Source organism: Phascolarctos cinereus, unplaced genomic scaffold (assembly GCF_003287225.1).
Source record: "Phascolarctos cinereus isolate Bilbo 61053 unplaced genomic scaffold, phaCin_HiC Scaffold_4;HRSCAF=312, whole genome shotgun sequence".
NCBI classification, from domain to species: Eukaryota; Metazoa; Chordata; class Mammalia; order Diprotodontia; family Phascolarctidae; genus Phascolarctos; species Phascolarctos cinereus.
In genome coordinates, this window is record NW_027555847.1 from 553,194,079 (window position 1) to 553,266,167 (window position 72,089).

A 72,089-nucleotide genomic window follows, 5' to 3' on the forward strand; every position below is an offset into this window, starting at 1 on the left:
GGTCACCAATTTTCAAGGAATTGTAATATAATAAAAATGCACTTAACACAAAAGCTCTACTTAATACAGTTCAATCTTTCTGGAATGACTCAAAAGACTCCAGGATTTGCTGAATCCAGTATCATCACTGTAGCAGTGTTGGTTGGAGGGTCAATAGATGTGTGGACTGGGTATCATGGCTTGGTGGTATCTAGAGTGGTTTCTTTTTTTTTCTTTTTTTTTTTTTGGGTTAAGTGACTTGCCCAGGGTCACACAGCTAGTAAGTGTTAAGTGTTTGGTCTAAGGCCGGATTTGAACTCAGGTCCTCCTGACTTCAGGGCCGGTGCTCCATCCACTGCGCCACCCAGCTGCCCCTAGAGTGGTTTCTCAGCCTTCTCTTTTTGGAACCTTGATGGTTAACTCATGCGAGGGTGATCAGAAAGCTGGCTCACAATCTCCGAACTCACATGAGGCTAATTTGTAGCAAAAAGCCAATTTATTAATGTAGAGGGAGAAACATGACTGCTAAGCCAGCTGGAACCACCTTGTTGGCCCATCAGCTCTTTCTCTTCTCAGGAGGAAAGTTACTTTGGAAACCAAATGGTTATTTCTTAAATATATAAATCCTTCTCCTCTAATTTGCTTTTGCTTTAGACTATACCTTGACCTTATGAGGACCAAGGGAACAACCCTACGATGTCTGTGATTTTTTCATCAAATTATAATAGCCCTGGTGAAGCATGGAGAAGAAGCAGTGCATAGTGGGAAGATTGCTAGGCTAGAATTCAGAAGGCAGGATTCATGTCCTGCCTCTACTGTTTATTAGCTATGTGAACATGGGCAAGCCTTTGCATTCTAGTTTCTTTGTTTGTTTAATGGAAAAAATAATGTCTGCTCTACCTATCTAATGGGGATATTGGGAGGCTCAAATGAGATAATGTTTGTAAATCCCTTTGCAAATTTTAAAGCGCTATATAAATGTCACTTACTATTACCCTCCTTGGTGATAGGACTGTATCTGCCAAGTAGATTATATGAGTTCATTAAAAACACCCTCTCCCCTGGGTAGTGGTGGATGAACACTGACAGATTCATATTCTCTAAGTCCCCTTTGTTTTAGACTACACTGACCCACACCTTCTGATTTCATTTATTATCATCAACATTATCCTTTGTCACTTTAATATGTAGAGGTTTCAGGATAGGTGATATAATTCCAAGTTTAGTGATTATGGAGTACAAGTACATGGTGGGTACAAGGAGATGATAGCTTAAAACCAGTAAGGAAAATCAAAGACCAGTAATAAAAGATATCATTGGAGAAAGGTACAATAATAAGAGGAAACAGACTAGTTACATAGATAGGGCAGGAGATGACAGACGGACTGCTAGAATGTTTCCCTGGTGTCCTCATGATGTCAAAGCAAAGTGAAGTTAGTCTTTAGCACTGTGGAGAATTTATGGGAGAAAACAGATGGGTCCCACGGAAGGGACAGGTATGGATGGATTGTGTTGGAAGGAACATGCACATTGAATACATCATGGATCCACTTCAGTATTTGAGAACTTGCTGATGGCCCCTTTGGAGACACTGTGACCTCATGGGCTATATGTCACTAAATCAAATTGCTGGATATGTGACTTTTGTGATAACCTCCTGTGAAAATAAATGTTAGTGTCCCTACTTTGGCCTTTGTTATCCCACCTTTCATGTAATTTCTAATTTCTTTCTTTGAGTTAGTCTTAATTTGGACCTGCCATAGCATAACTGCCTTCCTGATGACTGAAATCATTGATCCATCTCTGTTATTTGTTCTCCTTCATTTCTCCACCCTTTTGTAGCTAAACTCCTTGAGGAAGCAATCTACGTTCAGCATCTCCACTTTTTTTCCTCTCATTGTTATCTAAACCCTTAAAGAGTTCTTTTTTCAACCCAATTATTCAACTAAACTGCTTTCTCCAAAGTTAACCGATTATCTCCCAGTTGCCAGATCAAATGGATTTTTCTCAATCTCCACCCTTCTTGAACTCTGTAGCCTTTGACACTGTCGATCAGTCTTTTCTCTCTTTTTTTGTGATACTTCTTACCTGGTTCTCCTCCTATCTATCTGACCACTTCTTGTCAGTCTCCTTTGCTGGATCTCCCTCCAGGCCTTGCCTGCTAACCACTGGTGTGCCCCAAGGCTCTGTCCTGTGCCATCTTCTCTTTTCCCTCTATACTATTGAACTTGATTATCTCATCAACTCCCATGAGGTCAATAATCATTTACATACACATAATTGCCAGATCTGTACATCCAGCCCTAACCTCTTTCCTTGTCTTCAGTCTCACATCACCAACTGCCTACTTAATTGTTGTCATTTAGTCATGTCCAGTTCTTTGTCACCCTGTTGGGAGTTTCTTATCAGAGATACTGGAGTGATCTGTTATTTTCCTTCTCCAACTCACTTTATAGATGAAGAGCTGAGGCAAACAGGGTAAGTGACGGTCTTCCTGGCTTCAGGCTTGATATTCTATCTGCTGTATCACCTAGCTGCCCTAACTGCCTATTAGATGTCCTGAATGGGATATTCTGTAAATATCTGAAACATGTCCAAAACAGACCTTGTTACGTTTCCAACAAATCGTCCTTTCTTTATGAATTTTCCCGTAACTGTTGAGGATTCCACCATCCTCCCAGTCACTTGTACTTGCAACCTTAGAGTCATCCTCAACTTCTTACACACACTAACCCCACATATCGACTCCATTGCCAATTCATCCGTTTTGCCCCTTCACAACATCACTTGTATATGTACCCTTCCTTCCACTCACACAGCCACTACTACCCTGATGCAGACCTTCATCGCCTCCCATAATAGCCTCATACTTGATTCTCTGCTTCAATTCTCTCCTCACTCCAGTCCATTCTGAACTGAGTTGCTGAAGTAAACTTTCTAAAGTGCAATTCTAATCATGTCACTTCCCTAGTCAAGAAAAATCCAGTGGCTCTCTATTATTTCCAGAATAAAATGCAAACTTGGACATTTGGCTTTTAAAGCTATTGAACACTTGGACACATCCTACCTTTCTAGTCTTCTTACATTTTGCTTCCTTATAGGTCCTCTGTGATTTAATGACCCTGGACTTCTTGCTGTTCCTTGTATCTAACACTCCATTTCCCAATGCTAAGTCTTTTCACTGACTTTCCTCCATGCTTGGAATGTTCTTTCCTCACCTGCACCTTCTGATGTACTTCACATTGGCTTCCTTCAAGACTCACTCTAAATCTTTGTTTTTAATGCATTAGGTCTCTTTATTCAGTTACTGAGATACAGTTCCGTCATTTAGTTAGCTTGCAATCTAAAAACAACTGTATTTTTCTGATCTGCACAGGCTAAGTTGTCAGGAAGTAATGGCCCATCTTTAAGGGACTGGTCATCCCTGCCTTGATCAATTAATATGTTTAGCTGAGAATCTGAATGAGACTTCAGAAAATGAGTAGCATCATATGCCTCCCACTTAATTTGATCTGATCCTAAATTATCTGTCTAAGACTTCCCCCCCTTCAAGGACAGACAATTGAATTGTAGATTGGAGAGAATGCTGACACAGGTTCGTATTTTCTGGGATTCTTCAAAGTATAATCATGTCCTTCCATAGAATGGCCAAAAATAGACACCTTCTCTGGATCAGTTGGAAAATTGGCATTTATCAGCTTGGGCAGCTCATTTATTATATAAAAGTATATCCTCCAGTTGGTTTTCTAAGGTTCTTCAGTGGCATTTACACAAAAACCTGCACCAGCACCAAAGTCCCAGCTGGCATCTTCTCTTTCAATATTGCAGCCACGTGGACTGGACCCTTTTCGAAAGGGTATTGTCCTGCTGCAGCTTGGTGATAACCAGTGATAAAATTTTGTGCTATGTAAGTTAAACCAGACAGCCAGTAAAGTATAGGATATTTCCCAGTCTCTGCCTTGGGTGGTAAATAGATTCCAAATTTCATTTTGCATTTTAGTTCCACGTTGTCATGTTCATACACTTTTTGAAGCCCCTCAAAGCACTTGTTGCTAGAAATCTGTTTTAAGGCCACAATTTCTTTGCTATTCAGTTGCTATTGTTTTTCCATTCACTGCCAGAAGGCATATGATTCTCAGCCACGGGGCCTCCATACCTGAGAACAGATTTCTGGTATGACCCCTTCCTTGATGCCGGGAAAAGCCTGGCACAGACCCTGGCCCCTGGCGCCCACAGCTCGGCAGGCCCAGCAGGAGGGGCTGGAGGGCCCAGCAGTGGGCAAAGCCAAACTTCCCTCTGCTGGTCTCAGCCCAAATTTTAACAAATGACTTGCCCCCCTCTAAGCCTGTTTACTCATCAGTAAGATGAGGCTTTTCTGGCTGGCCTCCCTCTCTCACTCACTGGTAGTGTCTTCCTTCCTTCTGAGATTACCTTCAATCTACTTTATAAAAATCTTGTTCTGTGGCTATTTGCATCTTTTCTCCTTCATTAAAATGTGAGCTTCTTTGTGGTCAGGGACAGCATTTTTGCCTTTCTATGTATCCACAGCACTTACCATAGTACTTGGCCCATGCTGTTGTTCAGTTGTGTCAACTCTTTGTAACCCTGTGGATCATAGCACACCAATGCTGTCCATGGGGTTTTCTTGGCAGAGATACTAGAGTAGTTTGCCATTTCCAGTAGGTTAAGATAAACAGATTAAGTGACTTGCCCGGGATCATATAGTTAGTAAGTGTCTGAGGTCAGATTTGAACTCAGGTCTTCCTGACTCTAGGCCCAGCACTCAACCCACTGAGTCATCTAGCAGCCTCGCCTGGCCCCTAGTAAGGACTAAATAAACACTTCCTGACTCACCCACGGACTAGCTGACTGAATCCTTAAGAGCATCAATTGTTCTGATGATATCAGAAGTTTTTCTTAATAGACTTTTGATTAATTTATAAAATGTGGCATAAGCCAACTTTTGCTCTGTTGAGCCAGCCACTTCTCCCTGGGCTTTAGTTTGCTCAATTACATAATGACCTGACATCACAAAGAACTGGGTATAAGTCCCACCTCAAACGCTTATTGGCTGTGTGACCCTGGGCAAATCACTTGTCCCTTCTGAGCCTGTTTATTCATCAGTAAAATGAGATTAGTAATAGCATCTGCCTCACAGTTTCAAACAATAAGGTGCCTTGAAAACCTCGAAGTGCTATATAAATGTCAGCCATCATCATCATTGTCATCATTGTTGTTGCAAGATTTTTAAGATTCCTTCCAACAACTAAGGTTCTTTAATGCAAATTAATAAATTTCCTTAAGGTGGGGGGCGGGTTTGTATCATAGATGCCATTGGCAGTCTGATGAAAACCTGTGAATCCATCTTAAGAATATTGCTTAAAATACATAGGACTATAAAGGAAACCAATAGGATTGAAATACAATTATGTATATATCCATATCCCCATAAGGATATATACATAAATCCATATACATATAAACCTACACACACGTATATGCACACCTTACATACATAAACATATACATACATATATGCATATATACATATTTATATATCTATGTCTCTCTCTCTACACACATACACACATGTACACACACACACACACACACACACACACACACACACACACACATGCAAAAGGAAGTTCACAGACCCCAGGTTAAGAACTGCTACTAGATCAGGAGGGTAAAAATAAGGAAAACCCAAAAGAGTCCTATAAAAGTGCAAATTTGGGGTAGGAAATGTTTGCCATTAAACTAGCTTGTTGCCTGATATTCTACTTTCATGTACCCCAGCAGAAACAAACCCATCAATTTTCTATGATATCGCTCCAGATAGTTCATAGTCTGGAAAGAACATTGCTGAAAATGTGTTTTTGCACTCTATGTGCCATGGAAAGTTTATTATTTTAATTGAAATATACTCTTGAGAAATGATTAAAGAATTGATTGGAAGTCTACAAAAAAAAATTATAACGAGCTCATTTCAATAGGAACAGACTGGCTACCATGCTGGTTGTCAAAAGTTTTCAAAGCTGGTTTCTCTCCAGTAAGTAGTGTCCTGTAGGCTCTGTCCATCTGTCTTCAAGAAAAGAGCATTTTATATCCTATAGAAGAAAATAAATAGTCTTATGAAGAAAAGGAAAACTACCAGTAAGAAATATTGATCTCTTGGGCACTTGTGGCTCTCTTCAGGAAACTAGAACACAATAGATTCAACAGTAAAACACTAGAGCTGAGGTCATTTTTGCTACTAAGGGTTAGTGTTTGGTCTGTGATCTGCCATATAACAAGGCCATCTTACCTAAAGAAGAAATCCATTTCACTACCTTTTTGGGTCCTTTGGGAAGTTACTTCCTTTTACTACTAAGGTCCTGTCCTACAACAATTAATCACCAAACATTTTTAAAGTGAAAGATACCATATTATTCTTTGAAGAGGCATTTATTTGTCTATCTATTTACTTATTTGCTTGATATTTATGCATTCATTCATTTATTTATATTATCTATCTTTCTATGTTTACCTATCTCTCTATCCATCCATCTATCTATCTATCTATCTATCTATCTATCTATCTATCTATCTGTCTGTCTATCATACCCAACCTGTAATTTCATCAGTGTAGGTAGTTCCTTATGAGGAACTTCCTCTTCCACTGAATATTGGCATTTTTTCTTCAATTTGTAGTCTTAGAGATTTTCCTGGGGCACTGAGAGGTTAATTGACTTGACCAGTGTGATACAGAGAGCATAAATCAGAGGTAGAGCTTAATTCAGGTCTTTCTTGGCTTTTCAAAATGCAAAGGCAAGAAAAAGGAGGTGAAGGAGGGAGGGAGGAAGAGAAAGATGGAGGAAGGGAAGAAGGGAGGATAAGCCCTATGATTCTATGTTCCTTCCCAAACTCCAGACATTTGCCTCTCTTCCCATGGTCTCAGTTTCTCAGGGTCCACACTCTGTATCTCTGCACCTGATCTATGATTCTACTGCAATCTGTGTAGTTCTGTCTTAATTTCTCAATGGTAATAACACTAGAGAAGTGAAGCAAAACCCGAAGAGAGACATGGTATCTTGCATGCAACAAGACCCCTCACATTGAACTATGCTGATGATTCCAATAAATCTAATGAATCAAAAGTTTTTGAATTTCCATAGTCCAGTCTACCTTCAGTTTCCTTTCTGCATTAGCATATAGCTTTTAAGTTGATTTTTAAAAAATGGTTGGAAGACTAATTATTCTTTGAATTTCATTCAATTACTGTTGCTTCCATTCACTTTTGTCCTTGTCTATTCATCTACAGAGATATATGTTTCAGGGGAACAAGCTAAGGTGGACAATCTTTGCTCCATAACTTCTTTGAGGAGTATAAAGAAAACACCTGTGCCAAAGATTGGCTAGGTTTGCTTAACATAAGATTTCTTGCACCCCTTCTTCAGAAGACCCATCCCCCTGGGAATGCACAAGCCTTGCTGAAGTGGGTGGCAGCCTGCTGAGTGGCCCAGGAATAGTCCTTCGCCTGTAAGACAAGTCCCATATACTTTCCCCCTATTTATCTCTTAACTTCTAGGCAATTGTGTGTGAATAGAAGGGAGCTGGGAGGTAAACAGAAACAATACCTATATCAAGTGCAGGGGCACTTCCTGGGTGCTACCATTGCCTAGACTAACTTGGGAGCTTTCTTCTTATCCCTCGGCTCTGTTTACCTCACCTGTTCAAAGATACTTTCATCGCCAATGCTCCTCCCATTTAAGATGCTAATCTAGCATAGAAAATAAAATGGGCTTTGCTTTCTATGCAGCTGGGGAGACTTGTTAAAAAGAAAAAAGGCCATTAAAAAAGAGTAACACAACCGCCATCACCCCAAACACTTAAACACAACTCTTAACACACACAACTCATAGAGAGGGAAGAAACATTTGTGTTTCCAAAAACTTTTCTTTCACCTTTTATACATAATGGGACTTTTCCCCCTGTTTACTTGGCATAAATTAGTCTGTATTTTAAGTATAAAGATTGACTTTGGAGGGAAAGGGACCAAGCAAGTTCTTGGGAGGTTGGCTGGGATTTGGGCAAGGATGGGGGTGGGGGTGGGGAGCAACCTCCAAGGCAGATCCATTCAACCCTGCTCAATCATCTCCTATTTTTAATATTAAAAGGAATACTGACTGAAGCAGGACAGAACACAGTGTTCTGGGAAACCAGTAATCAAATGGCCTAAAGCTAATGTTTACTTTCTGGAATGTTTTACAGCGGCAATACTTGGAGATGTAAAAAAGAGAATGCCTAATAATAGCCTTTCAGCTACAGAAATAGAAAAGCGGCATAGACATGATAATTGAATTTGGTTTAGATGGTCAAAATCTGTGTTATTCTACAGCTGTATTTTCCAAACCATCTACTTGACTTTTAATATATGTTCTCTTGGGTGGGGTAGGGAAGGGAGAAGTGGGGTTATTTTTTTGCTCAGCACTGCCTTTGAGAATTGCTAATTACCCTTTTCATGAAATCACAGAAACCCAGAGTTGGAAGGGAGCTCTAAGGTTCTCTTGTCCAGTCCATACCTGGACAGCCCCAATATTTCAGGGCTTTACTCGAGTAATCATCCCCATTCTACATTAAATCTTCAACCTTTCTTTTGCCAATGGCTCTTTCCAATATGTTCGTAAGTGTATTCTGGTCTCCCTAATCCTAAAAAAAAAATTAATCAAACAAACAAACATCTCCCTTTCATGATTAAATTTCTTGAAAAAATGCCCTTGAAGCTTGTATGACTATCTCACCAACCACTAGCTCATCATCATCTGGTAACCTGGTTTCTAATCCCCCTATTCCATGAACCTGCTCTCTGAGAGGTCATAAATGACCACCTAATCACTGAGTCCCATGACCTTTCTTTAATCCTTATTCTTCTCTTTCTCTCCAGTATTTTATCCCGCTGAGATTTGTTTTTCTATTGCAATTTAACCTCCCTGACTATGTGACCCTGGGCAAGCCACTTAACCCTTTTTGCCTCAGTTTCCTCACCTGTAAAATGAGCTAGAGAAGGAAATGGCAAATCACTCCAGTATCTTTGCCAAGAAAATCCCAAATGGGGTCACAAAGAGTCAGACATGACTCAACAGCAGGCATGTGGGCTAAGCAAGCAAAGCCCTGGTATGGGTAGTTGTTTTTCAGTCATCTCTGACTCTTCATGACCCTGTTTGGTGTTTTCTTGGCAAAGGTACTGGAATGGCTTGCCATTTCCTTCTCTAGCTCATTTTACAGGTGAGGAAACTGAGGCAAAAAGGGTTAAGTGACTTGCCCAGGGTCACAAAGCTGATAAGTATCTGAGGCTGGACTTGAACTTAGGTCTTTCTGACTCTAAGCCTGGCACTCTATCCACTGCGCCACTAAGTTACCCACATGCCAATTCTCTATCAAAAGAGGTCAAAAAAGGATTCTATAGATTTCTGGTCATGGATGACTTTTTAAAAAAATACATTGATATATTCACTCCAAGAAACACATATACCATTGCCTATGTGTCCTTTCACTTATATTATTCAACATGGCCCAAGTCATTAGCTAACCAAAGGAAAAGCTGAGTTTTGGTGATACTTTAGGATTAAGTGCCTCTTGTGTTATGGGGCCGGGGTGCTAAAGCAGTTGTGAAATTTTAGCTTATGAAATCTAGGTTCTGATTATGTTCCGAATAAATATTTATCCCCCAAACCATTTCAGAAACGTCCAAAAGAGGATCGGCTGATCCTGATGAAGGTCTGTTCTGTCTCAGATTTAACATCCTGTCATTGGTAATGTCTGAGTATTATCCAGAGAGCAATACAGATGGTGAGTGTGAATTGGCTGCTACAACACATTACAAACAAGAAATCAGGAGGGGGCTCTAGAGTATAAGACATCATCAATTAAACATATTAGCAAAAAAGAAGATAGGTTGGTCACACAGTGATAGCAACGGTTAGTGGTTAAAAGTGATAGATAACTCATGGCCTCCACTGGCCATCCTCACGATGTCAGGAGAAATTGAAGAAGGCCCCAGTACATACAATGGACCAACTGTGGAGAATTTAGAGGTGGATGTGGGCACGCACAGATGGGGTTGTTATCATCATCATTTCGATGAATGCTTATGTCATTGAGATCAAAGATTCATTTGAACATTTATTGGAGCATATCCATATATGTGTATGTACACACATATATGCATGTGTATACATACATGTGCACATGCCTGTACATGCATATATATGAATGATACTGTGCCAGACATAGAGGGTATACAGCTACAAAAAGGCACAGTCCTAAACTTCAAGGAGCTTACATTCCATAAGCAAAGCTATAACATGTGTACAAATATGTTTAATACAAGAAAGAGTGATGAGAGCAATGGGAGATAAAGTACTCTAGACCAGAGATATCAAACCTGGCCCTTGGACCAAAAGAGATCCACAAAACTCCAGAGCCAGATTAAAATGTAATTGGAAAATGTTTAACAAAACAAATAAAAATACAATATAGCCTAGATAATGTTAATTTGTGATTTTCTAAGTCAATATGTGGCCTTGCCTACAAAAAAATGTGAAAAGGAGGGGGAACATCTTCAGCTCAGGTGATTTTCAGAGAAGGCCACACCCAGGAAAGTTAACACCTGAACTGAGCCTTGAAAAAAATGTAAGGATTCTGAATGACTGAAGAGAGGAGGAAATGTATTTCTGCAGATGGCCTGGACAAATGCATGTAAGCGGAAGCTTTAGCAAGTGCAGGTAATAGGCTATAGTGTTAGCTAGAACCCAAGTTGGGGGAAAAAGAGAAATGCCAAATAAGGCTGGTAAATTAGAGCCAAGTTGTGTAGAGCTGTAAGCATTAAGCAAAAGGGTTTGAATTTTATTGTGAAAGCACTAAAGATACCTTCTTTTTAAAATTTTATTTTTAATTCATGGAATAAAACAAGCATTTCCTTAATGTAATACAATAAAAGAGACCATTGTACGTGAAATGGCAAACGTACTATGCACAATTTGCTATTCCTTTCCAAAATACAATAAAATGATGATGTAATTTTTTTCTTTTTCTTCCCTTTCCTCCACCTCACCCTAGAGATGGCTACCATTAGACACAAAGAGGTATATATATTTTAAATTATTCTAATGCATACTTCTATTTATCAGTTCTTTCTCTGGATGCAGATAGCATCTTTCTTCCTGTGTCCTTTATAATTAATTTGGGTATTTATAATGGACAAAATAATTTATTCTAATATTAGATAGATTCTAGTACATCCAACTTGTATAAAGAAGCAGGACATTTTAAAGGCTTGGACTGAATGTTGTCAATGTAGCCCTGGAGGTACAGTGCAGCAGTGAGGCACATTGGAGAAGGTTGGGGGTGGGAGGAAGGCAGAGAATCCTCTATTTTATGAAGTGGGTATCTTATCTGTGTCATCCCTGGTCTATGGTGGGAACGCAGGCTGAAATAACTCTTAATAGTTCTCTTCTTTATTTTTTTTACAAAGGGGTATTTACTGAGAAGATACAGCAAGAATTTGCTACAAACATTTGACTGTAAAACCTGGGACATAATCTTCCCTCTGTCCTGGGGAGAGGGTGCTCAGACATAAAGCAGAAAGTTCACTTCTGCATTTGGCATAACCAGTAGATCGGATGAATCAGCATCTCAGCTGCTTGAGCGCTTGGGCGGGTGGCACAGTGGGTAGAGCACTGGGCCTGGAGTCAGGAAGATTTTGAATTCAAATATGACCTTAGATATTTACTTACTCTATGAACCTGAGAAAGTCAGTTAACTCCTGTCTGTCTTTGTTTTTTCAACTGTAAACTGGGCATGATAATAATAGCACCTACCTCCTAAGATTGTTGTGAGGATCAGATGAGATCATATTTGTAAAACAACTAGTATAATGACTAGCATTTTAATAAATAGGTGCTTAATAAAGACTTCCTTCCTTCCTTCCTTCTTCCCTCCCTCCCTCCCTCCCTCTCTCTCTCTCTCTCTTTCTTTTTCTTTCTTTCTTCCTTCCTTTCTTTCTTTCTTTCTTTCTTTCTTTTTTTTTTTCTCTCTCTCTCTCTCTCTCTTTCTTCTCTCTCTCTCTCTCTCTCTCTTTCTTTCTCTCTCTCTCTTTCTTTCTTTCTTTCTTTCTTTCTTCTTCTTTCTTTCTTTCTTTCTTCTTTCCTTCCTTTCCTTCCTTCCTTCCTTCCTTCCTTTTCCTTCTTTTCCTTCTCTTCTTTCTTTCTTTCTTTCTTTCTTTCTTTCTCTCTTTCTTCTTTTTCTCTCTCTCTCTCTTCTTCCTCCTCTCTCTCTTCTCTCTCTCTCTCTCTCTCTCTTTCTCTCTCTCTCTCTCTCTCTCTCTCTCTCTCTCTCTCTTCTCTCTCTCCCTCCCTCCCTCCCTCCCTCCCTCCCTCCTTCCTTCCTTCCTTCCTTCCTTCCTTCCTTCCTTCCTTCCTTCCTTCCTTCCTTCCTTCCTTCTTTCCTTCCTTCCTTCCTTCCTTCCTCCCTTCCTTCCTTCCTTCTTTTCTTCCTTTCAGTCCTTGGCACTTAGGTACCTTGTCTGGCTGTAAACTCTTACCTGGACTCCTACAACTAGGCTTGTGATGACTCTGTTTCCTAAGCTCACTAGGTTGTCTCCAATAGTCCTTTACCTAAAATGAGAGAGAACAAATTCAGAGGTAAAAACAAAACAAAACAAAAAAAGACTCAGGGACCTGTATTCAGTTATGTGTTGACACAGGTGGAGAGATTAAAGCCTGAGACCTCTCTCTCCATCTCTAGGCTTAAAGCAGCATATCTTCCCTTGCCTTGTACACGAGTAGGAGATCCTAACATTTCTAGAACATAATTATTACCTCTCCCATTCTCCTAGTTACATCATTTTTAAGATCATAGCTCAAGTTGACAGGTTGGACATTCGCTGAAAGCAGGGTACATAGAAACATTCTTCTCTGTATGGAAACTCTTATAGCTAGCTCCCTCCTAGAAATGAAGAGAGCATTTAACTCAACATTGGAAACCTTCTTGTGCTGCCTAATAGTCAAAGAAAGCTCCTTTCCTCCTGCATGAAGGGAGTTGTCTTTGGAAGGGACCTATAACAAATAGCTTGTTACAGGGAGTGAGTCCCCTAAAATACAATGGTCTTCTCCTTGCAAGTGGGCTCAAGTACAAGGTTCTCATTCTAAAGTTAACAAAAGAAATTTACTGTAGTATCAGCATGAGCAGAGGTAAATTCGCTTGACTGTCATGAATCTAGGGGTAAAATAAATTTAATATTGAGTGAGTGATCAGTGCTGGATTTAGAACCAGATGACCTGGGTTCAGATCCAGGATTGTGTGACCTTGACAAATCATTCCATCTCTCTGGGCCCTGGTCTCCTCATTTTCAAATGAGAAAATTGATTAGTTGACCCTTTAAGGTCCCAAACAGTTCTGATTCTGTATTCTTACAAAACTGGTGGATAGTTAATTGAAAAACTGACTTGTAGTGAACAATGTAACTGACAAATGTCCCTCCTAGAAGAGCAGGTCTCAGGGTCTTCAAGATAACTCTGGTCTAGAGATTCTGTTGCTGAGAGAGTGTATGATCATGCAAAAACACATGCCATCCCGAAGTCGGTGAGATGCTAAAGAAATGATCAAATGGAACATTTTGTTCTGAAGGACACTGATCTCTAACGAGTAAAACTTTGATTTTCTTCCTTTCTCCCAAGGTACAGAAAGCCCTAATACTCTCACCCATGGTCTCCTATATCCCAAATAACCATTCTATGCATCCTGTCAAATTAGGGTCATGGCACCAAACCAGATATCCCAGAATCCAAAATTCCCTTTGTGAAATGCCTGCTGCCTGTAGCTTCCCCATCTGCAGTGGGTCCCCATCGATGGGAAGCTTCTCAAATTGCAGGATGTGTTATTTTTATATCTATTGTTTGGTAATAATATGGATAAATCCAGTCTCCTCTCAATGCCCTTTTGCTCCTGAACAAGAGAGAAATATGGCCTAGTTCATCAGATGTTTTCTTTTGTTGAGAAATGATTTCATTTGCCATTATAGCACCCAAGAGTCCTCTACACTGGCTGGCCAGGAAGAGATGATTCTATATGATTTATCATTTTTATAGAGAAAAGGAAACTGCATTAAATCAAGAATCAAATTAAACATTGGCGCTGAAAGTGGGTAGCTTTGCATGATAACTGTTCTTTGTCAAGTGTAGTTGAGGACTGCAAGATTGAAAAACAGTCTACGATATAATGATATTTTATCCAAATCACTGAAGCTTAGGACTGTATTGAACAGTGATAAGTTACTTAGTTTATAAGCTTAAAATAATATAAGCTAGTATGTTTAAAACTTCCAGGTTTTATACAGAGTCCCCATAAACCATTACAGACAAATGGTCACAGTATCATAGATTCAATAAGAGATAGAAGGGATCTTAGAGGACAATTAGTGATGGAATATATGAATTGCATATTCTTTAACTGTCCATATCTCTATGCTTTGCTCAGAAGCCCATGTAGACCTACCATATCATTGTTTCAATTGGTCACACTGTGCTAGTTCAAGTTAATATAGAAAGGATTGACAAGGAAACACTGACTTCTTGTTAATGATGGGTTGGTGGAGGCAGAGCTGGAAGAGTCTTCAAAGGCCTTCTAGCCCAATTTCCTCATTTTTTTTAGAAAGGAGGAAACTGAGCCCCAGAGAGGTTAATTGACTTCCTCACACAGGTAGTAGATAGCATAACTGGGATTCAAACCCAGGTCCTTTGACTTCAAATTTAGTACCCCTTTCTACTGCACTATATTCCCTCCTATAGGGCCATCTCCAGTCGTCCTGATCTATATCTTTGGGTTTGCTGGTTAGATTTCTTTCTTAAGGACCATGCCTTAAAGGAAAATTACTCTGGCTGTCATTGATTGGCCAGCAATAGGTCCCAACCCAAGCCTCACTTGGTAGTTATTTGGGCCCGGATGGCTCAGAGTCAGTGTAAACAGCAATTATTTCTGTTTTGGCCAGAAACCCTGAGGGTCTTCCCCTCCCAGATTGACTTTTTTTTTGACTAGATAAAAGAAGCCATTCTTTGCCTCTGTTTCTTATCTAGCCTTAATCACTGAATGAGTATTTCCTCAGTCAAACTGAGACCTGGGAAAGACCTTAATTTAAAAAGGCCAAGGTCTCCTCTGACTGCATCCTGGGCCATCTTCAGTCGTCCTGATCTGTATCTGGCCACTGGACCCAGATGACTCTGGAGGAGAAAGTGAGGCTGGTGACTGCACAGCCTTCCTTCCCTTAAATCCAATTCACTTGCAAGTCGTGGCATCACATGGCATCAGCTTCCTGATGCCATGGTCCTCTTCAAGAATAAGGACAAACAATGACACTCTCCCAAGATAATGAGGCAATCCTACTTTCAAAGGCGTTGCAACATTCCCCACCTTCCTTTGGTCACCCATTCATGTGTTTAACAGCTCTCTCAATCACACAAAAGAAAGATTCTCAAATTTATTTGAATATCCAAGAAGGAACAATTAACTAAAATATACATTTTGGAATGGTTCCAGAACACCTGAGGGTACTTTAAGTACCTCTGAGGTCTGCATTGACAGATGTTAAAGCAAACAAAGACTTATCCTCGAGATTTCTTACTTGCTTGTTCAGAATGTTATTTTTTTCTTCCTTTTTTTCTGTATTTCTTCTCTGACATGTATGTTATCCATAACCATCTACATCTCTATCTATACTCAGAAGCCCAAAGAAAGATGTAACATTTATTTCCTCATATCTGTATAGTGCTTAGCACAGTGTCAGTTATAGGTAAGTGTTTGAAATCTCTTGGCCTATTCATTGCATTTGTTAAGGGAAATAAAGTTGGCCAGTTTGTGTACTGGGGGAAGGAGGGAGAGTCAGCTTTGATTTGGTGATCAGGTTTGGTGGTCTATATTATTAAGCATCTTACCATCTCATGGAAAGCACCCAAAACCCTCTTTATCTATGACAATGAATTCAACTAAGGACGCTTTTCAAGTCAAAATGGTTCATAGGATTATGTATTTAGAGCCAAAAGAGACTTTCCAGTCTTCAAGTCCAAACTTTTCATTTTACAGTTCAAGAAAAATAAAGTGTGGAAAGGTTCAGTGACCTGCTCAGAGCTAGACAGTGAATGTCTGAGGTGCGATTTGAACTTGGGTCTTCCTGACTATAACACCAATGCTCAAGCTAATATGCCATGTTTTCCTCTCAAAACAAAAGCCTACAGGGCTTGGCATTAGCAGCAGGTATCCCATCTGATATTTAACCAGATCCAACCCTGCTTAGATTCCCAGAGTCACACAAGATTGGCTGTATCCAGAGAGGTATGACTTTAGACAATTTCTTCACATCCTTTAAGCACAAGAAAACCTGTCTTATCATTGTTTTAGCTCTCGTCACGCACCCCTGCCCACCCTGCTAGTTCAAGTAAGTACAGGAAGGCTGGACAGGGGAACACTGCCTTCCTGTTAACGATGGGTTGGCAAGCCCTGGAACTGTATTCTGTTCTGTTCCCTTCTACCCTTACTTCCAGACACTGCATCACCCCAGCAAAATGCTTGCTGACTGTTGATGAATGGTAATCTTGGGCAATTCCCTTCACTTCTCTAGAAAAATGAAGAAGTTGGATTAGACATCTAAAGTCCTTTTGCTTTAGGTATCCCATGTTCCTTTGAACTGAATTCTCATCTTTTATCTCCTGTTGGTCTTTTTAGGTAATTCAATTCTGTTTCATTTAAGAAACTTTTAAACATCTTCTGCGCTGAAGACACTATTCTAGGCACTAGAGATACAGAAACAAAAAACAAATTATGTCTGCACTCAAGAAGGCTACATTCTATTGGGGGGAGGAGTGGGGGGATGAGGGAAAGGACATATCTATGTGGTTAAGCAAATTCAAAATTTTTTCTGATTATGTTCTGTAGAGACAGAGTCTGGAGATTCACTGACATCTCCCCAAATGTTAGTGTACACTAGTCTGGCTAGTTATATCTTTATTTTGGTGCAGTGGTTAGAGTACTAGGGCTGGAGTCAGGAAGACTCGTCTTCCTGAGTTTAAATCTGGCCTCAAATACTTACTAGCTGTGTGACCCTGGGCAAGTCATTTAACCTTGTTTGCCTCAGTTTTCTCATCTGTAAAATGAGCTGGAGAAAGAAGTGGCAAACTTCTCCAGTATCTTGGCCAAGAAAACCCCAAATGCAGTCATAAAGAATAGTAAGACACAACTGAAAAATGACTGAACAACAACAAAAATAGATAAAAAGAAGTCACATTCTAAATGTTGCAGAACAATTAGCCTTGTGCCATCAATGAGACCAAGCAATGCTTAGGTGAGCCAAGACACTAGAACACTAAAAGAAAGCTAGCTGGAGGTGTGGTGTAAGGAGGCATTGAAATTATTAGGAAGAAGTGCTTTGGGGTCAGACCTGGGTTCAAATCTTGCCTCTCTGCAATACTAAACTACCTGTATGTATTTGGGCAAATTCATGTCTTTGTGACTCTTAAGTCCATCACTACATACACTACACCAGGCTCTCTCATTTTCTTTTTCCAGGCTGTACTCTGGACCAGTCCTCTGCAACACCTCAGTTCTTAATCCTGAAGTCTTACTCCAGTCCGGGAATACAAACATTGGAAGTACTCTCCACCCCTGAAGACTCTCTCTCTCTGATTGGATGCTTCTCTCAGTGCCTCCATTGAAGGAGTCCTCTCTCATTCCCCTCCAGGCTACACTCTGGACTTCTACTACCATACCCCCTCCTCCCACCTTTTTGGCTTCCTTTTCTGGGTTGTTACCTCCCCACCCCCATTATGATGTAAGTGAAAGAGACTTTTTTTTTAAAATTTGTGCTTGTATTCCTAGCCTGGCATAGATTGACTGACTAAAAGTACAAAGGAGGGATCCAGACAAAATACTCTGAGGAGTTTGAGGGGGAAGAGAGGACTTTCTGCTGGCAGAAGATCTTCCTAGCTGTGTGACCTTGGGCAAGTCACTTAATCTCTATTTGCCTCAGTTGCCTTATCTGTAAAATGCAAAAGGCAGAAGAGGAACGACTTCAAGGAAAGGGAAATATTTCAAAAAGCAGAGATGGGAAGCAAGTCTATTCTAGTCATGAGAGATTGAGCAAAGCACAAAGCAGAAGAGAGCAGAACGTGAACAGAGGATGATGAACAGAGCTTGTTTGGGCTCAGATGTGAAGTAAATGAAGGGGAATAATGTGAAATAAGTTGAGAAGATTGACTATAGCCAGTTAGATGGTGGAAGTCCTTAAATGGCAAGCTAAAGGATAAACTTGGGGCAAATGGAAAGGGATACTGAAAATTTTTGAACAAGACTGCCATAATTAAAGCAGTGATTAGAAAATCACTCAGGAATGTGAAGGACAGATTAGAGAAGACAGAGAGTCTGGGGCAGGAAGCCCAAGGAGATGAGTATATTAAAAAAAAGGAAGGGGTGTGGAATGGTGTGTAGAGTGTGGAACCTGAAGTCAAGGAAACCAGGGTTCACATCTGCCTTTGAATCTTTCTAACTGGGTAACCAAGGACAAATCATTTACACCTTTCTGATCCTCACTTTCTACTCATTGGATTGCTGCAAGGTTTACATAAGGTAATATATGCAGAGTGCTTTGCTAATGTTATGTATGTTATGAAAATTCCAAATATTATTATTAGAGCTTGTCAGTAGTGGCAATCCTTGAGAGGTCAAGGAAGATGAAGACTGAAGAAATGTATTATTGGATTTACCTCTAAGGAGGTCACTAGTATCTTTGGAAATAGAAGACAGGGTATAAAGAGTCTGAGGAGTGAGTAGAAGAAGTGAGAACAAATCGAGGATTTGTTCTGTGAAGTTTGGATTCCGTCAAAAGGCCGCACTTGAGGACCTAGAAGCCATATGTGGCCTCGAGGCCGCACGTTCCCCACTGCTGGAACAAACTATTCTTTCTAGAAATTTGAGAGTGAAGGGGAAAAAAAAGGAAAAGAATAATATCTTAAGGAGATGTCGGTATCAAAAGAAGGTTTCTGTAGGAAAATCCTAAGGATAAAAAGACCTGAGCAAGCCTGAGAACATGGTCTTGAGTCTTCTTCCTTCAGGCACTAAATCCTCTCATTTCTACCTCTGCGGTGGATATTGCATTTGTCTCACCTTTCCCCCTGTACTCCAACCAACCCCAGCCAGGTTTTCATCCTTTCTTGTCTAGATTATTATAAAAGCAAGTTAACAGGTATTCTTGTTTTCAGTCTCTCCCTTCTCCAATCTTCACAGCATTGCCTCAGTAATTTTCCTAAGGTGTTACTCTGAACATGTCACTCAGCTGTTCAGTAGCCACCCTGCCTCTTCCCATTCCCAAATGCCTGCCAAATGTGTTCCTTATTCTGGCATTTAACGCCTCCCACAATCTGGCTCCAACTTACCTTTCTAGCCTCCCTCACCCTACTCCCATTCCAGCTGAATAAGTCATAGTCCCCTGTTTTTGTCCCGTCTTCTCCTGTCTCAAAGAGGCTTGCATGGTCTTTGGGAAAGAGAACATTATATTTTGAGTCAGACAATACCTGACCCAGGCTTGAATCAAAGTCCCAACACTTATTATCTGTGTGACCTGGGAAAGTCCCCCCTCATCTTTCTCAGCCTCAGTTTCTTTATTTATAATAGAGAAAATAATAGTTATATTATCTAATTCATTGGGGTTGTTGTAAGAAGGAATTAATAAATTGTAGTGTAAATTATTAATAGAAGCTACTAAAATTCTGTTCTTTATTCCTTTTTGGGAAGAATTAATGAATGTTTATTATATAAATGCATATGTGTATATCCATGTATATATCATTATTGTTCTATAACTACATTGGTATGAATATCAATAATGATATTGATGCTGATGTAGATACAGACACAGAGATAGAGATATATAGAAAAAGATATAGACAGATGTAACCCACATTCACATATTTGTAGGCATGCCATACCTTCTAGTAGAATATAAGTTTCTCGAAGGCAGAATCTATAAAGGTGTTGCACTCCCTAGTAGAATATAAATTTCTTGAGGTCAGAGACTGTCTCTCTCAGAAAGCCGAGTGCCATGCCTGGAACATGGCAAGTGCCCACTGAGTGCTTATTGATTGATGGGACAAGACGGCCACTCTGAAAGAGAGTGAGAAACTGAGTCAACCTGTATCTTTTATACAATGAACTCCTTAATAAACATTTGTTGAATTGAATTGGAAAATTGCATACTAGAATAGAGATGAAAAGAGGGTGTGGGACTGAAAGTTTGCAGGATGAAGACGGAATGCATCCTAGAAGATAGAGAACAAATTGGCATTAAGCTGAATTAAAACCCTCCCACCAGCTGGAGTTAGTTTGGCTCCCTTTGTTGCTATTATTTGGGCATTCCCAGAGGAAGCTAATGAACAGAACACAAAAGCTAACAAAGAGCTCCTTTCGGTTCTGTAGAGGACAGAGCCAGACAACTTGCAGGCCTTAGAAGCAAATTATTGGCTTAGTGAATCCCTCATCTAAGATGAGTAGCATTTATAGCTATAAAAGCATCATTGGCACAAAAGGAGTTATGACTTCATAATGTGGACAGGGCCTGGAAAGAATAGAGGGGAGGAAAGGTAATTTAGGTATCAGACTTCCTGATTCTATTATCAGAAGGAGAAAAGAAAGAATTATGGGTAGACACAGGAGAGTAACTAAGTGACAAATAGATTCTTTAAGAAAAGGAATTGTCTTCCAAACAAATATTTCAGAGCAGTTAGTGCTAAGTACGAAATTGTCCACACCTATGAAGTCACAGGCCAAGCAGGGCTTAAAAAAAAAGATATTGTTTAAGACCTGAGGTAATATCACCTCACTCTTCTTTTAAATTTCAGTACAGCCTATGGTGGTGGTAGTGGTGATGGCGGGGTGGGGTGGGGTAGGGACGGGGTGAGGGTGGTACATTTAGTGGACATGTGCATGCCCAGTGGTCCCCTAGGCTGTCCTGAGTTCAGTGCCACAGACCACATGCCACACAGCTTCACAGTGACTTTTGAAGGTCCAGTGCCCTGCAATCAAAAAACTATACAGTTGTTTAACCACAAGTTGAGAGGTTATGATATGTTTTGGTGAGTTCCTGGCTGACCAGGAAACATTATCACCTATGCAAATGTCAAATGCAGATTTTAGAAAGGCTTCCATATATTGAGATGATCCATCTGGCCCCACATAATACAAATCTAAAATTTCTGAAGTTCAGGTTATTTTCTCCAGCCCACGGGCTACTTCTCCATCCTATGGAGCAAGGGAAAACTCAACTGGCCCAGAGTTCACCTGGGTTTATCAACTAACTCTCCATTGAGATCTATTTCCTCCTGTATGCAGCTTTTGTTATTCTGAGGGAACTAGGTCAGCTTTTCATAGTGGAAATGTCAGAGGAATAAAGAGACTTCCTTTTAAAGGATCTTTTCCACCACGGAAGGGAAAATCTCACTGTGTCCTGTGAATGGCGACATATAGCATGACAGTCCTACTTCCGACACGAAGAATGAACAGAGATGGAAGAACACTGGGCAACATTTACACTCACTCCCCTTGCTAGTGAGACAGCTGGGCTGTGGGCTTGTCATCACAACCAGTGAATTAAGGGAACGGAAACATCAACTCTGTGGAATCTTTTGGAAAGCCAATGACTAAACTGAACCTTAAACAAAGGAAGGCTTTCAGAAAGGGTTTGACATTTTAAATGGAAGCACACTTACACCACAAGTCTGCTGTCCAGAGAGGCCAGCAGGAATCCAGGTCTCTCAAGGAGCTGGCTCCTTCCAGGGCAACAACTAGGTCCTGCAAGCTTTATTGATGACTGGCAGGATCTGGTAAAGTGCAGCAAGGAATGTTTCTAGCAACCCAGTAAGTCTTTCAGAAGGGAGTGACACAAAACCAACCAGGCTCCATTATATTCTATACTCCCAGCTCAATTCACTCTCAGACTCCTCCTCCACCTCCCTACCAGCTGTCTTGCCCAACTTGGAATGACTTGGTGCTGGGCACCTCTCTCTAACTGGTGAATTGCTTGACTGGGACTGCCATTTCTTGAGGGGACTAAGCCAACTTAGTCTGGAATTCTCTACTTCGTATCTCCTACCTGCCCCTCCTTTCCAATTCCTCTTTATTACTTTCTTCCCCATTAGCACTGACACTTAAGAGTAGGGACCATCTTGCTTTTGTTTTTCATTTCTTTTTTAATATTTGTAAGACCAGTGCTTAGCAGATAGTAAGTGCTTAATAAATGTTCACTTTCTGTCTCTCTGTCTCTGTTTCTGTTTTTGTTTCTCAATTTCTGTCATTATGTCTCTCTACATCTCTTTGTCTGTCTCTGTCTCTCTCCATCTCTCTCTCTCTCTCTCTGTTCCCTCTCTCTACATATTTTTTAGCTGGGCCACTCTTCATCAAGGTTTCTTACATCATCAAATGAATGGTTAGCACTTAGTTGGGGAGCATGGTGCTGCAAACCCATTGGCAGAAAGCAAGGGACGTCATCAAACTGTGTGCCCCCACTCAGGGACCCCATAACAGTCAAATGTAATAAAACACCCTAGTGATAAAAGTATTACTCAGACTTAGGTTGGAGAAGGAAATGGCAAACCACTCCAGTATATTTGCCAAGAAAATCCCATGGACAGCATTGTGTGCTATGATCCACAGGATCACAAAGAGTTGGACACAACTGAATGACGGAACAATAACAACAAAGACTTATGTGCTGCATGGTCAGGAGTTTGGGGTTCTGGTCCCGGCACTGCCAGTAACTAGCCATGAAACATGTAGTAACTGAATCTTTACCCTCAACAGTACAATGAAATATCAAATTAGATCATAGATTCAAAGCAGGCTAAGCTACTTATTTTGTGTAAACATATACATGATGTCTCTTCCTATAGAATATCCTTAATCTCCTTGAAGAGGATTGCATTTCTGACTTGGTATCTCCAGCACCTAGTATAGTACCTGGGCACATATAAAATGCTTAATAAATGCTTGTTGTTGATTGAAATTTTTGTTGAATCATTTTCCAGTCATGTTTGACTCTTTGTGACCCCATTTGGGGTTTTCTTGGCAAAGATACTGGTTTGCCATTTCCTTCTTCAGCTCATTTTATAGATGAGGAAACTGAGGCAAACAGGGTTAAGTGACTTACCTAGGGTCACACAGCTATTAAGTGTCTCAGGCCAGATTTGAACTTATGAAGAATAGTCCTTCCCCATCCTAGCCCAGCACTCTACCCACTGAGCCACCTAGCTGCCCTAGTTACTTGAAATGCTCAGTCACAAGAGTAGTAAGTAGCAAAACTAGGACTCAAATGCAGGTCCTCTGGCTCTAAAGCCAACATGCTCTCCACTGTACCATGATGATCTTTAAGATTTCTCCTACCTCTAACATTTTATTCTTTGAATAGAGTTTTCATTTCTTATCAGCAGCCCACTGTAAATTATTATTTGAGATAGAGAATGTAAAGCTTGGAAGGGTCATCTATCTAACATTCTCAATTCAATGTAACAAACATTCATTAAACACCTACTATGTGCAAGGCACTTGAGATACAACAACAAAGATGAAACAGTTCCCACTCTCAAAAAGTTTAAAACCTCCTGGGGCTGAGGGCTAGGGGGGAGAAATACAATATGTACACATATAAGTTTACTGGAGGAGAAAGAGAATGCCAATAATGGGATAGCAGAGAAGTAGGTGGTGCCTGAGTAGAACCTTGAATATATTTAGAGTGGCCAAGCTGAGGAGGGAGTGTGTTCCAGGTGTAAGGGAAAGCTTGAGTAAAAGCATGGACGTGGGAGATATTCAGGGAATTGTCATGCTTGACTAGAATTGATGGATTTCTGTAAGGTTGCTTTAAAGGACTTCCTATCGAAAGCATTTATTCTGTCAGTGGCACTACTAAGGTCTAACTACTAATGGCTTTGTGAAATAAAATGAGCAGCTCTTGCCTTTTAAAAATCACCATTAATGATTTACACCTTCGTGTTCACTTCGTTCTTTAGAAATTGTATTCCTTCCCCCCCCAATAGAATGTAAGCTCTTTGAAGGCAGGGTATTTTTAACTTCATCTTTGTACTTCCAGTGACATTCCAGTACTTTCCTCAGAGCAGCTACTTAATAAATGCTAGTGGAAGTCATTCCTTGTTGCTTTTCTTGATGGAGGTGAGGGGGGAGAAATAAGATTATGAAAAGTACTTTTCTGCCCCTTTCTCATTCTGCTGAAATTTTCTAAGTATAGCAACTCTTTTTTTTCAGAAGCAGTTTTTCACAGGAACAGTGTTCAGATAGTGCTCTCTCAGCTACAAAATCCTTTTTTTTTGTTTTGTTTTTGCTTGTTTTCGGGTTGCCCAGACTGAAGATGTGGTGCTAACATCACCATGGGGCTAGTTATGAGATTTTGTGGTTTTCTGTCCACAGGACAGGCCTGACCCAAGAGAACTGGACTTTCTGTAGTAGTCAGCCTTTTCTGTTTCTTGGGTCAGGTAGCATCTACAGAATTTTCCCCAGGCTTTGATAATGCCCAGTGATAGTTGTCAATAAACCCTCCCACCCCTCCTCCCCCCAAATGCTGCTCATCATCCCTTTCAGGAGCCTGTGCTGTTTCCTCACTGCTGTCAACAGGGAAAAAAAATCTTTAAGCAACCAAATTTGCTTCTGATTTCATGAAAAGTTGGGAGAGACAAGTCTTGTAGAGAAGGAGCTGTTCTGTGCCCACGCTTTTTCAAATTCATTGGTACTTTTCTCTCCCTGTGAGCCTGATACCAGGCTTGGCACAACAAACCTGCACATTTCAGCCACCTTCACAGCGGAGGCTGGTTGTTGTGAGGGACTCCACATTTATCAGGAAAGTGGCAGGTGTTGAGGAATCAGCCTTGTTACCATCCACTTTTTCCACTTGCACAAAACTGCTGGAGAACAAAGAGGCACAGGAGCTATGATTTCATGCGGCTACCAATGAGTGCCATGATGGTCATTGGCGCAGAAAATACAAGCTAAGCTGCTACTTGATTTTCAATTTAGAAAGCTCTAGGGTACATGACCAATGGCCATCTGCCAGTGTTTGTACTAGAAGGTCAGTGTACACTGACATTGAGCAAATTGATATTATATGTGCTATGGCTCTTTTATGAGGTTTTGCTCCATTCTTGCCATGTGAACCCAAATGAATACTACACCTTTACCACTGAAGCATCGTGCAAAGTGCATGATACTATATTCTTTTTTTTTTTTTGCTGATAGTACCAATTCCTTTATGTCCCATTAACTTAAAAGCTCCATGTTATCGCATATTACCTTTTTTTAAGATTGCATATTTTTCTTTTTTTTATTATACAAGTCATAAAAAGTAAAGGTGGCTTACTACTCATAATGAAAATAATTTTATGATGTAGTTCCATCTAGTTGGGCCAGAGAGGGCTGATTAATGGTTGGTGCAGTATGAAGGGTCATTCAGTGAAAGAGGGCAGCAAAGAGAACTTTGTTTGCACCATAAAATTTAATGAGAAGAAGTCAAGAGATAGGCGTATATGTACGCCTCAGTTTTGATGAACTCTACATTAATTTCTTTATTAGATTTAAACTTCATGAAATATGAAGATCTGTCATAGATTTGAAAGTTTAAAAAATCCTTTAATCATGAAGATAATATTATGTACTGACCATTTTTAGTAATTTTGTCATCTTTTCTTCCTTTCCTTGATGTGAGAGGCTTAAGTCTCAGTCACAAGTATCATCATCATCACCATCAAGGATTTATGAGCCCATAATAGATGGGAAATATTTTATTAGATGTGCTGAAGGAATCCTAATGGATATGATAAGACACACAAATGTGTAATTTGTGTGTACCATAATATAATAATTACTGTCCTCACAGTCACTGTCCTGAGAGGTAATTACCATGGCCAAGGGGCCAGCCATCCCCACCAACTGCTACTCCTCAGGCAGAGAAGCTAGCCTAGAGGATAGCAGCAAGTTCCCCTGAAGGAGAGACAGGAGGCAGAATATACCAGGAAGATAAGATCACCACCACATTGACCACTGGGGGGAACTATTTATTCTTTAGATTGTGAGCTGCACTAGACATTCTCTTAGGTCCCTCCAGCTCTAAAATTTTATATTTCTATGATTCTGATCCAGGTTGTTGGAGACAGCACTTAGTCTAACAGCTAACCGCATCTAATTCCAGCACAAGGGATGAAGAGACAGGCAGATAGATGCACACACATATGCATATATGTATGTGTGTATATCTATACCTATATCTGTCTGTCTGTCTGTCTATCTATCTATCTATCTATCTATCTATCTATCTGTAATTAGAAATGGAATCTGGCTTTCTTAATTGTGGTTAACGTATGTATATTTTTGACCTTGAAGCAACAGGAAAGCCTTGGCTACTATCCCCTGATATATTCTAACTAGTTCTCCTCATGCCCTCTTCAGATCTTTCATTCCCTACCACCCTCTCCCATCAGTGATGCTTGACTGGTAATCCAGAAATTGTATAGAAAATTATGATGGAAGGAGAAAGAAGAGTAAAACTTTACTGGGGGGACAATGACTGAACCAATATATTGGCACAAGTGGTCTAAATATAGTCTTTTGCTGGGGACAGGGATGAGGAGAGAGGACGTATCATGAAAGAAAAGGTGGAGAGACAGGATGGTATAGCTAAAGAGTTGAACAGGATTTAAACCTGTTTCTAGCACACATTAACTATGAGGCTCTGGGCAAATCACCTTTGAATCTCAGTTTCCAACAACATAAAATGGGGATAATCACTTCTAGGGGTGGGAAGCCTGCCTCTGAAGCTTATCTACCTCCTAGAACTGTTGTGAGGAAAATAAAAAACTTTGTAAATCTTAAAACACTACAATACATCTAAATATGAGTTACTGTGATCAGAAGCCTAATGGTGGAAGTTGTGACTGGGCTGTGTTTAAAAAGGAGACACTTCTGAGGGGGGACCATAGTGTACTACGTATAAATCTTGTTTCTGTACTTTAGGATGTCCCATTTACAGTTCTCAGAGAGAGGATAACATTCTACATTGACTTGAAAGTAAGAGAGGTCTTGAGGAGTTAGAATGGCAACCCACCAAGGGCATGATCCAACATAAGTGTGCACTAAATTTGGAGAAGGTTTGGGTGTGTGTGTGTGTGTGTGTGTGGTGTGTGTGTGTGTGTGTGTGATTAATGAAGTCAATGTTTCTTTGATTATTTGCTTCTTATATTAATTTATTTCCACCACCACTATTCACTCCTAGTCAGTCCCTGTTTCCTATTCTACACTCCCAGGGGTTTCCTGTCACCTCTTCTTTCAACAGCTGCAAATCTCTGCATTTCATCTCAAAATGTCTCCATGTTTCCTACCTTCCTGTTATATAAAGCTAGGGGTGGTGGTGGTGGTGGTGGTGGTGGTGGTGGTGGTGGACACCTCTCAAAAAGCCTCTTATCATGAAAGCAGTCTCTCTCCCTTTTCTCTCTGGTTTTGAAGCCTGGTGCTATCTCACTTTGATTAGAAAGAAATTATTTACATTAGCAGTCTTGCAGCCGGAACACAAGGCGGGGAGCAAATGTCATTCTTACCACGGAAATTAATTCGGCATTATTTTGAAGATTCCCAGCCTGCTAACCATTGTTCAGGGTGTCATCATCTGCCTTGGCTCCTGGGGACGTATTTCAGCCCACATTTGGGCCTTGGCAGGTTTTGGGCATGGCCCGGCACACAAGGGAACCAAACAGCATCTGCATGGCTCACTGCTTATCGGAGTGAGCACTGGCTGCCATACTGTAGGGCAGCTAACGAAAACAAAACAACAATAAAGGGAGGCCTTTGTAATGGATTAAAAGGGTTTAGAAACATCTGAGCCATGCAGTTTTCAAACAGTGACACTGCCAATGACTTCTTGACTGAAAGCTAGAAAATGTGCTTAGTGGGTGAGATAGACTTTTTGCTGGGACCGCCAACACAAGTGTTTTGTTAAAGGTCTCTTATCTATATTCTGTTTGTGGTGTGCGTGCGTGTGTGTGCCTGTGTGTGTATGTGTGTGTGTGTGTGCGTGCACGCGCGCGTGTGTGTTCCCTCACCAGAACCCTGGAGCATGGGTCATAGATAAAGTGACCTTTTGCCAAGTGAGATGAATCAGGTTAATGTCATTACAGTATTGCTACTTTCTGCAGTTCAGGGTCATTCTCAGAACGATCCTTCCACTCTTCGTTCTCTCTCCTTACCTCCCACAGCCAGTCAATTGCCCTGAACCATCTTCTCTGTCTGCACATCCTCTCCTGAATGTATCCCCTTTTCTACGGTGACCTGGCCACTAGTTTATTTCAGGCCCCCATCTTCTCTTACTGGACAGCAAGAAGACTATGACCAGGGGACACATTCCCTCCTTGTATACTCCCCCTCTCTCCTTCCCCTTTGGGAGGGTGATACACTCAGAACCCATCTAGGCTATTTGTTGAGTTACACGTCTTGGAGAGATGAGATTCAGAAACTCTGTTCCTTCTGGTAAGATCAGGGACCACCAGGCCTTACCATCTACCCTGAATCTATGCCCTTCAGAACTCTGGTATTCTCATCTGATCTGCTGAATGAGGAGTCTATAAAGGATCTTTACTGCTAGACAAGTTCTTCTTTACAGCCCCCGTGGTAGGCCATATCTTTTAAGTGTGGTGGACTCAAATACTTTCTAGGTTCATTTTTTAAAAATGCTTTTCTTTTTTATTATTAATTAATTTATTTAACTTTAGTTTTCAACACTCACTTTTATAAGATTTTGAGTTCTAAAATCATAGATTTTTTTTAAAATGCTCCCCTCTTCATCCCCAAGATGGTATGCAATCTGATATAGGCTATACATATCATATTAAACACATCTTCACATTAACCATGTTGTAAAAGAAGAATCAGAACAAAAGGGGAAAAACTCAAGAAAGAAAAAACAAAAAACAACAACAAAAGAGCAAATAGTATGCTTTGATCTGCATTCAGATGCCATAGTTCTTTCTCTGGATGTGGATAGCGTTTTCCATCATGAGTCTTTTAGAATGACTTAGATCATTGCATTGCTGAGAAGAGCTAAATCCATCAAGGTTGGTCATTGTACAATGCTGCTGTTTCTGTGTACAACGTTCTCCTAATTTTGCTCACTTCCCTGAGCATCAGTTCATGTAGGTCTTTCTAGGTTTTCCTGAAATCTGCCTGCTCATCATTTCTTACTGAACAGTAGTATTCCATTACATTTATGTACCACAACTTGTTCAGTCATTCCCCAATTGATGGACATCCCCATAATTTCCAATTCTTTGCCAACCACAAAAAGAGCTACTACAAATATTTTTGTACATGTGGGTCCTTTTACCATTTTTATGATCTGTTTGGGATACAGATCTAGTAGTGGTATTGCTGGATCAAAGGGTATGCACAATTTTATAGCCCTTTGGGTATAGTTCCAAACTGCTCTCCAGAATGGTTGGATCAGTTCACAACTCCACCAACAATGCATTAATGTTCCAATTTTCCCACATATTCTCCAACATTTATCATTTTCCTGTTTTGTCATGTTAGCCAATCTGATAGGTATGATGTGGTACCTCAGAGGTGTTTTAATTTGAATTTCTCTGATCAGCGGTGATTTGGAACATTTTTTCATAGGAATATAGATAGCTTTAATTTCTTCATCTGAAAACAGCTTGTTCATATCTTTTGACCATTTATCAATTGGGGAATGCCTAGGTTCATTTTCTTATCAGATTCACCAGTGGTACTAAAGGAAGAAGAAGACATAGTATATCTAGCATGTTATGCAGGATATCATAACATTGTACTATTGTGGAATTATTCGAAGTCCAGATAGTGTGAATTAAGAGGTGCTAGGAAAGCCCCCACATTGATAACTTATGTGCTACCATCAATGATTCATTCTTAAGTTTTAATCCTTGCCCTGTACTAAAATGCAAAATGATCTAACATTTCTCATTTTTAAATTTTTAAAAATTTTTATTTGTTAATTTTTTATTGGTCTTTGAGTGTGGGTTAGGAGAATTAATGGACCTAGTGGATAGAGGGCTGGACTAGCCCTCAGAAAGACCTGGGTTTGAATTCTATTTCAATCAACTACTGGCTGAGTGATCCCAAGTAAGTCACTTAATTAAATGTTTCTCAGCCTCACTTTCTGCATCTGCAAAATAAAGTTATATTATTTGTAACAGCTACCTTACAGAGCTGGCTTGCTTTTTTCTTTGGCACTGGACTTGAAATTTCATTAATATAAGGGAACTCCCCATGAGAAAATGCCCTTTAACAGTACAGATCTGCACCTGCTCTAACTTACACTGTGGTCTTGGACACTTGCCAGGGGCACTGAGAGGTTATAGGCAACAGAGTTCTTACAAGGATCAAATAAGATATTGCATGTAAAGTTCTATGCAAACTGTAAAGCCCTATATAAATTCCAGCTATAATTATTATTTGGCACATTTATCAAGTAAGAAGATCTTTTTTTATTGGCTTGTCTTTGAGTCAACCTAGGCAAAGCATTGGATTTGTAGAGTGGAAAAAGCCCCTTTTTTTAGAGTCCAAGGACAAAGTTCAAATCCCAGCTCTGCTATAAATAGACCCCCCATGACTTGGAACAAAAAAGTCACTTCATCTAAGTCTCAGTTTTCTCATAGATCTCATATCTAGATGGTTGGACTAGACGATTTCTTAGGTCTCTCCTAGACATAAATCCATGACGTGATAATCATGTGAAGGAGAGTAGATCCAAATGCTTGAGAGTAGGCAGAAGCCAACTCCTCCTCCTCAAATGACCTTGGATCTTGAAGATGAGTAATGTGCCACCTTTGAGTTGCTATAATCTATGAGCCACTGCTGGACTGCTAGAAGTATTTCACAGAGGGTGGAGGGCCCTCCTGAGGGATTGATCACTTTGATAAAGTTTAGGGTCTTATCTAAGAAATATGGTTATTTATGATTGTTATTGACTGCTGTGTGTAAATTCTGGGTTCTTGGGGAAGACTTTAAGAATGGGCCAAATGACAGAAGGAATGTCTGATGTCGGAGGACCAACCTCACCATGTTCAGAATGACTCATTACCAAACTGTCTATAACATGCTTAGTTTTTAGTCCCAGTAATTCTCAATACTTCTCTAATAAATGTTGGAGAGACTGCAATCTGCATGGGAGGTACCTGTAAGGGAACAAGCATTTATTTAGTGTCTACTATGTGCCAAGCACTGTGCTAAGCCCTTTACTAATTTTACCTCATTTAATTATTATACCCATTTTTTAGCTAAGGAAACTGAGGCAAAAGGCAGTTAAGTGACTTGCCTAAGGTCAGAACTTTGGTCTTCCTGACTTCAGACCAAGTGCTCTACTATGTCATCTAGTTGACTCTAATAATAATAATAATAATAATTTATATAGCATTTCAAGGTTTATAAAGTATGTATATATATATATGCATACACATATATATGTATACAGTATGTATATACAATGCAAGTGTTTACATGACATGTGCTATACATACATACATGTGTATATGTGTATATACACAAACATGCAATTCATTCTTCAAAACAACCGTGTGAGACAGGTGTCATTATTATTCCCATTTTAGAGATGAGATGATTGAGGCTGGGTGACGTTAAGAGTCACCTAGAGTCTGCCCAGAGTCACAGAACCAGCAATATGTCTGAGGCATGATTCAGCTAAAGTCTTTTGACTCCCAATCTGGTGCTTTATCTGCTACATGACCTATAATGAAGGCTATATGTAAGCAAATGTGACAACATATTATACTGTATGATATTGTAATATACCACAGTATAACATTTATTATAATATATGAAATATATTTTTTTGCTTCCTATTACAACTTATTCTTGATTGATTCATGTCCATATTCTTTAGGTTTTGGGAACTAAGAGGGACAAAGTATGATCTAAATATCCTTGTGAGGGTAAGATTGCCTAAAAGCTCTAGAATATTTTAGCGGGCCTGAGTTTAGCTCAGTGGTATCAAACGCAGACAGAAATAGGAACCACTAAATCATAGAAGAGGATCCCTGCAGGCTACATATTGACTTAGAAACCCACACATTACCATTATCTATGTTCTATTGTATTTTTATTTAGTTTGTTCAATAGTTAAATGTATTCCCATTATACTTTAATCCGGTTGCCCCAGAGTGTTTGATAATTCCAGTTTAGAGTAGACTACCTGCTTCTGGACAGGATTGCATCTGGCACATGTGAGAAAAAGAAGGTGGCTGAAAAAGTGGAAAGGGTCCAGAAAGGGGTGAGGTGGTGAGGACACTGAGGACAAATGACACTTTTTTCAGGCCAATTCCACAACTTGTGTTTTGAGAAAGAGAATCATAAATGTGATGCAGAGAGGGACTTTGCCAGTTTGCCTACGGTGAAGCTATTTCTAATAGAAGCTGAATATGCAGATTTCAAACTATATGAGAGCTGTATGGCAGAAAATTTAAATGAAGCTTGTATCATTGCAGGGAAGTACTTTGGTCAGAATATGCTTCCTATCTACCTCAAAACCCTCAAGGACTTACTTTAACTTTGAGATACCAAAGCTAAATTCTGAACGGATTAATTCTTGTGTATTTAAAAATTTTAAACATTATATATATATATATATATATATACATAATATATATATATATATATATATATATATATATATATATATATATATATATATATATATATATGTATATATATATATATAATTGTCAGTATCTTTTATTTTTTTAATTTCAGTATTTTGTTTTCCCCTAGTTACATGTAAAAACAATTTTAACATTCATTTTTAAAATTCTGAGTTCAAAATTCTCCCCCTTCCTTCTTCCCTCCCTCCCCAACCCCCCACGGCACATTGAGAAGGCAAGCAATTCACTATAGGTTATGTAGTCATGCAAAACATTTCCATAACAGCATGTTGTGAAAGAAAACATAGACCAAAACAACTCCTCAAATATCTTTTATTTTTACATTACCTTCTTTTTTGGAACATATCCCAAACCCTCCTGTATTCAGCCTTCATTCCCAGTAAAAAAAAAAATAAAAAAAGAAAGAGGAAAAGGCATTTCAGCAAAACTGACATATCACCTGAGCCCGAGTGCATATTTGATGCTCCATGCTCACAGCTGCCTCACCTCTCTGAAAAAGGGGTAGAGAGAACTTTTTTAAAAAAATCTCTTGGGGTAGCTAAGTGGTGCAATGAATAGAGCTTGGAGTGAATAGGCCTTGGAGTCAGGAGGACCTGAGTTCAAATCCAGCTTCAGACATTTAATACTTACTAGCTGTGTGACCCTGGGCAAGTCACTTAACCCTGATAGCCTCACCAAAAAGCAAAAAAAAAAATCTCTTCTCTGGTATCTAGCATGGTCACTTTAATCATAAAATGTTCAAGTTCTTTTTTTTGCTCTTGTTTTTTCTGTTTACATTGTTATAGTGACCATGCATATGCTTTTCTAGGATCTGCTTACTTCAATCTCCATCAGTTCATATAAGTCTTATAATACTTTCTTATTATTTATATTTTATTATATTTATATTTTTATATTTATAATTTCTTATGTCACAGTATTCTGTGTGCCACAATTTGTTTAATCATTCCTCATAAATATAATCATATTTTAAGTAACTGATAGACACCAATTTATTCCAATCTTAAATATTAATTAGAAGACTCTATATTAACTCAATCAGTTGTAATATTAATTGATTGTGAATATGTCCCCATTAAAGCCTCAAATGTCATATAGTCAAATCCTTACTCAAATTATGAATCACAGTTTGAATATTCCAACAAGTGGTCATTAGACATCTGCTTGAAGACTTCCAGAGACTAACTCTTAATCAATTTTTGGACTGCTTTGTAAGAAAGTTTTGTTGTTGTTTTTTTTTCCTTATAGAGAACTGAAATCTATCTCCTTACAATTTTAGGACTTTTTTCCCCAGTGGTTTCAGAACTAAAAGGAAGCTTAAAGATTGTCTTTTTCATCCTTCTCATTTTACAGATCAAGAAATTGAGTCCCAGTGAAGTGAAATGAGATGCCCAAGGAACACAGGCACTAGAAATGAGTACTCTGACTCTAAAGCCAGTGCTAGTTTCACTGTATCAGCCACCTTTCACCCAAAGGTCCTGGTTCTCCTTTCTAGGGCCAAGTAGAACAAATTTAATCCTTCTTCCACTTAATAACCCTTCATATATTTGACAATTGCTGTCATGTCCCCATAAGCATTCTCTTCTCCAGTTACTTGAAGTCAGCTTCCTATGGCATGATTTCTAACTCCCTTACCATCCTGGACACCACAGCTGCCCTTCCCTATCCCAATATATTCTACCTTGCCCTTGGTCATTGTAAAGATGACATTCAAATCTAATTACAATATTCCATATATAGTCTGGCCAGGGCAGTGCAGTAAGACCTTGCTCATCTATCTTATTTGTGACTTTAAATTACTTCTACTAATTTGGCCCAAGGTTGCATTAGCTCTTTAGACTACCTTGACAGGTTGCTAACTGATATACGTGCAGCACACTAAAATCCTGTAGGTTTATGTGTGTACACACACACACACACACACACACACACACACACACACACACACACACACACACACATACACACACACACTTTTGTGTCTGTATCTTTTTTGTGTGTCATTGACTTGCTGAGTCTAAGATTCAGCAGGTATCGCTATCAACTAGTGTCTTCTTAGCTTTTGCCTACCATTCCTGCCTGTTGAGGTGTTTTTATATCTGAATTCTTTTATCCAGTTATTCTTTTAGTTTTTTATCTGTTATTCATAGTCTGTCTTGAATTTTTTTTTTGCCATAAATGAATGAATGAACACATGAAAGAATGAATGAAAGAGAATTTATTGAGCACTTTTACGTTCAAAACACTGCCTTAGCATAGTGATACAAATTGATACAAATACAAATCTAAAATAGATACACAAAGGTGCAAACAGAAATGCAAGACAATCCCGGCTCCCAAGGCACTCACATTCCCATAAGGGGAGATAATACATATAGGAGTTTTAAGCTATAAGTCATCTGCAAAGGCCCTCCTGGTCCTTAGGGTACAGGAGCAGAGCAGATGCTAACACATCTTTTTAGTGCATCCTTTCCACTGAACAAACCATGTCTGTTTCTGTTGCTAAGAACTTTGGTGGCAATGACCTTTTCTGCAGAAGGCAGCAGTGGTTCTAGCACCAGATTCACTGGGTGGCAGTCAGATCATATCTATGCCTTTATTTAAGGAAATTGTGAAGATGTTTGAGAGAGGAGTGTTGAGGACCAGGTTGACATCAATCCATTAGTCTTCCTATTTTTGGGGGTCAGTGATCCAACTATTTCGGAATCCACTTAACTATATGATCATATAGGCAATGTCTTTCTCCATCTTTCCCACAAAGATTCCTTCTTCAGATGCTGGTCTCTACTATATCCATGACAGATCCTTTGAATTATTATTCTAGTAACCGTGGAACTGTGTGAAAATAAAAAAAAGAGAGAAATGTGGTTCGTCTGGCAAAAGAAATACAATCTATTCTCAATTATTCACACTAATGATCATTGGCACAGACAATCAAAAGCTGTCAGTAATCTGCCCCACATGGCCATAGCCTTACTCATTGCAACAGAAATGCAACACAGCTGAGTGTCAAGGAATGATGCCTAATGTTTGTGGACAATACACAATGTGAATAAACATACTGATCTTCATAAACTGACGGGACCAAGATATAACAAGTCAGATACCAAAACAATCAATGACCTTCCCCATCCAAGGAAGGATGCAGCCCACTGTATGAAACATATGCTACCTTTAGATAAAGCCTAACAAATCACAGCTTTATAGTAAAGATTAGCCTAATTCATCAACTTATTAAGTGGATATAAAACACCAATCTAGCATAAAAATTCTCCTTCTTGAGATTTGTCATGTAGGTTCATATCTTGCTCACAGTATTTCTTTTTTATTTCTCTCTGTTAGATGGTAAACTCCTTGAGTGCAGGTGGGTTGTTTTTCATCTCTGGATCTCCGTGGTCTAACACAGCAAGGCATTTAATAAATGTGTGTTGGATATGCCAAACTAAATTGAATGTTGATTGAATTTCTCCTAATGCCAATGAGGAGACATACCCTTTGACATCTTTGTTAAGTCCCTCAGTGCCCCACAAGACTATGTAATAGCTGAAATACTTGCAAAATCTGTGTTCGTGGAGAGGCCTGGCACCTTGCCCTGTTAAAAAAGTGTGTTACCCACATCATTCAGAAACGTCTATTTCAAGCTTTCTAAGGAGTAAAGCCTGCACTCACACTGTCTGCTGATGCCTCATCATGGTGTGCAGCAGAGTCTGGATCCTCAAAGGTTCTTAAGTGCAACACCAGAATAATATAGTCTTTGGCGTCTTCAGCTGAAAAAAAAAAACAGTCTCAGGGATAGGCAGTATCTTCTGACTAAAGTCTGATCAATAGAGCTAAGTGCAGAGAGGTTTATCACTAACAGTCTGGCCACAAGTTCTCACTTTAACCCATGAACCAAAGAAAGATTAAAAATATCTCTTAGTCCTGTGGGGTGCCCTTCCACTTATGTGATGATAGCGGTAGAATACAAGAGAAATGCTGGATGGTATGAAGAAATACAGAGTTTGTTGCTGTTCGTTGTGTCTGATTCTTTGTGATTCCATCTGGGTTTTTCTGGCAAAAATACTGGAATGATTTGACATTTCCTTCACCAGCTCATTCTACAGATGAAAAAACTGAGGCAAATAGGAGTAAGTATGGTGAGGGTCATACAGCTAGAAAGTGTCTGAGGTCAGATTTGAGTTCAGGATGATGAGTCTTCCTGACTTCAGGCCCAGCCGTCTGTCACCTGGCTGTCCCACACAGAGTTTAGTTCCTCTGTAAACATCAATTTCATAGCCAATATGCAATATATATGTATATATGTATATGTGTATATATATATATATATATGTATATTATATATATATGTGTATATATATATAATATATATATATATATATATATATATATATATATATATATGTACTTTGGATGATTTGTTATTTCTTGACAATATTCAATCTCCTGACTGTGCATTTGCACAGGCTGTCTGTCTTGTCCTGGGATGCTCTGCATCCTCATCTTTGCCTCCTTAATTCCCTTGCCTCATTCAAGATGCATGCAAAAGGCCTTCCCCACTCTCTCCCTAATCTTAATGTTTCCTTTCATCTGACATTTCCTGCTATGTGCATTGGATAAAACAAGTACTTACATAGCTATTTGCATGCTATTTCTCCTACTAGAATAAGGGCTCCTTGAGGTCAGGAGCTCATTTTTTTGGTTTTTATTTATATCCCCAGCATTCAGCATAAGGCTTGGCACATAATAAATGTGTATGGCACATAATAAATGTATTGAGATCACTCATCCAAGTCAATGTAAAGGTAGCAATAGGGAACTCAATGAAAAGGAGGGTGGGAAAAATAGGCCAGCATTAAGAAATAATAGCAAGTCAGAGTCTTGTAAAAGTCAAGTCAGAATTTTTTTCTCAGAAGAGGCCTATATAACAGGAAAGTTTCTGAGGAATATTTATCTCTCTCCATCCATCTATCCATCCATCCATCCAACCATCCATTCATCCATCCATTTTTCTCTTCTCTCTCTCTATCAACCTACCTAGATAGCACAGTGGAATCAGGAAGACTTGAGTTCAAATCTAGCCTCAGACACTCACTAGCTGTGTGACCCTGGGCAAATCACTTAGCCTCTAATTCCCTCAGTTTCCTCAACTGTAAAATGGTGATAATAGCACCTCCCTCACAGGGCTGTTGTAAGGATCAAAAGAGATAATGGTTGTAAAGCCCTTAGTACAGTGCCTGCACATAGTAGTTTCCATATAAATGCTTGTTCTCTCCCTCCAACTATGTATGTATGTATGTATGTATGTATGTATGTATGTATACATAATATGTATGTATGTATCTATCTCTGTCTTTCTGTCTATGTCTATCTCTATGTATCTGTCTTTGTGTGTCTACCACTTTCTATTTGTCTATCTATCTCTGTCTTTCTGTCTCTCTCTCTGTCTCTCTCTCTGTCTCTCTCTGTGCCTCCTTTTCTTTCCCTCTCTTCTCTCTGTCTTTGATGACAAGGCAAATATGGATTGTAATTTGACCTTTTGTATTGATTATTCACATTGATGAAATTACAGGTCCATTGATGTAGTGAAATATGAAAATAGATGAATCTTTTAAAAAATTATTTTATGTTATTTTCAAAACCATATCCTCTCCCTTCTACATCCCCATTCCCCTTCACTCCCACTTTGAGAAAGCAAGAAAAGCAAAGTCCAGTATAAATATAATCAAGCAAAATTTTTTTTCCCCTATACTGCCCATGTGAAAAAAGTACCTCAGAGTGCATTCTGAATCTATTACATATCTATCTAGAAATAAGTAGCATGCATCATCACGAGTACTGTGATACTGTGGTTGGTTTCTGTTTTGATCAGAGTGCTTAAGTCTTTCAATGCTATTTGTCTTTACAATATTGCTACTACTGCATAAATTATTCTCCTGATTCTGTTCACTTTACTCTGCATCAGTTCATATAAGTCTTCTTAGGTTTCTCTGAAACCATTTCCTTTATCATTTCTTACAGCACAGTAATATTCCATTACATTTATGCTTGTTCAGCCATTCCACAGTTGATGGGAACCCTGTTAGTTTCTAATTCTTTGCTACCACAATAACAATTGCTATATATGTTTTCACACATATAGGTTCTTTTCCTCTTTCTTTGAATTCCTTGTAGTATTCACCCATGAGCAGTATCACTGGGTCAAAGTCTACACACAATTTAATCACTTTGGGGCATAGTTCTGAATGATTCACCCATTTTGCAGTTGCTCAACCAGGGCATTATTGTATCTGTTTTCCCACAGATCCTGTAGCATTTGTCATTTTCCTTTTTTTTTTTCTGTCCACTTTGCCAATCTGAAGCGTGTGAGGTGGGACTCCAGAGTAATTTAATATGCATTTCTCCAATTGTGATTTGAAGCATTTCTATAAGACTATTGTTAACTCAGATTTCTTCCTCTGAAAACTGCCTATTCATATACTTTGACTATTGGAGAATAGCTCTTCTTCTTATAAATTTCAATCCGTTTCCTATACATCTCAGAAGTGAGACTTTTATTAGAAAAACTTGCTGCAAAGATTTCCCTCCAATTTTCCACATTTCTTATTAATTTTAGCTGAATTGGTTATCCTTATCACAGACTTTAAATTTTATGTAATCAGAATTGTCTATTTTAAGTCCTATTGGCCTCTTTATCTCTTGTTTGGTTTTAAACTCTCCTTTATCCATAAATCCAATAGGTATTTTATTCTATGCTCCTCTAATTTGTTTATGATATCATCCTTTAAGTCTAAATTATGTACCCATTTGGAGTTTATCTCAGCATATGGTATGAGGTTTTGGTCTAAATCTAATTTCTGCTCTTGAGTTCTCACAACAGTTTTTGTTAAAAAAAAAAGTTCATTCCCCAATAGCTGGAGGCCTGAGGTTTATCAAACACTAAGCTGCTGTTCTTGTTTGCTTTTGTGAATTGTGTACTCAGTATCTTCCACTGATCAACCTCTCTATTTCTTAGCCAGTGTCAATTTTTTATGATTATGTCATTGTATTGTTTTTTGAGATCTGGCATGGCTAGACTCTCTTTCTTACTCTTTTCTAAATTAATTTCCTTGACCTTTCTATCCTTCCAGATGAATTTTATTTTTTCTCTATAAAGTAATATTTTGATAGTTTGATTGTTATGACACTGAATTAGTAAGCTAATTTAGGTAGTAATATAATTTTTATTATGTTGATTTGGCCTACCCATTAGCAGTAAATATTTCTTGATATTAATAATAACTAATATCACAATTTATAATATTATTAAGAATTAACATTTCTCATAGATCTGTCTTTGTTTAAAGAGTGTTTCGTAATTCTGTTTATATAGTTCCTATGTGTGTCTTGGCAGTTACTTTCCCAACATTTTATTCAATTTGTAGTGCTTTTAATGGAATTTCTTTTTCTGTCTGTTGGATTTTATTGGTAATGTACAGAAATGTTAATTTGTGAATTTATTTCATATCCTTCAACTTTACTGAAGTTGTTAAGTATTTTGATTAACAGTTTTGTTGATTCTCTAGGGTTCTCTAAGTAAACCATCTTATTATCTGTCAAGTAATGATTTTGTTGCCCTTTTGCCCATGCTTATTGCCCCAATTTCTTTTCCTTGCCATATTTCTACAGCTAGCATTTGTAGCACTATACTAAATAGCAATGGGACAATGGACATCTTTGCTTTACTCCTATTCTAAGTGGAAAGATCTCTAGCTTATCCCCATTACAGATAACATTGGTTCTTACTTTTAAATGGACACTATAGATAAACAGATAGTATAGACAGATACTACTTGTCATGTTAAGAAAAGTTCCATTTATTCATATGATTTCTAGGGTGGGATTTTTTGGTAAATGTGAGTAAGTATTGCATCTTATAAAATACTTTTCTGTTTCTATTGATGTAATCATATGATTTTGTTTTTGTCATTAATATGTTTATAACTTTTTAAATATTAAACTAGCCCCTGCATTCGTAGTATAAATCCAGCATGGTCATTATATATAATCCTTGAATGGGATATATTCTTCATTGCCTTATCTCAAATGAATTAGACTAAGGCTGTATAGAAAGGAATGTTGTTTATATACCAGAAATCACTCATTTATGGCTAGAGCTGTGCCTACACTGCTAAAACTGCCACTGATTTGGGTGATACAGCATTTTAAAAAAATATTGGACCTTTGATCTCATTGATTTGGAAGCTCCCTACAATGATGAAGATCATGACCCATTTGTGTGTATATGTGTCTATACATATATGTGTGTATGTATATTTGGGTGTGTATAATTATTGTTCAACAAAAAAGGGCAGCTAGGTGGTATAATGGATAGAGCACTGTGCCTAGAGGCAGAAAAACTACCCTTCCTGAATGCAAACCTGGCTTCAGACACTTATTAGCTATGTGAGCCTGGGCAAGTTATTTAATCCTGATTGCCTCAGTTGCCTCATGTATAAAATGAGCTGGAGAAGGAAATGTCAAACCACTTTGGTATCTTTGCCAAGAAAACCCTAAACAGAGTCACGAATCCACACACATGTATATTATATACTTATATTTGTGCATATGTAGATAGATAGATAAATATAGATAACACACATATACATACATATTTTATGCGTACATATTTTATATGCCTTAGTATGAATTCTCCCTGAATCAAAGCATCATTGTATCTTCATCTTCTTGAGTGGATTTTGAAAAAGATAAACTTCTTCAAAATGAATTAGGCTTGTCTTCAGGTGACAGATATTCAGATCATCACTGGGAGCACACTTAAAGACTTTCTAGCTGATTATAACGTTTCAGGGCTTGTGTTTTGATGGAATAGCCTTGAACAACCTAGGGCCACCTCTGCACTATAGTAAGGTTTCAAAAGGAGAGGGTGTATATGTATGTGTGCTTATGTATGTATATGTGTATAAATGTGTACATATATTCTTATACACATGCACACACACATGCACACACATATACATATATGGTGAAAGAGAGAAAGAGAGAGAGAGAGATGGAGAGAGAGAGAGAGAGAGAGAGAGAGAGAGAGAGAGAGAGAGAGAGAGAGAGAGAGAGAGAGAGAGAGAGAGAGAGAGAGAGAGAGAGAGAGAGAACATGGCAGGGAAGCTAGGTGGCACAGTGGATAGAGCACCGGCCCTGGAGTCAGGAGGACCTGAGTTCAAATCCGGCCTCAGACACATAACTCTTACTAGCTGTGTGACCCTGGGCAAGTCACTTAACCCCATTGCCTAAACCCCCCCCCCCAAAAAAAAAGAAAGAAAGAAAGAACATGGTAGAGAAGATGTAGAAAGCTGGCCTTAGAGTCATAAAGACTTGGGTTCTAGTCCTCCCTCTGGCTCATACTGGCTGTAGGTTCCTGGGCCAGAAGTCTCTATACATTGCAGAGTAGGACCCAATCCGTATTAGCAGAAAAGCTTTTTCACTAGAACATCCCTGTATTGATGAAATCCCAGGGCTGTCTCTGCCACAAAAAGCCACATTTGTAATAAATATGGAGAGAGCACAAAGCGGTAAAGAGCTCTAACAATACAAAATTCTCCACAAATTCAACTAATTTTTTTCAGCTTCAGATGAAAACAGCTGGAACAAGAAAACTATCTTTGCTGACTAGCAAACCCTAACCAAAATGATTATATGGGTAAGCTGTCCCTAGTGACCACAAAGAAAGAAAAAAAAAACAGATGAAAGAAAGTGTCAAGTATCAGGATTTTAGGAGGAAAACCTCTCATGAATGCAGCAAAGCAGTAAAAGTCCTATAGAGGATACAAATCCACCATTCCTCCCCCAGGTCCTTGAGCACTGGGCAGGCCTTCCCAGACCCTTTTTCCAGGTCAGGCATAAACCTAATCACTTACGTTGACATAGTACTTTAGAGCAGTGGTGTCAAACTCAAACAGAAAAGGATGCTTGTGGATGGCATATTGACTGAGAAAACCACAAATTAACATTATCTGTGTTGTATTATATTTTTATTTATTTTGTTAAACATTTCCCAATTTCATTTTAATCTGGCTAGAGCTCACTCAGGACTTTGCCAGCAGTTTGATGCCTGTGCTTTAGTGTTTGCAAAACGCTCAACAGGTAATCTCTTTTGAGCCATATAACAACCCTGTGAAGTAATGACTTCAGAAATTCTTATCCCTGTTTTATGGAGGGGGAAACTGAGGCTATTATTTATACAGCTAGAAAATATCTTTGAACCATAGGCATGCCTGTACCAGGGATGCTAGGACACATCTTAATGTCTCAAAACTCATTGGTAATTTGTGTCTCATTTTTAGAGTATGTATTTTTAAGAAAAAAAAATTAGTCATCAACTTTTAAAAATTAGGTTTAGTTCTAAGTTTTAATTTCTTTGGTTTGATGAATAAAAATAATCATCTTTTATTAAACATTCAACAAATGTTTACCTTAAAAAAAGGTTCCCTGAGTGAGCACCCTAAAGAAATGTGCTCTGAATGCCTATCACTTTCTGAAAGGTTGTCCTGACTTCTAGTTCAGCTCTTTATCCACTATCTAATGCTGCCTGCTTCCCATACCATAGAAGTATTTCATCTTCAACTTTAAGACTGTACCAAATGCTACAAACACTAAAACCAAAGACTTTGAACCAAGCCTTTGGCCAGATGACCTTGAGTTTCTTGCCAGAGGAACAGAACTCATTTCTCTTTTTTGCTTTTTTGGGGAGGGGAGGGTGGTGTTGCTTCTGAAGACTTGGATTAGGAGATATACCCCATCACTTATCACAGTGCATATGCATTACGGAGGCAGAAATAACTCAATGCATTATATTAAACAAGACATTAAATCCATCATTCTCCTTGACCTTTCTGCCTGCTATTCCTCTCAACAGCTAGAAGATATTTGTGAAGCTTGGCATAAGATTCACTTAGCTGTTGTGTTGGTGTTTGCAGATTGTCCATCTGCTCTCCTAATGTAGTAGGCTCATTTTAGCATAGCATTTATAAAGCTTTACTATTTTAGGCCGTTCCAGGATTGACATAAGGATTCTGGTGTCCATTATCAGCAGAGAGATGTACATCAGTTTTAGGGTGTCATGTTAACATGGGTAGCCTGGTCATATTCTGTCTTATACATCATGCTCCATGGTAGATTTCTGAGCTCTCTGTAATTTCTGAAAGGGAAAGGGGGGAAGGGGAAGGATGTGAGCACAGAAAGCAAATGACAGTGAGAAGCAGACAGTATGCAATGGCCTAGAGGGAAATCTCGCATGGTCTTAAAACTATTCTCTTTTGTACCCAAGGTAGACATAATGACAGATAATGTATTTTTTAAAAGAAAACTTTAGTCAACAACTTTTAAAAATTAGGTATGATTTCATATTTGTAGCAGTAGATACTCTTATGGCAATGGTTTACTTCACCCCCTGTACCAACTCCCCCAAAGAGTCTGAGAGTACTCCATTCTTTCTCTCTCTTAAAATATTTTACTTCTTATTATGAGCTTGGCAATTATCAACAAACGTAAACATTTTGACATACAAAAAAAAGAAAAAGTACTGTGTAAGACAGCACCAAAAATGGGATTAGACTAATATTTTACACTATATACCACAATAAACTCAAAAAGGGATATACGACCTAAACATAAAAATGCATAAAAAATAGAGAAGGGGAGTAGGCATCTTTCACAATTATGATTAAGGGGAGAATTCTTACCAAAACAGTGGATAGAGGTGATCATAAAAGATAAAGTAAGCAATTTCAAATATATAAAATTGAAAATAAAATTTTGTGTAATGGGTAAATGGGTTTTACACATGCTCACATGCTTAATGACATAAATAGTAAAATTAAAGATGGAGATACCCATGCAGGAGACGGCAGAGACCTGCTTCTGAGAGAAGACATCCTTCTTTTTCCTCCTATGTAGATAGAGGCAGCCTCTTTCCATTGGCTGCATCTTTAAAACTAACAGACTGGAATAGTCTCTCCCTCTCTCTCTGGCATCATCCAGAGAGGGAAGGTCCTTTTAACCCCAGAAACAGTGCCTTGAACTAAGCTGGGTTAAGGGAGAAAAGTCACATATCTTCTGTTAGGCTCTGTGGCCCTTAATATAGGAGTCAGGGTTTTGGTTTGTTGTGTTTGTCCTTGTCAATTCTAGGTACAGATAGTGGATCTCCAGCCATGGTGACCTTGGAGGCAATTTTCTACGTTGGATGTTGCTACAAAGTTCATCAGGGAAGCCCTGAGATGTTGGGGGTACTGTAAAAAGTTCCAGAGGGTTTTAGGCTGTGAACCTAATCACCCTCCCTTCACCAGAGACTGAGGTGGTGTAAAGTGGGATTATACCCTCTAGATATTGGTAAGTAGGGACAGATGTCTGTATGTTTGTTCTTGCTAGATCTTTGAAGTAAAGGTTTTTATCTTTGTAAAAACTATTCTGATTGTTAAGAGTTTTAAACGAAACTCGGGTGTGGAAAGATGCCTAAAATTGAGAGAACACAATCAGTGTGGGTTTGAGCCAGTGGCAAAGAAACTATACAACCTCAACTCCTCTTACAGATACCTAAGAATCCTGGGGAGGGGTGAAACATAATGTAGCTAATCTTTAGGTTTTGGGGTAAAGGTACTTACATAAAATACATTAAATTAGAATTAGAAGAGAACTGGGAAATTTTTTTCACTGAAAATTTCTCTAATAAAGGTCTAACATCCAAAATAAATAAATAATTGATAAAATATAAAAGAACAAGAGCCATTTTTAGTTAGATAATCTGTTTCTAATCAAGGATCCCTAATTTATGTCAAGGGTTTTGGCCTGCCCATCCTCCAGGTCAAGGTTCATTTCTACTATTTATTTCTGATAGAAGGTAAACACCTCAAGAGTGAGGGACTTACAGATAGAGCTCTCTATCTAGATAGATATCTATATAGCTCTCTATAGATCTATATATAGAAAGAAAGATTTCTCTTTCTACATATTACGTTATATCACATAATACCATATATCACATCATACATCTTATTTTAATCATATATTAGATTACATTTTATGAGAGAGAGAGAGTCCAGAAGCACCAGAAAAGACTTGCAGAAACTAAGATATGAATTGAGTTTTGAAGGAAGTTGGGAAAAATAAGAGGTGGAAGCAAGGAGAGAGAACATTCCAATAAAAGGGAGACAGCCAATGAAAAGACATAGATGTAGGAGTGTTGTATGTGAGGAATAGCAAGGAGTCCAATGAAGTTGAATCATAGACTGTGTTGTGGGGTGTAAAGTATAAGAAGATTGGGAAAGTAGGAGGAGCCCATCATGTGAAGAGCTTTCAATTCTAAACAGAGGACACCATATTTGCTCCCATACACAATAGGGAATCATTGGAGTTTATTGAATAGGGGGTGGCATGGGTAAACACAAGCTTTAGTAAATTCCTTTTGGCAAGGGAGTAGAGGATAGATTGGATAGGCAAGAGGCTTGAGGCAAGGAAACCAACCAGAAGGCTATTGCAATAGGCCAGGCAACAGGTAATAAAGGCCTGAACCAGCATGGTGGCTGTATGAGTAAAGTCAGGGTTATGCATACAAGATATTATGAAGATAAAAATGACAAGATTTAGCAATGGATTAGATATGTGAAATGAGTGAGAGCATAGAGTTAAGGATGACATTCAACCTAAGTGACTAGGAAGATGGTGGTACCCTTGACAATAACAGGGAAATTCAGAAGAGGGGAGGATTTGGGAGGAAAAGATGAGATTTGTTTTGTATATGTTGAATTTAAGATGTGTGCCTACAGTACACCAAGTTCCAAGATGTCCAAAAGCCAATGAATGGGTTGGTGAAGAGAGGTTGAAGCTCAAGAGAAAATATGGTCATCTATCTATCCATCTATCTATCTATCTATCTATCTATCTATCTATCTATCTGTCTGTCTGTCTGTCTGTCTGTCTGTCTGTCTGTCTGTCCGTCTGTCTGTCTGTCTGTCTGTCTGTCTGTCTATCCATCCATCCATCTATCTATCTACCTACCTGCCTATCTATACACACATATGTATATACACACACATGTGAGGATTCAGCAGAAGAGACTGAGAAGCAGCAGTCAAATAGGAGAGCTAAGACGCAGTGCTGTCAAAAAGCTTAGAGAGGAAATAGTAACCTGGAGGAGATGATCAACAGTGTCAGATACTGTCGAGTAGTCAAGAAGAATTAGGATTGAGAAAACACTAAACAAAAATATTTATTTGGCAATTCACAGATTTCTTGAGAGTATTCTAAAAGGTGGGGTTTGGAGAATATCCAGTAAGTGGGACTCACTGGCACATGGTTTAAAACTCACATGTATTGAGAGAACCACTGAGTGTAGGAAAATTAGCCTACACCATTTATCTATCTCAATTCCTGATCTGCCACGTGGCACTGAACTCTTGTAGTCTGAAATCAGGGCCTTCCATCTTTCCAGCACTCTTCTTGGATCTTGCAAGTTCCGTATTTTGGTCCCATATTATTCAGACAACACTCCATCTCTGGTCATTTTTAATTAGTTGACCTGTTCAATAGGTTCCTTGTATTGGCTTCTTGAATTTCACTCATGACCTCCATCTGTACTTTCAATTCCCCTAATACCATTATTTATCCCCTATTTTAGCACTCCTTGAAGAAAAGGTAGTTCAATTATTTCCATGGACTCCAACCCACCATGATCCTCACCAGATCTTAGTGTGTGACCTATCCAGTCACTTGGCCATATAGTCCAGTTCAAGGGTTGTGTTTATGCCTTGTAATCTATGAAGTGACTACATGGAAGCCCAGGCAGCTAAACTTCTAATTTTGGGATCACTGGGGTGAGTGAAGGTATTCTAGGTAGGTTGCTTTAACTTTTGTAGTTTTATTGTTAACAATATATAATATTACTTTTAGCTTTATTTATATGAGATAATGTTTTTTTTTTCTGATAGTTATAAAAGAGAATGCTAGAGGAATGACCAAGCTCTGCTTGGCTTGAACTCCATGGAACATGATGCCCCTCCTGGGATAAACTGATCACTTCTAATCTCATCACCATGCTTCCAACTCAGGCTCTGGATACCCAACACCTGCCCACCTCTCTCAGCCTCCTCTCCCCTCTGATGGGAGGACTGGAGGGGAGAGCACTAAACACCTCCTAAAGCTTTCTTTTCTAGAGGACAGAAATGGGACATTCAGCCCACTCCACTTGGTTTTTATTGCTGTTGTTGTTCATTGTAGTTTTCTTTAAAGCATTTAGATCTGGAAAGGATGTTAGAAGCCTTCTGGCCCAATTGCCCATTCCACAGCTGAGGAAACTGAGGATCAGAGAGGTTAGTCTTATGATCATAGAATCATGGACAGAGCTGGAAAGGATCCTAGCTACTATCTAGTCCAACCTCCCATTCTATAGATAAGACCCAGAGAGATCACAGATCATAGATATAGAATTCAGAATGTTAGTTGCTTTCTAATTTTTTACCTTATTTTACTGAGGACCAGAAGAGTCACATAAGCAATAATTACTTAATAAATGATAATTACAGAACTGATATTTGAACAGCCTGGCATAGTAGTCATTCCACTTTCCACCTGCAATTCTGCTTGATTTCAACTCCATGAAACAAATGCCTCCCCGCGCCCCGCCCCCCCCCGCCACAGTCCGGTACTGTTTAGTCTCATTTCCTGGCCCTGTCCCCAGCTTTCCAGCTTCCTTGTGTGTTGTCTTCCCTTATTAGATTGAAAGTTTCTTGACTGCAGAAATTCTTTCTTTTTCTTGTTTGCATCCCCAGCACTTAGCACAGTAACTGGCACATAGTAGGCACTTAATAAATGTTTATTAAATTTAATATTGTATTGCACAACAACAAAAACATCGTAAGTTTAGAGTATGAAACGTAGCTCTCCTAAACCCAAATTATTCCAAGAACATTTGTAGATGAAAGTGTAAAGAAGATAATAAATAGAAATGAAACAGGTTTGCCAATGTTCCTATAGTGATTTATTTTCTATAGTGATCATTAAGGATAGTGGAATCTCTACATTTGTAATTCCCCACCTCAATACCTACTGTGTCATAGGATAAAGTGAAAATGTTACTGAATGATATGAAATCAGGAAAAGTAACTGGGCCTGACCAAATATATGCAGGAAAGCTTTCGCTGAAGGAACATAGTATTGAAGGCATTCAAAGATCTATTTTCTAGATATATAAAATAGGAGAAGATTCCAAAAGATGGCTGATAGCATTATCACCCCCCCAAAAGGTTACTGAGAAGACATCAACAACTACTATTCCATTTGCCTATGAGTCAATCTCCACAAATCTTTGCTAAAATTGTCTATGCGTAAATATGTCCTTGATGAAAATATGAGAAGGAAACAAGTAAGTTTTTTATAAATGATTTTCTGTAGCAAATTATAGTCACCTAATGGACTGAGAGATGAAAATAAGATAAGATTCTATTGTGTTTATTATTTAATCCCTTACAAAATGCCCCTGTCACTTACTTGGTAGAGCAAAATGTGGTCAAAAAGGCTGCCTTCCAATAGGTTGTCTTCCATGATGCCAAAAGAAGATCACAAGAGATTCCCTAGCAGATATAACTGAAGAGATAACTTTATTCAGTGATCCTTTGAGCGTTAACACTGAGTGAAGTATGAAACAAGGTAAGCGAGGTATGGTTTGGCAATGTCATGGAGGATGTCCTGGAAAAAATATAAATAGGAAAGGATTTCTTACAGATAGTGAGATAACTCATATGTTCTTGTTTGGGGATGACATTGATTCTGACTACATGAAGCCTCAGAACACTGAAGAACCTCCTAATGTGGTCCACCCTACATAGGAAAAAAAAACAAACCAAAAAAAAAAGGTTGATGAATGTACGTTTCTCAATTCAGTTCAGTTCAAAAAGTATTTATAATGCAGTTATTACATTCAAGGCAGTATATTAGATTGGGGGTAAGAGAAAATGAAAAGCAGTTTTGGCTTACACATCATATAGAGATCATAAGAACCTTATGCATCATAAGAAGCTCGTCCATCATGAACAGAGATAAATATATACAACATAAGTTAAGGAGGGAGAAAGGACTAAGGGGAGATGGTACTTGTATTGAGTCTTGAGGGACACTGAGGGTTCTAAAACTTAGAGAAGGGGCAGCTAGGTGGCGCAGTGGATAAAGCATAGCCCTTGAAGTCAGGAGGACCTGAGTTCAAATCCAGCCTCAGACCAAACATTTGACACTTACTAGCTGTGTGATCCTCGGCAAGTCACTTAACCCCAATTGCCAAAAATAAAAAACAAGAAAAAGAGCAAAAGCTTAGAGGAGTGAGTATATTTGAAGAAAGGAAGACAGCCTATGCAATGACTTGGAGATGGAGATGAAATGCCATGACTGGGCAACAGAAAACAATCCAGTTTGGTTAGAATGTTGAGTGCATGGAGGGAAAGAATTTGAAATGAATCAAGAGTTAGATTGTGAAGGGCTTGAATGTCAAGCTAAAGAACTCATATTTCACATTAAAGACAATAGAGAATTACTAAAGAAGCTTAGCCAGAGGAGTAATGTGGTCAGACCTGTGTATTGGGAACATTATTTTGGCAGATCTTTGGAAGATAGATTGAAGAGGAAATACTAGAAGCATAGAAACCAATTAGGGAGCCATCATAATACTAGACAAGGTAAAATAAAGGTCTAAATTAGGCTAATACAATTGTTAGTGGAACAAAGGGGATAGATGTAAGAGATATTGGAGAAATAGAATTGACCAGACTTGAAAGCTGATTGGATATGTAAGATGAGGAAGATGAGATGCTGAACATGACTCTGAGGCAAGATTGCAGTAGAGCTGGGTAACAGAAAGGATGATGGTTCATAGAAGAGAAACAGATGAAATAATATAATAATTGTAAAACGCTTAGCACAGTGCCTGCTTGGCACATAGAGCTATCTAAATGTTAGTTATTATTAGCTATTAAATAGACATGTTTGTTGGGATGGATTCAGAAGGGGAGATGATGAGTTCTGCTTTGGACATGTTGAGTTTGAGATGCCTACAGGACATCCAGATGAAAATTCCCACCAAGTAGCTTATGATATGAGCCTAAAGCTCAGGAGAGAGAGGAACACTGAATATACAGAATCTGGGGAACTCATAAAAGTGAATGAACTAAAGAACAAGGTATATATAGGGATAAACCATAGAATCTAGGACAAAGTCTTTTGGGACATCCACAGTAAAGGAATTAGATATGGATGATAGCCAGTAAAAGAATCTGAGGACTAGTCAGACAGGTAGCAGGAGAACCAAGAGAGAACTATATTACACAAGTTAGAGAGAATAGAAGATCCAGAGTGAGTAGATGGTGAACATTCTGAAAAACTTCAGAGAGGTCAGGAAGGAAGGTCTGAGAAAAGGCCATCATATTTAGCAGTTAAGACATCAATAGTAGCCTTGGAGAGAGAACTTCTGCTGGAGTATGTGAATTGGAAACTAAATTATAAAGAGCTGAGAAGTGAGAGATAGGAAGGTGGGAAAATGAAGATAAGTGTAGACACCTTATCCTAGTTGTTTATAACAAATAGTTAAAGGGGTGGCCCATAGAGTTGTTCTCTCAGCAGTGTGGTGGAGAGGCAGTGTGGGGCAGGCAAAAACCACTGATTCTAGTGTCAGAGGACTCAAGTTGGGTTCTTGCCTCTAATACCACCCTTGTGACCCTAGGAAAGTCACTTTACCTCAGTTTTCTCATCCAAAAAATGAAGAGGCTAGATTGGAAAGTCTACAAGTGTTCTTCTAGTTCTAAATATAAGAACCTGTCCTGTGGCCATCATACCAGGCTCCCAAATTTGATACAAAGAGAATGAACTGGATCATATTTCAGAGGTTGGGCATATTTTCTTTTTTTCTTTTTAAAAAAATTTTATTAATTTATTTTGATTTATCAACAATCACTTTCATATGCTTTTGAGTTGAAAATTTTTCTCCCCCTTCCTCCCCCCCACCCTCCCCAAGATGGCATACAATCTGATATAAGCTTTACATTTACATTCCTATTAAATATATTTTCACATTAGTGAAGCTGTAAGTAAAAATTAAAACCAATAGGAGACAACCATCAGAAAGACGAAACAAACTCAACAGAAAGTAAAAATAAGTGACAGCGATTCGACTTCCATAGTTCTTTCTTTGGATGTGGACAGCATTTTCCATCCCGAGGCCTCTGGAGATGTCTTAGATCCTCATAATGCTGAGAAGGGTTCAGTTTAACAATCTTAGTTATTGCATAATGTGGCTGTTATTGTGTACAAAGTCCTCTTGGTTCTGCTCACTTCACTCAGCATCAGACCATATAAGTCTTTCCAGGTTTTTCTGAAGTCCTCCTGTTCATCATTTCTTATAGCTGAGTATGTTTTCAATGGTCTCAAGTGGTCCCCTTCTGCAAAAATTTCATCATTTTATATTGCTGTGCTTCTGGTGATGCTATTTGTCTCTGAATCATGGAATGTCATGATCTCAGAAGAATAAGAATTTTAGAGAGTCCAATCAATCAACTGACAAGCACTTATTGAGTACCTACCATGTATCAGGTACTACGCAAAGCCCTGGAGATTAATTGTTGCTCAGTTGTTTCAGCTGTGTTCAACTCTTTGTGACCCCATTTGATGTTTTCTTGGCAAAGATAATGGAGTGGTTTGCCATTTCCTTCTCTATCTCATTAAACAAATGAGGAAACTGAGGCAAACAAGGTGGAATAACTTGCCCAGGGTCAGACAGCCAGGAAGTGTCTGAGACCAGCTGTGATCTGAGGAAGATGAGTCTTCTTGACTCCAGAGCCAACATCATATCCATTACACCATCTAGCTGCCCATACTGGGCATAAATAGGTAAAATTGAATACATTGAATACATACGTGAAACATAGGTAAAATTGAAATAGTCTTTGTCCTCTAGGAGCTTATATTCTAATGGGAGATAGCATGTACATAAAAAAGATAGTTTAGGGAGGGATGGCACTAGCTTCTGCAGGGATCAGGAAGGACTTTGTATAGAAGCCAGGGCTTGAGCCAGCTTTTGAAGGAAACCAGAGATTTTGAAAAGTGGAAGTAAAGAGGAAGAATATTTCAGGTACCAAAACATGGTGACGTTTTGAGTTTTTTACCTCACACTGATCAGATTGAAAAGACTGCAAATAAATGACAAGAAAAATTTTTGTAGTGGCAAAAAAACCCCAAACCTCATTGAAATGAAGGAAATGGTCATAAATTGCAGAATGGCTGAATAATTTGTGGTATGTAAAGGTCATAGAATGCTATCATGCTGTGAGAAATGTAGAAATAGATGATTTCAAAGAGATGTGGAAAGATTTGTATGAACTGATGCAGAGTGAAATGAGCAGAATCAGAAAAACAATTTATGCTATAGCAACAATTTTATAAAAATAAACCATTTTGAAAACATATAAACTGATGTCATCATTTGGACAATGTGTATTCTCACCCCCTTTGGGGTTTCTATTGTTTATTTCTTTTTGTGGTTTTAGCATAAATGGTTAGGCTAACTTCTTTCCTCTTGTTTAGATTTCACTGAGGAACATTTTTTTCTTGTTTACCTTTACATTAAATCGTTCCATTTCTCCAAATTCCCAATTTATACACTTTTAAAAAAGTATTTTTTCCCTTTGCTCTTCAGTTGTCTGTACTGCATTGGACAAAGTACTCTGAAATTTCCCAGACCTATGTGAATTTTCCACTAGACGTGTACTAGAATCAATACTCAAGATAATGGACGAAGGAAAATTAATGAAGGAATAATCAAATATGAAAAAGCTAAGAAGGCACAGTAAAGGAATAATCAATTAGATCAGGGTTGGAGGCAAGGTACCACAAGGTGAAACTTTAAAGTAGAAGTTTCTGGAATCCTTCTCCTCATATCCAAAATTATTTATCACATGCCTCATTTCCTCAGGATTTTTGGTTGAATATTAGGAGATACCTTACAATTGTCTCATGGTGGCTTAATATGTTATCCCTTTCAGATAAAAGGTTGTATTTTAATAGCTACCCAAAAGAATAACTAAAATGGCTAGGCAATGCGAGAAATAGGATGGGAGTGGGTTAGCTCAGCTGGAATAGAGAGTGTACAAAAGACACGAGGCTGTTTGGACTATTGAGATGTATTCTGGTGCAGGTTGGGGAAGAGATTGACAAAGGGTCAAAGCATTGTCACTGTGGAGAGAGTTTTGTAGATAAAATAGATAATTTCAATTCTACAAGTATTTATTCAGGGGTACTATGACTGCTATGAACTGGCCCTGACCCACAAAGACAAAAAAATGACGCAGCTCACATCATAGCAAACATTAATATAATTAATTAATTAATATAATGCTTCAAGGTCTGCAAAGTGCTTTACTTGCTATTTCCTTTGATCCTCACAACAACCCTGGGAAGTTGATGCTATAATTATTCCCATTTTATATGTGAGGAAATCGAGGCAAGCTGAATTTAAACTGATTTGTTTGATGTTATACAGCTAGTATGGGTGTGAGACTGGATTTTTAACTTAGATCTTCCTGTCTCAAAATACTGCAACACTGTATCCACTATGCCCATAAACTTGTTCTCCAGGCTTTTACTTTCTGCTGGAGTTCACATTCTTGTAACATAATAAGCCCACGTTCCCCTATACCTAGAACTAGGATCCTAGATTTTTAGTTGGGCAGGACCTTAGAGATCATCTTAGCCCAACCTTCTCATTTTATAGATGAGGAAACTGAGACCCAGAGAGTTTAAGAGAATTGTCCAAAATCAAAGCAAACATGAGATTTAATGCCAGCTCTTCTGATTCCCTCATGTTTAGCAATCCCAGCTTTTTTTTTTTCCTGACTGATCCCTTATCATGGTTTTCTTGGCTTGAGTAGTAGATCTGGAGAAGGCTCTTGATTTATCTTCAAGTGATCTGGAGATTTTGTAACATCCCACCTTGGTGGAAACCAACTACAGAGTATCTCTTGCGGTTGTTGTTGTTTTTACAAATTGTTCAAAGGATGAGACCTGAAAGGAACCTTAGAGATCATAAAATCCATGACTTTTCGTTTTAAAGATGAGAAAGCTAAGTCTCAGAAAGGTTAAGTGACCTCCCTAGCATCATACAGGATAATTTGTAGCAGAGCTGGGATTTGAACCCTTGTTCTTGTATTCCAAAGATATACTTTCTTTTATACTGAGATAACAAGGTATGGTGAAAAAGCCCTGGAGTTGAGGTTTGCAAAGACTTCAGCTGGAATTCCATCCCTAACCCTCACTGTGGAACCATTGAAGAGTCACCTGTAGTCTCTCTTCCTCAGCTCTTCCATAACTAGTGGAAGTACCTGGATAGTACCTGAGTCCTTGTTGTGGGGAGCAAAACTGACAATGTATATAAATCACTTTGCAATCTTTAAAGTTCCATTTAAATGCTAGCTAATATTATTATTCATTTTATAATCCCTGTGTGCTTTGAGAGTTAGTTGAGAAAGAAAACAAAATGGACCAGAGACAAGCAAAGTTTTTCTTATACTCTGAATAATGTGTGTATACACACACACACACACACACACACACACACACACACAAATATGTGTGTGTGTAAATTAAAGACAGTATTTCTAATTTCTTTAAATGAGACATGAAGACATAAATATAAAAATTAGGAACCAGGAGAAATGGTCTTTGAGTTCATCTAGTACAGTCCTCTCATTTTACAGATGAGTAAACCAAGACCAAGAGCGGTGCCAGGGTCACCCATCCTGTAAACAGCAGACCTGGCATGCAAACCCAGACCCTCTCATTCCCAATGCAGTGCCCTTTCCCCTGCTCCATTCTGCTTCCATGTGTGCTACATGTGAAGATATCTAAATTTGGGTAAATTACACATTTTTAAAGAAATGACAGATAAGTAATGAGATTGGGCCGGTCATTTAAAAAGATTGCCTCCCACATAGTGGGCAGAATGAGCTTCCAGAAAGCCAGGGAGGAATGGTCACAGTATCTTTCTACGGCATGTGATCAAAGAATTTATCTTCCTACACTTTTCGCTGCCCTCTCCTTCCTCTTCTTCCTGAAAATTCGACTGCTTGAACTACCATTTAGCTGGGGTCAGGGTTTGAGATTTGAGGCAGAGCACAAGAAAGTAGAAATTTTAATTTAATTTCATCTTGACCCAGAAATTAAAAAGCTATTGACACCATGTCCATAAAAACAAGTGCCCTCCCACCTACCTCTTCTCTTCTTCCTCTTCTTTGTCTTTTCCCCGTTCCCACTTCATCTCCATCTTCTCTCCCTGCCTTCTCCATTCATTCAGCACATATTTATTGCATGCCTACTAAAACATGCTTTTCTAGAAGTTGAGGGAAGGAGGATGATAGGAAGTAATCTAGGTTTGGTAATGGAGGTGAGGGTTAGAAGTGGACAGGAAGGAAAACTAGACTGAATGATATTCCACAATTTTATTTACCTCATCAAACACTGAAGTACCCCATATTAAAGCACATCCTGGCATTTGATTCATGAGGCAAAAGAAATGAAAAGTAAGTTCTATGGTACTATAGCCTGAGCCACTCTCAAATGTGAGTGTCTGAAAGTTATACAGTGTTTCAAGGCATATTTTGGGTCAATGTCTATTAAAACAGCCCATAAGTCCCTGTCTGATGTTTCCATCAGACCAAATTAGAACTTAAACATTCCAACTCAAAGCTAAGGCAGAATTGCAAGAAGATAACAAGGGAACTCTCATCCCTCAACCATCATCACCCCATACACTTATAGATATACTATCTTATACTGCAAGTGGGACAGAGAATGTGTATAGCCCAAGTAGCTCAAGTTCTAGGGTTGTGTCTGAGGAGAAACATTTATATATCTTTAAATCTGTCACTGGAAGCTTCCTCGAAAAGTTTTCTCATCTGTAAAATTCTGGATTTGGCCTAGATGATCTTTAAGTTTCCTCTCACCCCACCCCCCAAAGACGCTACTTCTTGAACACTTAGCCATGTTTCAAATGCCATGTCCTTTATGGCACCTTCCATGGTCTCCTCTATTGATAATGATGGATCACCACTCCTGTTTTTCACAGCACCATGTTTGTACCTCTCTTGTCATATACTTTTTTGTATTACAATTATTTGTGTTTGTGTCTTATCCCCCAGTTGGGCCATGTACTCCATGAGGCAGGGGTCATAGCTAATTCAAAGTTTATTATCGTACTGGGCCTAACTCCACACTCTACACACATTTGATTAATAAATTTCCTGAATGAATAAATGAATTGAAAGACCAATTCTAGCTAATTGGTATTAAACATGGAAGTAGAATTTCACATTGAGAAAAGTTTTCATGCTCATGTTAGTACTCCTTTATAACCATGATGGTCAAAACCAATTGTAGATGAGCTTGGAGGATGCGGTGGCTTGCCTAGATTCCAAATCCTTTTGTTCTTCCTGCTAAACTATCACACAATCTTTGCCTTTAAGCAAAGGGTGGAAAATGAAAAGAAGTTGTTACAAATTAAAATCCTATGCACATGAAACTTATATGATATGTCACAAGCTTGACAAGCCTAGGATCTTTTTCAGTGAGCAATAACAGAAATATTGTGAGCAGCTAGGTGGTGTAGTGGATAGAGTGCCAGGCCTGGAGTCAGGAAGATTCATCTTTCTGAATTCAAATCTGGCCTCAGACACATACAACTGAGCATGTCACTTCACTCTGTTTTCCTCAGTTTTCTCATCTGTAAAATGAACTGGAGAAGGAAATGGCAAGACACTCTAGTATCTCTGCCAAGAACACCCCAAAGGGAGCCACGAAGAGTCTGACATGACTGAAATGACCAAGCAACAATGATATCCATAGAAATATTACCCATAAGTATAAGTTCACCCTTTTGAAGTGGGAAATTCATGTTGTCATTCAGATAATTCAAGATAAAACGCCTACACTTCAACGATCCTGAAACAACAGGAGAAAAAAACCATCTCTGAATTCCTTAGTTAAAATCACTTCTGTTCTTCATTTTTTTCCCTTCACTTTGCTAGTATCATCCCAACTGTAAAGGAGCTGATCTTTTCTGCAGCAGCAAAGCCATTTACAATTTTTATGGAAATCGTGCTATAAAAAAATAAATTTTCAGCAGGGCAAGGCCGCCTGTTTAATAGGGCTCTCAAAACGTGCACACGTGTGCATGGATGCCTGGCTGTGGGAAAGAGCCCTTATTTTATCTATAGCCTTGCACTGTTTCCTTCACCTCGCGTCAGGATTCTGCATAATATAACCATAGATCATGTTTATGATCAGCTAATTTTTCCTCTGCTCTGTGGCCTCTGCTCCCCTATTCCCTTCCCCCTTTCTCCCTGTCTCTCTCTCTGTTGTTCAATGCTTCCTAAAGCGGGGCCGAAGACTATCTGAAGTGCTGGGGCGGTACCTCGGGTAAGTCGGTATGAGCTCACAATACCCACCATGTGAGCCCTGTTCAGTAATCTGCTTGTAAAAGCTGCTCCTCTCTTACTTCCCCATCCTCATTCCAGGAGCCTATTAAATTAATGAGATAGAAGGCAGTGCTACCGCAGTCAACATGTTATTGGTGTATAGTGCTGGTGCTATTACAATGTGCCTGTTTTTTCTCCTGGGACATTTAATTTCCGCTTCTCAAACGAGCTGCAAAGCCGTGAAGCCTCGCAGTGTTCTTTCTAGACACTCTGTGATGCAGATAATGAGGGTACTGATAGGTGCCTAGGAGACTGTGATGGCTCTAAGCACAGCTATGGTCTGATAATGCTTTATGCCAACAGTGTCACAGCGGAACCACTATCATCCCTCAAGGAATGGTTCATCTTTATATGTAATACAGCAGCTGTCACCTAAATGGCTAATGGGAAGCAGAGTAGAACCTTAGTGCTAGTAATCTTTGTCACTTAATAATTTTAAAGGTATCCGACTTCAGCAGCTCCTGCAAGTTGTAATAAGAGTGCACTTGCCGGGTTTATGTTGTTGGTGGCGAATTAAATGTAAATTGAGAAATCCATGATGCTGCTCTGTGCAAATCTAATTTAGTATAATTTGAATAGCCAAGTAATTAAAATGTATTATAGGTAGAAGATGCTGAGATGGTGGAGTGCCTGCATTTAAGAGGAAGATTTATTGGACTCACTGCATCCACAGTGAACCTTCTACAACCACATTAGCTAACATCTGTTGGAAAATGCTGAGATGCAGGGCAGGGGACATGCACACAGAATATATGCTTGCATGTGTTGGAACAACAGACCAGAGACCTGGGGGTGGGGCAGAGAGGAATGTGCTTGCAAGTTAAGCTAATTAGTAACGTGGCTTGTGCGTCCATGTGTGCACACATGCAAATGTTTAAATGATAGGTGGGTGTGCACCATGTGTATCTGGGTGTGTGTACACACAGATACGTATTCTTCCTAATTAATGTCTGTCCCCTGCAGTGCTGGAATTGCAGTTTGATTGGATTTGGGGAGCTAGGTAACAATAATAGGACAGTTGATACAAACAATGGCTGTGTTGACACGGCACCATTAGTGTTTCCTGGCAGATTATTTTGTTTGCTTTGCCTAAGTGCCCAAGATTATAGGTGGTGATTTAGTAGGCCAGGAGCACAAGATTCTGAAGAGAAGCCAACCTAATTTCAATCACACCTTCAACCAGACTGCTAATCTTTGGGGAGTCAATGCACCTGTGCTGGCAGAAGTTAAGAGGAAAGAGATTCTGAAATGCACAAGTCCAGCAATTGTCCAGGGAAAGGGGTAGAGATATATTTGGCCCATAATTCTCTTTGGGGATAAATCACAGGATGTCTCTGGAAATCTGGAAAAAATGGCTGAAGTTGAGTGAAAGATATATAGCTCCCACACAAACTGGAGCATGTTCTGAAGAGATATTGGTCAGGAGGCAGCAGAAGAGAGACAAGAGTAGGAATCATACACTACTCACAATAACAGTTCACAACCTACTGCCATTTAATTGTGTCACTGGGATGTTTGGGGATAATTTGGCAAGCATAAGTCCCTTGATAGAAAGGATATCTAGGATATGCGTGTGTTTGGAGCAGGAGAGAAAGACAGTAGGGGTCCTGCAGGCATCGTTATATGTATGCCCACCAGCTAACACAACTCTGTTTTTCAAATCACTGGGCTATCCCAGTCCTCAGGCTCTTAATCAAATATGGAACAAAGATGAATGTTAATTTTATGACATGCTCAATTCCCCCCCCCACCCCAGCCAAAGACAGGCCTTGAACTTGGTGGTTCCACAAGAGAATCTTTGCCTATTGCTATAAACACTCAATGCAGTAACCCCAGAGTCCCCTTTTTTTGCAGAGTGTCTCAGAGGATGCATCATTGATCACTGAGTGTTGTGAATGAAAAATGTAGATGTTAAATAAGGTTTATAAAGCACCCTCTGGCTTGCAGCATGAGAGCCAAGAACAGGTATTGACACAAGAAGCTGGAAACATTCACCAGCACCTGCAGTCTATCTCCTCAGTTGTCTCTCACAAGCAAAGGATGGAACATGGATACAGTAAAGAGCCCCAAAGAAAACAGAATGATGATTAGGAAACAGAATGAGAAGAGTCTATTCCCCCCTCCTCCCCTCAAGATAATAACAACACAACAATCACAGTGCATGAAAATCATTAACATTTAATTTGGTGTTCATTGGAAAATCATTAATCATGAGGCACTGTTCTGGTATCCTTGTGGACATAATTCATGAACTCCATGTGAATTCATTGCAATTTAACATTAGTTAATGTCCATTTAGGATAAAATGTTACCTCATATTTTAGGGTGGCACTTTGGTGTTCTTCCTAAGGCTAGCAAGAGATGGACTTCTGGTCTAAAAGACATTAAAAAAATCCACCCCCAAAAAAAATTTTCTGGGGTGGTACTTTCAAAGTCAGTATTGTCAACATAAAAAATAATTAAGGCAACACATCACTGAATGTTAGATTCCTACCTTCCTTATCTCTCCCCTGTCTCCCCTTCCTTCTCTCCCTTTCATTCAGACCGAAGGCCCTACTTCAAAAACAGTTCTTGGCTAATAACACCACATCTGTTGCCACAATACAGTGAACACTGGTAAGAAATGACTATATGCAATTCAATAAAGTATATTTAGCATATTTTCATTGCACCAACTATCAGCTGATCCACCTCTTATTAGTATAAATGACATAGATTAGTGTCAGGCATTTTCAACAGTGAAGAAATTACAGAAGTCTGCATGGCTCATTAGGCTCTGGTTGCATGTTAAAAGGGGCCAGGCCTTATTAATAATAAAGGGAAAGATAAAACTATACTTGTGATTTAAGAAGAAAAAGAGAGATTGGTGTAGTCCCTTAAAACACCCATCCCTTAAGAAAGAGAAAAGTTTCATATTTGTCTTTCCACCTTACTTTAAGTTTCTTAGCCACTTGGAAAAGTGACATATTTTTTCTTTAACATTCTGTTTAGGGAGAAAGCTTAAGAATTACTTAGTTTCAACAGAAATTCAGATATGAGAGATATCTGGACTTTAAAAGGTATATGTTTTTGTTGTCAAATTTTGCTTCTAAATAGCTTATCTGAGCCTCAATTTGGATTTTGAATAATTTGAATGGCTAAAGTACCCTTCCCCTCATTCTACAATCAGTAAATAAAAGAGAACTGACCCATCTTTGCTGATAGAATGTAAGTACCTTGAGGGCAGTGAGTGTTTCGTTTTTGAAACACTTTGCTTGGCACCTTGCTGTTGTTCAGTTGTTTAGCCGTGTCCAGCTCTTCTTATGGATGTTAGCATGCCGGGCCCTTCTGCCCTCCACTATCTCCCAAAGTCCGTCCACTTTATGTTCATTGCTTCATGACGCTATCTATCCATCTCATGCTCTGCCATCTCCTTTTCCTTTCGCCTTCAATCATTCCCAGAATCATATTTTCCATTGAGTCCTTTCTCCTCATTATGTGACCAAAGTATTTAAGCTTCAGTTTTAGTATTTGTCCTTCCAATAAATAGCCAACAGCCTAGCACATAGGAGATGCTTAATAAATCCTTATTAATTCATCTGAATGACCAGGAAGAGATTCTACCATTCTTTGTCTTCCTAGCTTTCATACTTCACCATGTATCTATAACTGACTCATTGGTAATATCACAATTCAATCCTGCACTAGCAATAAGGGTAAAGAAAGTGGCACTAAATATTACTTATAAGCATTTAGGGCATTTAGGAGACCTGAAAATGCTCTCTGAAGAAGAGTGTGGTGAATTTTGTTTTCAAAAAGTATTTTCATGTAATTAGCATTTTTCTTGATGCAGAGACATTAATCCATAAAAAAGCAATAGGCTATAAACAGAGGGAAGAGAAGAAGTAAAAGTCATGTTAATTGCATAACCAGGGCATGGTAAAGAAAAATAAATAGATAACAGCCTGAGCAGATGCTGAAATTTGAATAATATCAGAAAGCAAAAAACAGAAAACCAAAGAAAATTGTCAAGTCTCGAGGTATTCAGTCACATATAATAGTAAAGAAAAAAACAAAAATAAGATATTTGACATTGGCTTTTTTCATTTTTTTTAATGGAGCATTTTTAAAAGTGGCAATTCTGCATTTTGAAGTAACAACAGAATATACATAAATGATCTGGTTTTTTATGTGATAATTAAAATTCCTCATATTTTGCACTTAGTAAAGTCTTTCAGCTAAGAGCCATTCAATATGACTATTAAAACAAGTAGGAATAGAAAGAGAAGCTTTACATTAAAGGGAAACAAGTACTCTAAAGAAATGGAATCTATTGTTAAGAAATCATCAGCAACTCATTCTCAGTCCTGGGCTGCTTTCCTTGCACTCTGTGTGACTTATAATACATCTGAAAGCTTAAAAATTGCATTTTTTTCACGTTTCTCTGCCCCCACCCCCATGTTGATTTCCCCCACTGTGTTCCTAATCAAAAGGAAATTAACACAACTGTTGTGGATTGCTTTCTTGCTTGTAAACCTGTGTTATCAGTAGCATCACTCTGGTTGCAGAATACTGTTATCATTTGGTAGATTAAGACTGTATAAATATGGGGGGGCATTCACAGAAATCAGCCCCAAGTCTGTATGTGTTTATGTACATGTGTGCTATTGAGGAAATCAAATTGTTTCCCAATGCTGAGCAAAGTGGCATAATGAGTCAATTTTCTGGATATTTATCATCAATGACTTCTTTTGATTTTCTGTCTCTGTCTCTCTCTCTGTCTCTGTCTCCCTTTCTTTCTTTCTTTCTTTCTTTCTTTCTTTCTTTCTTTCTTTCTTTCTTTCTTTCTTTCTTTCTTTCTTTCTTTCTTTCTTTCTTTCTTTCTTTTAATTTTCTGTCTCTGTCTCTTTTTCTGTCTCTTCTCTGTCTCTCTTTGTTTCTTTCTTTCTTTCTTTCTTCCTTCCTTCCTTCCTTCCTTCCTTCCTTCCTCTCTCTTTCCCCCTTTCTCTCCTTTCCTCTTCTTTCTCTTTTTCTCTATTTCTTTCTCTTCTCTCTCCTCTCAGTGTTTTTGCCTTTCTGACTTTATCTCTGTCTGTATTTCTATCTCTCTGTGTTGCTCACAATACCCAGAAAATAGAGGCAAAGTGATCTGTTTAATTGTGTTTTTTAAATTGTCTTTCTGTAAAATGGTCTCTCTTCTCTACTTCATTGTATGTGTAAACAATTATTAGTTTGAGGGAGAACATATCATATGCTATAGTACCAGTGTCATAATTCTACCCAAGTCTTCTGAATCTTATATTGTGTTATTTCTCCTGAACAAGACTATCAGACTCATTTCCCTGCAGTAAAATAGTGAGTATATACATACATCATTTTGTTTCTGTTTTTCTTTAATTTTTGCTTCTTGTACCCCCCAAGATCTGTGATTTTATTGGTGAGGATCCAGATGGTAACCTCTTACTTATAGTATTAGAGAATTTTAAAAATAGTATAGATTTTCAAAAAAGCAAAGAGAACAGAGTTTGCACACTCTAGGCAATCTAGAATGGATCATTAAAGAGATGATTAGTGAACATCTAGAAAGGGAAGTGGTGATTACTAAGAGTCTGCGTGGCTTTGTCTAGATTAAGTCATGCCATACTAACTTCATTTCCTTGTTTTTTTTACTAAATTAGTAGATAAATGGAGTGCTGGGGATAAAGTTTATCCAGACTTAGGGGAAGCTTTTGATAAAGTTATCTCAGATGCTTCTTGTGGAGAAGATTGAGAGATGTGGACTAGAGGATAATATAATTAGATGGATTCAACACTGCTTAAATTCAATAAGTAGTTGTAAATGGTCCAATGTCAATCTGGCAGGAGGTACCTAGGAATTTTTGCTGAGACCAGTGCTGTTTAACGTTTTTATCAGTGACTTGAACAAAGGTATCAGTAGCATATTCATAAAATTTGTCAATGACTGAAAACTAAGAGGAATAGTTAACACATTGGATAATAGAATCAAGATCTAAGAAGATCTCGACAGGCTCAAGCTCTGAGCTACATCTAATAAGGATTTCAATAGAGATAAATGTAAAAGTCTTCCATCTGAGTACAAAAAATAAAATTTTAAAGTATAAGATGGGTAAAATATGGTTAGCCAGTGATTATTCTGAAAAAGATCTGGAGATTTTAGTGGACTGCTAATTCAGTATGAGTCAACAGTGTCACTTAAGGGATAGTAAAAAAAAAAAAAACAACCCAATGTGATTTAGGGCTTCAGTAAGAGAAGGCAAAGGAAGCACAGCTTCTAGGAACAGGTGAATGATAGTCCCTTTGTACCGTGCTCTAGGCAGACTTCATCTGGAATGGCAATCATAGATGCTACAGTTTGAGAAGGACATCAATAAGATGGAGAGTGTCTAGGAGGCTGCAACCAGGATGGTGAAAGGACTTGAATTCAGATCATATGAATATCAACTGAAGAAACAGGGCATGTTTATCCTTGAGAAGGGAGATGAGGAAGGATGTTCGTGATAGCTTTTTCTTATATATTTGAAGGGCTATCATGTAGAATAGGGATTATACATTTTCTGTTAAGGCCCTGGAGGGCAGAACCAGGAGAAATGGGTGGAAAATATAAATTGGCAACTCTAAGTATGATATCAAGAAAATTTTTCTAACAATTAAAGTTGTCTTAAAGTGGAGTGAGCTACCTCCAGAGGTAGAATGTTTCTCCTTTTTGGAGTCTTTAAGCAGAGACTGGATAACCACTTGCCAGGTATGTTAAACTCATGATTCCTTTCATGCATAGGTTAGATGAGATGGTAGATGAGGTCCCTTCCAACTCTCACATTCTCTGATTCTAAAAGAGTTATCTGGGGCACTGAGACATTGATCGACTTGGGTAGATCACACAAATCTTGCATGTATTAGAGGTAGGATTTTAACTAAGGTCTTCCTGACTACAAGACCAGTTCCCCATTTTTTTTCCACCAGAAAAACTGCCTTAAACTCATACATACTCTTTACATATATAATCAATACATGGATCTGAGGCATTGAAAAGTTATTTCTACACCTCTCATTCAACCAGCTTGGGGGGGGAGGGGAGTCTCAGATTTTCAGCAAGAACTCTTTGAATGTATTCATTTAAATGTTGATCAGATACCTTCAAGCTACTTTTCTTAAGAAATGCCAAGAGAATGATTACTATTCATGTGGCTTCCTCATTGCAATGGGTTTCTCACACAACCTCCAAGGACTCTACACATCTCTCAATGCAATTCTTTCTTTTTTTTCTTTTCAAGACCCGAGAGTGTTGGGTGGTAGACACCTTACGGTCTTCCATTTTATGTCATGATGATAAACTGGAATCATGCTCATAAAATCCTGAAAATCATACACCTCCAAAATTGCTTCCTGTGGGATCTTGGGTATTGCCTGGAGTTTCTAAAATAACTCGAGGTACATTAAAAATATTTCTCTTATTGTTATATGGCAGGCACGTTTACTATTAGCTGCTTAGCTTCATTATGTATCATAGTCTGAATCTACAAATCAAGTATAATTAGACTTAGTGAACTGATTGAATTTCTAATTAAGCTACATTGGAAACAATGCACAATCAGTAAATATTCTGACTAGGTACATTTTAAAGAGCAACTCTTGGGCTTTTTGCTGATGACTAGACACCAGTGTCATTAAATTTGTTGGTGGCAAGCAAATTTTAAAGCTAAAATAGAGGCAATTAGTAAAGATCTTGAAATATTTAATCACGTTTGTCCAATTAGTGTGCAATTAGGCAGTGGTGTGGTGTGGGACAAGCATTCTGTTTCAGTGCATGGTAGAGAAGGATCCCTTTGAAATTTTGCTGTTTAGTTTATTGATATATAAAAAGGAAGTTATGGTTGTAATTTCCAATTTAAAAAAAATACTGTGCAGATGGTCTGACTATATATTTAACAATGTTAAACAAATCCAAACAAGGGAAGCATGTTACCTGAAATTACACAGCTGTGATCTGTGAATAAGCTCTGGATCATGGTAGATTACAGCTGTGCTTATCTTGATCATTGAAACTGCCAGGCGTTTTATATTGAAGAAATCAGCAGCTTGATAAGCTGGTCCAACAGGTCTTGAAATGACTGGCAACTTCTTACTTGACCAAATGCACTCTTCCTGGTTCTTGCCTCAGCTGCTCTGCATTCCAGTGGCATAAATTACATGTAGAGGGAGTGGTGAGCCCTAGAGATCATGGGAAAAGTTATTCTGGGACCTATTGATAATGTTTATTGCATTGAATTACATGAAATTTTTATGTAAACTGCCTGGCAAGCTTTGACACCACTAGTGTCTGTCAAATTGTTGGCACATAATAGATGTTTGTTGAGCGATTGACTGATCTTCAGGTACTCAGTCACTGGTTCTTCATTTCACACTCTCCCAGGTGAGAAGCATCATTACAATGACTGCACTTGTGGTTGCTATCCCTGACTGGAGTTAAGGGATGGGGTGGACTGCTTTGTGATTGTACAACAAGCTGTAAGGGACCTCATGGATCTAGTCCTGCTTCTTCATTGCATAGATTTTACAGAGAGCTAAGGGGATTGATCTCAGGTCGGCTGGTAATAATAAAAATAGTATTTATGTGATGCTTTAAATTTTGCAAAGCTTGTTTCTACAAATACAGTCTCATTTTATTTTCACAACAACACTGGGAAGTAGGTGCTATTTTACAGATGAGGAAACTGAGGCAGAGAGCTATTGAGTGACTACACAGTATCTGGCACTTAGTAGGCACTCAATAAATTTTTATTGACTGATTTGCCCAGGGGCTAATTGTATCTGAGGCTGAATTTGAACTCAGATCTTCATGAATTCAGGTCCAACATTATCTATTGTGCTACCCAGCTGCCTCTCTGGTAGCTGAGCAGGGACTAGATCCATGTGCTCCAATTCCTTGCTTTCTGTTCTCTCCACCATCTCATGCTGCTTCTCTCTTACTCCTATTTGGTGTTAGAGAATATGGGAGGAGTTAATTTAAACAGAAGAAAAAAGTGGGAAGATGGAGAGCCTTATAGTTTTCCATTTTATGGCATGATGATAAGCTAGAATCATGCTCATAAAATCCTGAAAATCATACACCTCCCAAATTTGCTTCCTGTGGGATCTTGAGTATTACTTGGGGTTTCTAAAATAACTTGATGTACATTAAAATAGTTCTCTTATTGTTTTGTCCTATTTTGAAATGTCAGAGTAAACGTTCTGAATTTAATGAGAAAATAGAAATCATCAGTTTCACTCTCCATCAGATGCTCAGTTTAGAAAAAAATTTGAGAAGTTGATTCCAACTCCACTTTAAGGGAAGGTCTGAGGAGAGGATGTCATGGATTACTAAAAGAGGGCTGTGCACAATAGCTAGATTTAGGGTTGACACAAATGGGAACACAAATTTCCTTATGTTATGTCACTGAAGAGAACATTTGGGATGCATTGGGGGGGGCCTAAAAAAGAAAAAAAAATATGAAACTAGAAGATATTGGAAGCAAAAGGAAAATATAGCTTCTGAGGACTTACATAAGTCTTTTGAGGCTGCCAGGCTATCAAGTGTTTCTTCTGTTTTCCTCAAGGCAGTTCACCTTGAAGCTTACTGAAAAAATTTAAGAACTAAAGAGAGGAATGTATTCTTCCAGACACTGGTTGCCCAGTGTATTAAAACATACTTTTTTTTTGGCAGGGTAAAGGAAGGATAATTGTATGTAGCTGAAGTGGCCATACCAATTCACATACGTTTTGTATTACTGAGCTGCAATGTGCAGGCAGTCTTCAAACTAGAAAAGAGCTCTGCTCTAAAAGTTCAATTGTAAAAGAGTTGCTTGACATTTGCAATGGATTTTCCCATAGGTAATATATTACACCTAATGGTTAGGTACCCAAGGCAACTCACAAAAGACTCTAACTATAAATGTACCTAAACTCTAGTACTTAGCATTACTAACTACTTAGCCAACAGGAATAATGATGTTTGAATGAAAAAATGTACTCAGAATTTTAGCAGCAATACATTTCCCCTGGATGTTACATTAGTTTGGGGGAGGCAAGTTAGGATGAAGGGGATAACGGTAGGTCGGTAATAGCTATCAATAGACTCAGGGTCCCCATACCTCCTTACCTCCTCAAACACTTATAGTCCTTTTTCCCTCATTCTCTTCCAATCCTGCCTGAGCTACTTCCAAGCATTAGAGTGAAGCAAGAAGCAGATTTTGGAGCTGGAGGGAATGGGGACATCTTGGTCAGCCACTGCATCTAATTGCTTACAAGGTGGAAGGCAAGGATAAAGGATAATGACAAACAGCAACATCTGGGACAGTGTTTGGCATATAGGAAGCAATTAATGAATAATAAATGCTTATTGAAATCTCAACATAGAGGGTGATCCAGGACTTAAAGTTTTATGTACATCAGAAAATATCACTTGGCTACATCAAGGACTGTCCATATTCTGATTTCCCTACTTTAGGAAACAAGGAAAATCTGTGGTATATCAAGATACCAACACAGTTTCAGGAAGAACTTTGTCAGTGAGAGAAGTTAAGACCAAAAATGTTCTTGGAGAAACTGACAGGAGAGTTTATAGCAAGGTTGAAACAAATATTGTAGACCACACATTTCTTAGGACCTTAGTTCACTTAAAAGATTATGCCACTTAAAAGACTTATATCAACTGATGCTGAGTGAAGTGAGCAGAACCAGAAGAACAGTGTACACAGTAACAGCAGCATTGTGCGATGAACAACTGTGATAGACTAACTCTTCTTAGGAATGCAAGGACCTAAGACAATTCCAAAAGACTGATGATGGAAAATGCTATCCACATCCAGAGAAAGAACTATGGAGTCTGAATGCAGATCAAAGCATACTATTTGCTCTCTTTTTCTCTTTTTTAAAAATTTTGTTTCTTCTTTCTCATGGTTCCTCCCATTGATTCTAATTCTTCTTTACAACATGACTAATATGAAAATATGTTTAATATGAATGTATATGTAGAGCCTATACCAGATTGTACATTGTCTTGGGAAGGGGAGAGGGGAGGGAAGGGGAAAAGAGCACAAAATCTTTTGGAAGTGAAAATGAAAAATAAATTAATTTTTAATTTTTTAAAAAGATTATGCCATTTATTAATAGATTTCCATCTCTCTGCTCAATTTTCTCCGAATCATTCCTGAATTAGAAGTAGCTTCAGATGTCACCTAGGACAACCCATTTTGTGGAACAAAACTGTACATACAACATACCCACTACTCTCATCAACAAGTCTTTGCTTGAAGACCTCTAGTGAGGAGAAAACTACCTCCCATGGCAGTGAAGTCCACTTGTAGATGACTTTAATTGTTTGGAAGCCTAAATCTGCCTCCCTGCAATTTCCACCCACTGCTACTGGTTCTGTCTTCTGAGGCCAAGAAGAACAACATCAATCCCTTTGAGGAATGAGAGCTCTTAAGATATTTGAATATAGCTACCATATCCTCTTTGAATCATCTATTTCTCATGTTTAACATCCTCATTTTTGTCAATTAGTCCTAACATGGCATGATCCTAGGGTCACCTTCTTGGTTACCCTCCTCTGTAGGCTCTCCAGTTCATTAATGTCCTTCCAAAAATTAAGTATATAGAAATGAAAACAATACTTCAAATGTGGTCCGACAAGGGCAGAGGACATTGGGAGCATTGCTTTCTCTTTCCCGGACGCTGTGCCTCTGTTAATGTAGCCTAAGGTGACATTGGCTTTCTCTCTCTCTCTCTCTCACACACACTCTCTCACTCTGTCACCTCTCTATATCTATGTATGTAGATAAGTACACATACATGATAGACACAATATAAAACATGTGCACACATATATAGACATTATGTGTTGTTGCTGCTGTTGTGTTTGTCCTTCTTTCTTGAAGAGGACCATGACATCAAGGAGAGGATGACATGTTAATTGACTTTGATTTAAGTGAGGGAGGGCTGTGCAAGGTCACCAGCCTCACTTTCTCCTCTAGGTCCATCTGGGTCCAGTGGCCAGATATTCATCAGGATGACTGGAGATAGCCCAGAATACAACGGGAGACCTTAGCCCTTTTAAGCTAAGGTCTTTTCAGGTTCTCACTTTGAGTGAGGTAACACCCATTCAGTGAATAGGCCTCTTTAAGAAGTGAGTCAAGGGATGTCCCCTTTAATTAAAAAAAAAAGCAAACTGGGATGGGGACACATATACATACATGCACATGCATAGATAGATATAAAACATTGTTTTCCTATTGAGTTTGCAGTTCACTAAAACCCCAAGATCTTTCTTAAACAATTTATTGTCTAACCATGTATTCCCTAATCTGTATTTGTAAAGTTGAGGGGTTTTATTTGAGAGAAGCATAAGATTTTCATTCATCTCTATTAAATTTCTTTTTAAAATGTAATTTTTTGGTTACATTTTAAGTTTTGAACTGTTTCCCTCCTTCTTCACCTTATACTAGAGAAGGCCACCATTGATTCAGATTTATAAAGATATGTTAAAGTGTATTATGTGTACCTCTCTATTTATCAGTTCTTTCTCTGGAGGTGTACAGCATCTTCCTTCATAGGTCCTTTATAGTTGATTTGAGTACTTATAGTACTTAGAATAACTTGGTTATTCAAAATTATTCTTCAAACAATATTGCTGTTACTGAATGCAAGGTTCTTTTGATTCTGCTCAGTTCACTTTTCATTATTTTGTGCGCCTTTCCATGTTTTCCTAAAACTAACCCTCTCATCATTTCTTACAGCACAGTAGTATTCCATCACAATTATATACCACAATTTGTTCAGCCATTTCCCAACTCATGGACATCCCCTCAATTTCCAGTTCTTTGCTATTACAAAGAGAGCTGCTATAAATATTTTAGTACATATAAATTATTTTCCTTTTTCACTGATTACCTCGGGAAACAGAACCAGTAGTGGTATTTCTGGGTCAAAGGGTATACACAGTTTTATAACTCTTTGGGTATAATTCCACACTGCTCCGTAAAATAGTTGTCATTGTTCCACCAACAGTGTATTAATGTTCCAATTTTTCCATACCCCTCCAACATTTGTCATTTTCCCCCTTCTATGATTTTAGCCAATCTGGTAGGTGTGAGATGACATCTCAAAGATGTTTCAACTTGTATTTCTATAAGTAATAATGGTTTAGAACATTTTTTCATATGACTACATATAGTTTTGATTTCTTCACTGAAAAATTGCCTATTAATATCCTTTTACCATTTATCATTTGGGGAATGACTCATATTCTTATAAATTTGACAAAGTTCTCTATATATTTGAGATATGAGACCTTTATCTGAGAAACTATTTATAAAAAATTTCCCCCCAATTTTCTTCTTCCCTTCCAGTCATGGTTACATTGGTTTTATTTGGACAAACCCTTTTTAATTTAATGTAATCAAAAGTATCCATTTTGTATATCACAATACTCTCTATCTCTTCTTTATTCATAAATTCTTCTATCCCTAAGTCTGAAAGGTAATGTGTTACAGGTTCTTCTAGTTTTCTTATGATATCTCCCTTTATATCTAGGTCATGTGTCCATTTTGACCTTATCTTTTTAAATGGTGTGTAAGATGTTGATCTATACCAATTTCTGCCAGACTGCTTTCCAGTTTTCTCAACAAAAATCATCCCTCTTAAATTTAATCTTATTAGCCAAATGCCAGTCTTCTAGCCTGTCAAAATCTTTTTAGATCTTCTCTTTGTCATCTGACATATTCTTTCCAGTTTTGTGTCATCTGGAAAT

At 38.5% G+C, this 72,089-nt stretch overlaps 1 pseudogene; it reads right to left on the bottom strand.

Moving 5' to 3' along the window:
- Positions 1-3,306: 3,306 nt before the first annotated feature.
- On the bottom strand, positions 3,307-58,276 carry LOC110208770 (S-formylglutathione hydrolase-like; annotated as a pseudogene).
- Positions 58,277-72,089: the final 13,813 nt, after the last annotated feature.